Raw genomic sequence first — 72,089 nt, 5'->3', positions numbered from 1 at the left:
CTTGAGGGTTGAAAACCATAATTCTCAACAAGACATTTGCAACAAACAGATCAGGGTGCATTAATCTATGTTACCCAAAATGGACATGTTAGAAGCTCAACCAGGATAGATCATTTAAAACACATTGTACTGATTATAGCTAAAGTAGCTAAATTAACGAGTATGGACTAAAAACACAATTAATGACAAAAAAAGATGAAAACTTTAACTGGAAAACACAAAACAAGGCCATTCCAGAAGCCCGAATTATGAAACAAACAAATAGGCATAGAAGGGACCAAGTAAGCTGCATTGAACTCAAAAGAAATGCTAGCATGCTGACCCTGATTGCTAGAATTGACAACATTTTGATAATTTTCACATCTGACAAACTACAAGTTAAAGATATACAAGATCAAAACTTTTAACTTGATGACACCACAATGCAAGAAAATCTGAAAAAATTACAAAAGAGTTCAACAAATGTAATCACATTAACCCCAATTGAAAACAAAAGCTTCCACAGCAAATAGCAGTGAATTCCCACCTGCATTTCCTCATCACTATATACAGGCCTATCCCCGGGTGCAACAACTGTACCGGGTCGAATCGGATTCGCCACGAGACTCAACGATGAGAAGAAAGGCACGTAAAAAAGGTCAGCTTTCTCAGGGTCCATAACCCGAGTCACGGCCGAGTCACCCCGTTCTCGACTCGGCCGGTTCAGGTCGGAAAACAAGTACCACTCAGCAGAATGCTGATTCCCTGGATACTTAAGCAAAGAATCATCACGCTGTTTCTCACCTCCCCTTGCTAATGCATAGCTCTCAATAACCCCATATGTAAACTTCCGAGGCAGATCATACATATATACTTTCACCGGTGGGAAATTGTGGGTATTTTTTTCTCTGAAACCAAATAAAGAGTTTCTTGTAGTGGAATTGTTTGGTGGGTTAGGGAATATGAAGGTGTTGAAGAAAACATATAAAGCTAAGATAGAGAACAAAGTGGTGGCAAGTGTAAGAGTAGTGGGTTTGAGATTTAATTTTCTAGGGGGCATTTTGTTGTTGAGATTTGGGGTTAGGGGTTTGGGAGAGGGCGGAGAAGATGGAGAGGGTAGTGGCGGTGATCTGAGTTTGGGTCTTGGATTCATTGATTACTCGCAAGAAGCTTAGAGGCAGGCCATGGGAAATCTGTAATATTCCATTCTGAATGGAAAATTATAAGACAAAACTTTCTTTTGTTTTTTTGTTTTTTTTGGTCGGGTTTACCAATATTTTGTTCATTATTTTAATTGATATTGAAAAACTTGTTTAATAGTATTTCAAGTGAACTAATAATTTTAATTCACAAAACTTTTAACTTTTTTTCCAACTTCTAGCTTCTTCTTCAACTTATTTTGCCCAAATGGAAAAGAGAGGGGAAGGAAGGGGAAAGTGAATGGTAAAGATGAAAGAAAAGTGATGAAAGGATCAAAAGGAAATTATATTTTCTGAATTACTTTTATAACACTTTGATCATTTTTTCCTTATATTTTTTAGTTTTTGTATAATCATCTAATATGTATTTCAAACAAAGATTTCTCTATTTTTAGAATTCAAAATCGAGACTTCTGATTAAAGATTGAATATATGTTTGGTCATGCATTTTCCATACTTCAAGTGTTGTTGAAGGAAGGCAATATGATGCATATCATACTGAAAGTAAGATTAATCTATAAGCTAAATATGGTAATCACTAGGGTAGTAATTACACAGCCTAGTAATTACGACGACCTGTTTGTTTGTTATAACGTAATTACAATATAATTACAATATAATTACAAGTGTATTATTTGGTTGCACAAGTGTAATTACACGTTTAAATTAAATTAAAATGAAGTAATTATCAAAATTTAAAAGTTAATATAATAAATATATGCCCATAAATAATTTTTTATAAGTATAAATGATATTTTATTTGGTATTTCAAACGCATCTTACTGCCCCCATGGAGGACAAGATGCGGGAAGTAAGACTCAGATGGTTCGGGCACATTCAGAGGAGGAGCACTGATGCACCGGTGAGGAGGTGTGAGCGACTGGCTGTGGTTGGCACGCGGAGAGGTAGAGGACGACCTAAGAAGTATTGGGGAGAGGTGATCAGACATGACATGGCGCGACTTAGGATTACTGAGGACATGGCCCTTGACATGGGATTATGGAGGTCGAGCATTAAGGTTGTAGGTTAGGGGAAAGTTGTGAATATTTTTACAGCACAATAGAGTGAGACTAGCCAGTTAGGAGTGTCACACCTCCTTTTTCCGGCACCGCGAGGGTACAAGGGAGTTTTTTCCAGTTAAAGGACAATCGAAACGGGATTTGTTTATTTATTTCAGAGTCGCCACTTGGGAGATTTAGGGTGTCCCAAGTCACCAATTTAATCCCGAATCGAGGAAAAGAATGACTCTGTATTACAGTCCGCGAACCAGAAATCCGGATAAGGAATTCTGTTAACCCGGGAGAAGGTGTTAGGCATTCCCGAGTTCCGTGGTTCTAGCACGGTCGCTCAACTGTCATATTCGGCTTGTTTATCTGATTTTATACAATTATGAGCTAATGTGCAAGTTTTAACTTTTAACCGCTTTCGTCATTATTTATATATTTTTTCAAGAATTGCAACATCATGGAAATACATCTCCAACCACGTCACATCAATGCACACGTGATTTGTTGACGCATTTTTGACTTCGTCAAGATCAGGATTTGGGTTACATAAATGCACACCCGTATTTAAGAAAATAACTATATTAAATATGCGCCAAAAATACTACGCGTTATTAAACTATTAGGTAGGACTGTGAAATTTACTAAATGGCCCATCCCGGAATCTAAATATTTTTTTTTAAAAAAAATAAATAAGATTGGAGTATCCCGCAAATTTTTGTATTATTTTTATTTATTTATTTTTAGCGAAATCCTCCCTTATTTTATGAATATCTTTTAATGACTACTTTTTATTATTACTAATATAAAATCAATCTCTACATACTTAAAAATAACATATTAAATACTAGTTTAAAACAAATATTAACGGAAAGTAATATTACTAAAATTATAATTATAAATACAGCATGGAATTGTCAAATAATTTTTTTTTAAAAAAAAACTAATTATCCCATAGTCAATTAAAATCATATTGTTAGATGACTTGAGCTATTGAAATTAATTATTTACAAATACTGAAAATTAGAAATAATCTTGATTACTAAACCGTATTTCTAAAAATTAAATAATTTAACCTTAACTAACCTTGTTTTAATTCAAATCATGTCCTAATACTTGATTCGCAAAATTAATTCATGTTTTAACTGAATTCAGCTACATGATTCCGATTAACTTAACGTTGGCGATACTAAAACCCTTATGAATAAGGAATTTAATCAATTTTGCCAAACTGATTTAATAAAGCCATTTTTACATTATTTTCTTCTATTTTTATTATTTGACAGTTTAATTAGTAATGAACATGCTTAAATATATACTACCTAATAATCAGGTTGAAGCAAAGCACTATTTAATACATCACTACAATATGCCTAATTATGCCAAACGACGGTGATTTACAGAATAATAATACATGAAATAACCTAAATGCAATTAATAAAAAAACTAAATTAAAAATTTAAACTTCCATTCTTCATTTCAGCTTACAAAAGGCCAAAATTACAGTTGTGTACCTGGTATTGCCAATATAAGAAGAAGAAAGTCAGCCACGTAGTACGTAACACAACAACAACAATAATAACCAGCAATCCAGTCAACAGAAATCTCAGTGACAGATTTGAAAATCAAAATAAAATCCAGAAACACTGTCAACAAACAACGGACAGAAACCAAGGGAATTTTCAGATTTGAAAGGCTAATTAATGTTTAACCCTTAATTTCTAAACCCGTATATCAGAATATTTATCAGGTGTGTACTACTCTCTCTTCTAATTTCCAACTCTTTTTATTTGTATTTTTTTCTTTTCTTTTTCTTTCTTGAAAGTTTTAATATTTTTCGGATTTTTTCTTTCTCTCTTAAATATTCAGCTTTTTTTTCTCTCTCTTTCTCTATCTGTTTCTCTCCTAAAATCTGATCAAGCCTTCTATATATATCACATCCCAAACCCTTTAATTAATTAATAAAACAACCATTTTCTCCTACCAAACCCATTATCTTCCCACTCATCCCCATTTTAATCCCACTAAATTAAACAAATATATCAACCTCACCCCATTACATCTTGTCCCACATGCTTATCATAAACAATTACCATATTCCCCTCCACTACATTATGTCTTGTCCCCCATTATATAAACAATTATATCACATACACCTCATTACCTTTTGTCCCCCATGCTTAACATAAAGAATTATTCAAAATGTTCAATTCCCAAACTACCCCTCCGACCTTATTGCAATAACCATTTTACCCCTGAACGTACTGCAAATTACCAAACTACCCCATCAACTATAACCAATTCACCTAATCAATCTTAACCAAAATATAGCCAATATGATCAATTTCTAATAATGTTCAACAACAAATTCAAACTAAATGATGAACAACAAAGAAACAACTAAAATTATCTTGATTGAACAACATCTTTAACAACAAACAAACCTACTTTCAGATTCAACAACAACAACAACAAACAAATATATTCAGATTTCTAAATTCAATAATCATTTGAACTTAAAATCTAACAACTTTACAACCAACAATTCCTATATTAAAACTAAACAAAATCATGAAGCAAACTGAAGAAATAATCAAAAATGATAATCAACAAACAAGAAGATCAAACTATACTAATTTCGGATTCAAGATCAATCAAACAAAGTATGAACATAAATGAAAAGATTCAACAACAATAACAAACAAGCTTTATTCAACTTCGAATTAAACTTAAACAAAATAAATAAACATATTCAAATCACTAATCTTCAAATAATCAATTAATCTTTTTAAATTAAATCCAACAAAATTATAACAAAGATACATGATCCAAAAATTAAAAACCAAAACATAACTTCACATTAAATCACTGAATTAAAAACGAACTTCAAAAAAAAATGAATACGAATTAAATCTATATTAACAACAAACAACGAATTCAAATGATTTAAGCTAACACTTTTCTATATTAAAACTAAATCCTCTTAAAATTAATAAAACAAACTAAAAAATAATTTAATAATTAATTGAACTTCAACTTAAATCTAATAACAATATAATTAAACTAACAATTTTTAAAGCAAACTTATACTAATTCCAAATCTGAAAATATCAAATAAATTACGGACGAAAATAAACTTAGAACAACTAACCGTAAATGACCACCGACGAACTCGAACGAACTTTAAACGAAACCAACGAAACTTTGACATAAACGAACTTGAAGATGACGAAGCGACAAGCTGCGATGGCAGCCATGGCGGAAACAAAACGAAGATGAAGGAGCAGCAGCACAAAACAGTAGCAGCAATACGAAGGAGAAGATGCAACGGGCAGCAGCACGAAGCTGCCATGAGCAGCAGTACGAAGGCAGCGGCGGCGGCAGGCAGCAGTGCAGCAGACGGGCAGCAGCAACGGCACGGAGGAGCTGGGAGGCGAGGTGAGGCAGCCATGGCAGTCCGCGCGACGAAGAAGACGCAGCTGGTCGTTGACGAGGAAGATGAAGCAGAAAACGTAGCAGCAGCTGCGTGAGCAGCAGCAGCAGCGGCTGGACGCGAGGAGGAGGAAGGAGGAGTCGTTCATGTTGGTGAAGCCGCGGGTGTGTGTGTGTGTTACGTCGCCGTGGTTGTGTGTGTGTGTGTGTGTGTGTTGTCGACGTGGTTGCGTGTGTGGCGTGGGGATGAAGGGAATGAGAGAGGGGCAGCCATGGGAGGGGCTTTGAGCTCTTTTGGAGAAGAAGGAGAAGAGAGAAAAAGAGGGGGGGCGGATGAGTTTAGTCTAGGTTTTTTGTTTTTTTTTTTGTAAAAATGAAAAATGAAAATGAAGAGGGAGAGTTGGGTTGTTGGTAGTGGACTGGGTCGACCCGGTTTGGAATGGACCGGGTCATAGGGAAGGTTGGGCTATTTTTTGGGCATGTGGCTTGAAATTGAAGAAGTGACCCAATCCGATTTTTCTTTGTATTTTTGCCCTCTTTTCTTCCTTTATTTTTCTAAAATTAAATTATAAAAATACTTAAATTATTATTAAGAACTAAATTAAGTTATAAAAGCGCAAATTAACTCCCAATAACAATTAACACATAATTAGGTAATAATTAAGCATAAAATTGTACAATTGGACATTAAATGCTAAAAATGCAAAAGATGCCTATTTTTTGTAATTTTCAATTTTTGTAGAACAAACTTAATTACTAACAATTGTATAATTAAATCCTACATGCAAAATGTGACATATTTTTGTATTTTTTATTAATTTAACAAATAAACATGCACAGACAAATACAAATAATTATCCAAAAATGTCACAAAAATTCTCAAAATTGCACACCAAGGAAAATCATTTTATTTTGAATTTTTTGGGAGTAATTCTCATATAGGGCAAAAATCACGTGCTTACAGCTGCCCCTCTTTGCCCGAAGACACGAAGGGTTTTCGTGCAAAGATAAAGTGAGCGATTTTTGCCCATCCGAGTACTCTGTATGAAGCATTTTTTTATTTTTATTTTGAAAAAAAAAATAAAAATTTGACCGAACCTTTGCTTTAGAGGTTTCCTACATATCCTGGGCTAAACAGGAATCAGGTCAATATAGTTCGGGAAGTTTTGGTAGCTGGGACTACCATGGAACTATAACTTGGTTATTACTGCTGATGTGTGCTGTTGCTACTGCTTACTGATCTCCTTATTACACCGTGCTAAAAGAAAATAAGAAGCTATACTAAAGTAAGAATTACAAAATCTTATCTGTCTTTCCCTTTCTCTGGTTTCCATGCTTTCTTGTCGGCTTGTGTTCCCTCTGGTGCCTTTCTTTTGAAAACTGCTGGGGATGACACTGGCCTTTTGCCTTTTTGAGCATAAGTTTTATTATTTCGTTCTGTCTGCTGGGGACACTGCTTCCTACATTAAAGATTGTTATGCTGGGGATCTTTGTTGTACTCCCCCTCATTACTGACTTCTATTTGATCTTGAAATGTACTCCTCTGTTCTGCAGGCGGGCTCCTGACTTCAACAACTTCCTCAAAATTTTAACACCTCCATTCTCCAGGCGGGCTCCTTTCTTCTCCAACTTTGAAAATAATTCAGCCTCCATTCTCCAGGCGGGCTCCTGACTTCTCCAACTTTGAAAATAATTTAGCCTCTATTCTCCAGGCGGGCTCCTGACTTCTCCAACTTTCTCAAAATAATTCAGCCTCTATTCTCCAGGCGGGCTCCTGACTTCTTCAACTTAAATATAACGACCTCCATTCTACAGGAGGGCTCTTGACTTCAACAACTTCCCCAAAATTTTAACACTTCCATTCTCCAGGCGGGCTCCTGACTTTTCCAACTTTGAAAATAATTCAGCCTCCATTCTCCAGGCGGGCTCCTGACTTCTCCAACTTTCTCAAAATAATTAAGCCTCCATTCTCCAGGCGGGCTCCTGACTTCTTCAACTTAAATATAACGACCTCCGTTCTACAGGCGGACTCCTGACTTCAACAACTTCCCCAAAATTTTAACACCTCCATTCTCCAGGCGGGCTCCTGACTTTTCCAACTTTGAAAATTATTCAGCCTCCATTCTCCAGGCGGGCTCCTGACTTCTCCAACTTTCTCAAAATAATTCAGCCTCCATTCTCCAGGCGGGCTCCTGACTTCTTCAACTTAAATATAACGACCTCCGTTCTACAGGCGGGCTCCTGACTTCAACAACTTCCCCAAAATTTTAACACCTCCATTCTCCAGGCAGGCTCCTGACTTTTCCAACTTTGAAAATAATTCAGCCTCCATTCTCCAGGCGGGCTCCTGACTTCTTCAACTTAAATATAACGACCTCCGTTCTACAGGCGGGCTCCTAACTGCAACAACTTCCCCAAAATTTCAACACCTCCATTCTCCAGGCGGGCTCCTGACTTCTCCAACTTTGAAAATAATTCAGCCTCCATTCTCCAGGCGGACTCCTGACTTCTCCAACTTTCTCAAAATAATTGAGCCTCCATTCTCCAGGCGGGCTCCTGACTTCTTCAACTTAAATATAACGACCTCCGTTCTACAGGCGGGCTCCTGACTTCTTCAACTGCTTCCTTCAAAATTGGTGTTTTATTCCTCTGAAAATTGTTGGGGATAACACCGCTATTTTATTTCATCAGTGTGTCATTTTTCTTCCTTAAAGACTATTTCCTTTAAAGCTAGTGCTTTCACTTCCCTGAAACCTGCCGGGAATAACACTGCTGGGGAATTATCTTTCTCCTTTTAACAATATTGGGGATGATATTGATTATCTTGCTTCTTCCAAGATTGCTTTTTTCTTAAAACTTGTATCTCTCTTCTCGTATACTGTTGGGGATTTTTTTTCTTCAACACTTGTGTTATTTTTTCTCTTTCCCAAATGACTATCTGATTTTAAGAAAATTTTCGTAATGAGAGAAAATTTTCTGCCCCAGTTTGATGATCCTCTCTGTGACCCTGTCTCCCTGCGGTCAATAATATTTCCTTTCCCTGTTTCAAATCAAAGAAAAATTTATTAGTTTAAAATGGGGCGAGTGGTCGTGCCATTTCTGCTGAGGATGGCTTTTCCCTTTTCTTTTCCTTGCATTGCTATAAAGCTTGTTGGGGAGAATATTGATTGTTGGGGCTGATATTCCCGCCGGGGATGGTTGTCGTTTCTCTTCCTTTCACGCTCTGTGTCGTCCGACCATCTTGGAATTTGATCCATAACTTCCCTTGGAAATTTGGGCCTCTTGGGATCTAGACCCATTCATCATTTGGTCTTGCGACAAACTTCCTTTCGCTTTGTCGCCTTATCTTTGGCTTGTCCTTTTCGCATTTCGCCTTTCACCATTTTGTCAATTGGTAGTAAACTCTGAAATCCTTTTCAAAGATAAACGGCTGGGGAAATAAAATCTTTTAAATTAAGAAATGAAAGAGTGATAATTTTAAAGATAGAAAAGAAGTCTTTCTGAGCAGACGCTGGGGAAAAAGAAAAGGAAAGAACTTATCTGAATGATATAACCAATCCCAACGATCATGTCATGCATTCCGGATCGATCAAACCAGTCTATTTGTATCAATCAATCTTTCGGATGGCCTCATCTCGTTGGGGATAAATAAATACTCAACTTTTGCCAAATGTGGACCTTTTCCGCCAATCTCGCCTCGTCGCCTCATAGTGCCCTTCGAGGGGTTTTCACTAATAAGACTCTCTCATTTCTCTCAACTCCTATCGCCTCATGGTGCCTGTGAAGGTTTTCACCAATAAGACTCTCTCATTTTATTTTATTTTTCAGTTGGGGACTGGAGCATTTGTCGATATGACGCTCCTTGTTGGGGATTCTTTCGGCTATCAGTTCATTTCCAGTTTATGATCCTCTTCTCTGCTGTGGATCAGAGTGTTGTTCCCGAGTTCTACGTGCATGAACTTGGCACTTCTCAAATACTGATCGGGAGGTCTTTTTTGGACATCAATATGGTTTTTTGTGTATGGCTAAAAGAAAAAGCTATCAAAAATTCAAAAATAACTTTGATGGGTGAAACATTACAACTCTCGGAATCAAACTTTCTTTCCAAAATTACAAACATAAACTTCTGCCCCCAGTTTTCTTGCTTGGGGATTTTTTTTTAGACCACTATGATCGAGCCGTGAGGCGCCTACGTATCCTTCTTTGAGGAATCAGGTCAAACGTAGTTCCCAACTCCTGACCTTTTTTCATGTAACCTTTCTTTTGTTTTATTATCATTTTTTCTCTATTTTTCAATTGTTGATTCCAAAAGAGGGATATGAAAGAATAAATAAGGCTCAAAAGGGGAAGCAAAGGATAAAGTGTTTGGATAGAAGAAAGAATTGCCTCCGTCCTTTCATTCTCCGATAAATGCCAAGCACTAACAAACAATAATTACAATCAAAAGGAATCATACATAATATCTTTTAACTGCGTCGGAATTGATAGTCATGTCGACGCATTTCCCTTCGATATCCGTTAAACATAAAGCACCATTGGACAACACTCTGGTTACAATGAATGGTCCTTGCCAATTTGGGGCGAACTTGCCCTTTGCTTCTGCTTGGTGTGGCAGGATTCGTTTCAACACTTGTTGCCCCACTTCAAATTTTCTGGGGCGCACCCTCTTGTTGTAGACTCTTGCCATTCTCCTTTGATATAATTGGCCATGACACACAGCTACCAATCTCTTTTCATCAATCAAGCTCAACTGTTCCAAACGGGTTTTGACCCACTCATCATCATCAATCTCAGCCTCGGCGACAATCCGAAGGGATGGAATTTCCACTTCCGTAGGTATTACTGCTTTAGTTCCATATACCAACAAATAAGGGGTTGCACCTAATGATGTCCGAACGGTAGTGCGATAACCCAACAATGCAAATGGTAATTTTTCATGCCATTGCCTGGATCCTTCTACCATCTTTCTCAGTATCTTCTTGATGTTCTTGTTGGCCGCTTCAACAGCTCCATTTGCCTTGGGACGATAAGGTGTGGAATTACGGTGTGTAATCTTAAACTGTTCACATACTTCTCTCATCAAATTGCTGTTAAGATTAGCACCATTGTCCGTGATTATCACTTTCGGGATCCCAAATCTACAGATGATATGGGAATGGGCAAAATCCACTACTGCCTTCTTGGTTACTGACTTGAGAGTTTTGGCTTCAACCCACTTAGTAAAATAGTCGATGGCTACCAGAATGAACCTGTGACCGTTCGAAGCTGCCGGCTCAATAGGCCCAATGACATCCATGCCCCATGCCACAAATGGGCATGGTGCTGACATTGTGTGCAATTTCGTTGGTGGAGAATGAATCAGATCTCCGTATATCTGACACTAATGGCATTTCCGCACGAAATTGATACAATCATGCTCCATAGTGAGCCAATAATACCCTGCTCGAAGAATCTTCTTCGCCAATACATATCCGCTCATATGGGCCCCACAAACTCCAGCATGTACCTCAGTCATAACCGTCGTGGCTTGACTAGTGTCTATACATCTCAACAATCCTAAATCTGGGGTTCTTTTGTACAACACTCCTCCACTGAGGAAGAAACTATTTGATAATCGCCAAATGGCTCTTTTTTTATCTCCGGTGGCCTGATCCGGGTATATCCCCATCCTGAGGTACTCTTTGACGTCATAAAACCATGGCTCGCCTTCCACTTCTTCCTCTATCATGTTGCAATACGCATGCTGATCACGAACCTGGATGTGTAACGGGTCAACATGAATTTTGTTTGGGTGATGCAACATTGATGCTAAAGTGGCCAATGCATCAGCAACCTCATTGTGAACTCTTGGGATGTGTCTGAACTCCACTGATCGAAATCATTTGCTCAGATCGTGAAAACATTGTCGATATGGTATGAGCTTCAAATCCCGTGTTTCCCATTCACCCTGAATTTGATGCACCAGGAGGTCCGAGTCCCCCAAGACCAAGACGTCCTAGACATCCATGTCTGCCGCTAATCGCAAACCCAAAATGCATGTTTCATACTCAGCCATGTTGTTGGTACAGTAGAAACGCAGTTGAGCTGTAACAGGGTAATGATGTCCTATTTCAGAAATAAGCACTGCTCCTATTCCAACTCCCTTCGCATTTGCGGCTCCATCAAAGAAAAGCTTCCAACCTGGTTCCTCAGGTAAGTTCAACTCATCTATATTCATTACTTCCTCGTCAGGAAAATACGTCCTCAACGGCTCATATTCTTCATCAACCGGATTCTCAGCCAAGTGATCTGCCAATGCTTGGGCCTTCATGGTTGTCCTCGTCACGTAGACGATGTCAAACTCCATGAGTAGTATTTGCCATTTTGCTAACCTTCCTGTGGGCATAGGCTTCTGGAAAATATACTTTAACGGATCCAGACGGGAAATGAGATAAGTAGTATATGAGGATAAATAATGTTTCAACTTCTGGGCCACCCAGGTTAGGGCGCAACATGTCTTCTCGAGTTGAGTGTACTTAACCTCATATACTGTAAACTTCTTGCTGAGATAATAGATGACTTGCTCTTTTCTTCCTGTAATGTCGTGTTGCCCCAACACGCAACCAAAAGAATTCTCCAAGACCGTTAGATAAAGAATTAACGGTCTTCCCGGCTCAGGAGGAACCAATACAGGTGGATTTGATAAATATTATTTGATCGGGCCGAACGCCTCCTGGCATTCTGCCATCCATCCTACTGCAGCATCCTTCTTTAACAGCCAAAAAATGGGTTCACAGGTTGCTGTGAGTTGAGCAATAAATCTGTTGATGTAATTCAACCTTCCCAACAGACTCATTACTTCTGTCTTGTTCTTCGGCGGTCGCAACTCTTGGATAGATTTGATCTTTGACGGATCCAGTTCAATACCTCGCCGACTGACAATGAACCCCAAAAGCTTCCCTGATGGAACACCAAATGCACATTTGGCCGGGTTGAGCTTAATATCATACCTTCGAAGTCTTTGAAAGAATTTCCTTAGGTCTGCTACGTGGTCTTCCTGATGCTTGGACTTTATGATCACATCGTCTACGTACACTTCAATTTCTTTGTGGATCATGTCATGAAACACAGTGGTCATTGCTCTCATGTATGTCGCCCCAGCATTCTTCAAACCAAATGGCATTACCCGATAACAATAAGTTCCCCACGGCGTAATGAAGGTTGTCTTTTCCGCATCTTCCTCATCCATCAGAATCTGATGATACCCAGCATAGCAATCCACAAAAGATCCGATCTCACGTCCGGCACAATTGTCGATCAAGATATGGATGTTGGGTAAAGGAAAGTTGTCTTTAGGGCTTGCCCTATTCAGATTGCGGTAATCGACACACACCCTGATCTTTCCATCTTTCTTTGGTACCGGCACCACATTAGCCAACCAATCAGGATATCGAGTGACACGAATTGCTTGCAGCTGCTTTGTTACTTCTTCTTTAATCTTCACACTCATATCCGTTTTGAACTTCCTTAATTTTTGCTTGATGGGAGGGCATGCCGGGTCAGTGGGCAATTTATGAACCACTAAATCTGTGCTTAACCCCGGCATGTCATCATATGACCATGCAAAAACATCTTTAAACTCAATAAGTGTTTTGATCAGTTCCTCCCTGATATTTGGTGCAATGTGGATGCTTATTTTAGTTTCTCTGATATCGCCGGCATCCCCTAAATTGATGGCTTCTGTATCATTTCAGTTGGGTTTGTATTTTTCTTCAAACTGGCTCAAATCCCTGTTTATCTCCTCGAATGCTTCATCCTCATCGTATTCCGATTCATTATCATAATCAACCTCTTGCTTGGTTAATTCGGAATCAGATTGATCTTTTAGACTAGGTTGAAGATCCGTTGTGCATGTCATGTCATTAGAACCAGTATGAAAAGAACTATTCAGAAAAAGAGATGAAAGAAACAAAATTAAGATAATAAAGAAGAAACTTTTCATTTTATTGAATCAAGGTTTCTCACTGTATTTGATATGATAAAAAGAAATCTGGATTACAGCCCTGGAATAATCCAGAAAACAGAAAAGGAAAATCAGAATCAACTACCAAGACTCCCTCCAAGTAGGAAGAGGAGTAGCCATCCAATTGTTGACCTTGACTTTGGGACCCACAAACTGTATGTCTGCCTTACTAGAACCCTCTCCAGCTTCTATCATGTTGACATCGACAAACATTCTTCCACAACTTTCATTCAAATCTCCGTTTGACCCCATCAGAGGTCCAAGAGCTTCCGAGACTGGCAACTTTCTACACCATGCTTTGACAAATGACCTGGACAGGCGTGGGACTGGTTTAGGAAGGACCCAAACTCTTTTCTTCAATTTGCGGGCTCGCTTCACATCCTCTGCGGTAGGTTTGAATCCCAACCCAAAAGTTTCCAGGTTCTTGGGCAAGGAAACTGGCTGGATCATTCCCTGCAGATCAACCCCCAGACCTTTCCCTGGTACAAACCCATTATTCAACATTTCTGCTGCTATCATGAAGGCTGCAGCTGTGATTCTGGGAAGTGGAAGGCCCTCGCCCTCAGAAATTTTGTCTACCGAGACTGCATCAAAAACCTGATAAACCCACGGGCCCTTATCATCGTCGGTTTCTATGAAGGGCACAATAGCATCACTGATGGCGTGTGTGCCATCATCCCCGTGTATCACAATCTCTTGTCTATCCCATTTAAATTTGACCACTTGATGCAGTGTAGAAGGTACTGCCTTAGCTGCATGGATCCATGGTCGCCCCAACAAAAGATTGTACGACACTGGCACATCTATTACTTGAAATTCCATGGTGAACTCGACTGGACCAATGGTTAGTTCTAGTACGATATCACCTACTGTGTTAATGCCGCCTCCATCAAAACCTAGGACACAGACACTATTCTGGCGGATCCTGTCATCAGCAACCTTTAGCTTATTGAGAGTGGCCAAAGAACAGATATTGTCACTTGACCCGTTATCAATTAATGCTCGAGTAACCACCGACTCTTCGCATTTTACCGTTAGATAGAGTGTTTTGTTGTGCTCAGTACCCTCTAGCGGTAACTCATCATCCGAGAATGTCACTCGGTTTACTTCAAAGATCTTGTGCGCTACTTTCTCCAAATGGTTCACTGAGAGTTTGTCCGGGACATAGGCCTCGTTCAGAATCTTTATTAAGGCCTGACAGTGATTGTTGGAATGGATTAACAAGGATAACAACGAAATCTAGGCTGAGGTCTTTCTCAATTGCTCTATAATTGAGTAATCCTGGGCCTTCATCTTCTTCAAAAATTCCTCTGCTTCCTCCTCTGTTACAGGTTTCTTTATTGTTTCAGGATTGACTCTTCTCAACTCTGAGGGAGCAAAACACCTTCCCGATCGAGTTAACCCTTGTGCCTCGCATATGCCTTCTACAACCTCCTTCCCCTTATGCGTCACCGTCACTTGGCTGTAGCTACATCGCACAACCTTCTCATTTGTTATTGGCAACTGTATGACCGACTTGATAACAACTGGTCCCACATGGACCCCTTTTACTACCAACCTTGGTTTGTTTGTCACTCCATGCAACACTGTTTTGACCAACTCTGGCCTCTTCTCAGTAATAGATGACCCTTTCCCTGCTATCACAAAGGGCTTGTCATATACCTTTCCCGACTGTACCACTGCCTTTCCACTGGTCGACTCTTCATTAGTACTGGCGCAAATCATCATTACCGTTTGTGAGGGTGTTTTTTGTTTCCCTCCCTCGTGCACTAATTCGATCATGTGGGCTTCATGATGCACCGGTAATGGATTTTCATTGATGTTGGGGTCCCCTGGTGCCTGAACCTCGATCCTATTTGTGTCAATAAGATCTTGTATAGCAGTCTTTAGCTTCCAACATTTCTTAGTATCGTGCCCGGGAGCACCCGAATAATATTCACAGCTCACTGAATGGTCCAGATTTCTGGGAAGAGGATTTGGCAATTTGGTTTCAACAGGACTTAGTAGGCCTATCTGCTTCAACTTGTGAAACAGAGTAGTATAGTTTTCTCCCAACGGAGTGAATGTTCTTGGCTTCTGTATCCTTTCATTTCGGAAAGCCTGATTCCCGCGGAAGCCTGGCCCTGAAAGATTCCTGTAGGCCCTCGGTGGTGGATATGTGCTTTGTGGAGGTGGATATGTATGTTGGGGAGCCGGTACACGCCATTGCGGATGAACCGGAGGCTGGGTATAAGTTTGGGCGTGATGTATGGAAAAATGTTGTTCATGTGGTGGGTAGTAGGGTTGTGGAGGGTTATATAGATTGTATGGTTAGTTTAGATGATGGGGTTTGGGTTGGTAATGAGGGGAAGGGCCTTTAGATCTGGACCAATTGCTCGCCTCTACTGTTGTGACTTTCTTTCTCCTTTTCTTTCCGAGCGCACCTCCCGTGCCGCTCTGAATGGCCTGAGTTGTTGCCTTAATCGCCGAGTAACTCAGGATCTTATTGGACTTAAGTCCCTCTTCTATCATGCTTCCCATTTTCACCACTTCATTGAATGATTTACCAACTGAGGTCACCAAGTGACCGAAGTAAGTTGGCTCGAGAGTTTGTAGAAAGTAATCTACCATTTCTCCCTCTCTCATTGGAGGATCAACTCTGGCTGCCTGCTCTCTCCATCGGAACCCAAATTCCCTGAAGCTCTCCCCGGGTTTCTTCTCAAGCTTTAGCAATGCGAGACGGTCTGGGACTATCTCAAGGTTGTATTAGAAGTGTCCTGCGAAAGCCTGTGCCAAGTCATCCCAAGTGTACCACCTGCTCGGATCTTGTCTTGTATAACACTCCAATGCCGACCCGCTCAAACTCTGGCCAAAGTAAGCTATCAGCAGCTCATCTTTTCCCCCTGCTCCCCTCATTTTGCTACAAAAACCCCGTAGATGTGCCATAGGATCGTCATGCCCTTTGTATAAATCGAACTTGGGCATTTTGAACCCTGCTGGTAATTGAACGTCAGGGAAAGGGCATAGATCCTTGTAGGCCACGCTGACCTGGTTGCCTAACCCGTGTATGTTCCTGAAGGACTGCTCCAGGCTTTTAAATTTTCGCATCACCTCGTCCTGCTCTGGGCTCTTAGCCGTCTTTTCAATCTCTGTCGGGACCTCAAAGTGGGGATTATAGGTATGTGGCTCGGGTGCTTTGAATGTGAGTTTAGGGGGTAATATTGTGTGTCGTGAGCCTGAAATAGTGGCTCACTGGATGATCTGTGCAATGGGGCTGGGGGAGGTGCCACAAAGACGGGAACATTTAGTGGAGGAGGGTTTTGATTGGGTGGTGGAGCTTGGGGATCATAAGCCTCTCTTCCCTGATAATAGTGAGGGCTTGGGAAACTTGTTGAAGGACCGGGAGAGGGATATTCTGGCGTGTGTCCTGGTTGGAGAGTAGGAGTAACAGGTAGTTCCTGCCCCTTTTGGGCTCTAGCCAAGGCTATCTGCATTTCATTCATTTCCAGCCTCATTTTTCCATTTTTTCCATGGCTTCCTTCAGCATCTGATTTGCCGTCTTTTCCGACTCAATACTGTTGTCTGATCCAGTCATGCTTTCTGGTATAGGACCTTTCGATCTTGTTTGATAATGGTACGGTGCCAGTACGCTTTAATAACTAACTGATATGATTGGAAAAACAACAAACTTGTTAGTGTTAGAGTCTTAACAGATATTGTAATTGCACGTTGGGGGGATGCAATGCTCTTAGGCAGTTAATCATTTCTAACATGCTTTTGCTCTGACCGCATGCATCATCCCGGCTTATTTTGTTCTGACAAATATATATATATATATATATATATATATATATATATATATATATATATATATATATATATATTCATAATTACGGTCGAATCCTATAGAGATTGCCTACGTATCGTGACCCCGCACGAATCAGACCAAGCGTAGTTCGTGCCATAAAAATAAAGACTCAATTATAACTTTTATTATTCAAATATGCTATTACAAGCCATAAAAAACAAACAAAAATACAGACTCCATACTTTTCTTTTTTAAGAATGTTTGAAGAGAACATAAGGGCAGACAACAGACTCTGAAAAACAAACAAGTGCAAGATTGAACTAGGGATACATTAAAGCTTTGGATTTTGGTGCCCGCGAGGCATCGTTCGGCCTTTCCGCGGGCTTTGATGCCAGACTTCTTTGCAAGCTTTTTAGTTCCTCCATGATCCGGTGGACATAACCCATGACTGAGGCAAAAAGGATATCACGGGGCATTTGCTCACATGATAGGCATCTCATGTAGATGTAGTGCCCCATCTCATCAATCCTACCTCGGATATTATCCCTTTCTATGCACAACTGTTCTATTCGTTGATTCTTTAGTCCCAATATTCGAGTATTGTCAATGAGCTGATCTTGGAACCTCTCCATCTGTTCTTCCATTCGGGCTATTGACTCATAGCAGCGTTCCCTATCTGTTCTAGCATCCCGGGCTTGTTTAAGGACCCGATTATTGAGAATGGAGTTTATTTCTCTCAATGTTGTAACACTCATTTCGTAGTCCCTTTTCACTTGCCATAGGTGCTCTCTCCGCGCTGCTCTAACTTTTGCCCACCTGACCCGCATTCTTGCTATACAAGCCTCAGATCTCTCCAAGTCTTCTCGGCTTTTGCTGACCTGACTCCTTAAATCTGCTATCAACCTCGTATCAGCCCGGATTCTCAGTTGGTTGTTGGCATCCATTTTCATCCTCCGGATCTGAGCTTTGAGGTTCTCGCTTTATCTGTCTAATCTGTTCTTTTTTCCCTTGTCGGCAGCAACCTGCACTTTGTTCTTAAATTGTAGATCCTTAATCTGTTGTTTTAGCTTGCCTATTTTGGCAAGATATTCCCGCTCTTTGGCCAACCGGTCCCAATGTTCTTGTGAAGATTTGGCAAACTCTTGAAGGTGAGGTCTTTTAGCCGGCCTTCAAGACGACATTTCCCCTTTGTACCAAGCCTGATATCCAGGTAAAACTTCCTCTATTGCTTGATTCAACACACAAGTATTTGCCTCTAAGTATTGACATTGGCTCCAAATCTGGCAGACCCTCACTTCTGGAAACTGACCATCGGAACTGATCTCAATTACCTGGGTGCTTAAATCCTCATCTTTGGGCACTATCTGACATCTCCCAAGTTGCCTCAAAATCCGATACGGCGCATAAGGTTGAATGCTCTTAAGTCCCATTAAGAGAAAATGGGGTCTAGCTGCTGGCATGTATATGAATTCGTCGATCGGTAACCATCCCAGTGTCCAATGTATTTGACTAGCGTTGACGGTCCGGAAATATGAAGTCCATACCGAGACTCCTTCAGGTAGGCGGGCCTCATTAATTATGGTGTAGAACTCCTCTATGCATGTCTTTTCAGAAGACCCATGGCTTAGGAACTGGGCTCGGTGACATAGGTGTTCGGTCATCCACATTTGCAATAACAAGTTACAACCTTCAAAAAAGTTTCCTCCGGCTTTGCAGGCCGTGAGAGCTCGGAACATATCAGATACAATCATCGGTGCCAGCGTGCTATCTTTTTGAGTGAGCAAAGTATTGTCGACCCCAACTATCTTTATGTCAATATTCCCGTCTTTTCTCGGAAAAATTAAAAGCCCTAAGAAGGTTATCATGAAAGCAACTCGTCTATGTTCGTCCCACTTTCGACGGTTACTTTTGCTGCACAACTTGTTTTCTGGCTTGTCGAATCCTCCTATGTGGCCATATCTTTGGTATATGAAGCTCAGAGTGCAAAAACCTTTTGTCAAATCAGGGTTATGGATTGTTCTGACTATCTTTAACGAATCCAGAAACCGGTGCACTGCTACGACTCTTGGAGCAACCAGGTACTTATGCCTCAACGGAACCTCAGTACTGCCGATGTACCCTGCTATTTCCTCTAAAGTTGGGGTGAGTTCAAAGTCCGAGAAATGGAAGACATTGTGCGCATGGTCCCAGTAAGGGACTAGGGCCCTTATAATATCTCCTCGAGGCCTGATGTCCAACAAACTCGTGAGACCTTTCAAATGTTTCTTGATTTCGTCATGCCCTTCTTTGCCTAAATCACTCCATCATAGCCGCAACTGGAGGGGAATTTTATTCATGATTGAAAAAGGTTCATTCTGAATCGTGCTCATTCTGCACATTTATTAATATGATTAAACAAAAGAAAATTTATTTGACTCAAAATGATTTGATTATTTTCCTAAAAAAATAGATCTTCCGAACACGACCTTTCAGCACTTCAGGGACGAAGATTTTAAGTTTGTGCGAGTTAAAAAAAATGATAGAAGTGGCCATTTATACAAAGTCAGCCTTCCGGCGTTCCTTTTGGGAGCATTCGGCTTTTGATAAAAACGGCATCACCCGACTCTGTGACAGAAAATTAAAATTTTGACATATATTTTTTCGATTTTTTACAAAATGGGAGGTTGGACCCGAAGAGGGTTGCCTACGTATCTCACGTCCTGTGAGAATCAAACTGGCGCAGACATAAACTAAACTTGTAAACAAAACTCCTTTCTTTTTCTTTTTTTTTTCAAATAAATTAAACTAAAAAAAAAACATTTTTATTTTTATTTTTCAAAATTTTGGCAGGGTTTTGATACTTTTTGAACTTTTGGTTTTATTTTTCTAAAAAGTAGTTATCTCCCTACACTGCTATTTTTCTCTTCTTTTTTTTCACAATTTATCTTAAAAATTGAGGATTTCAGAAGCCGGTCAGCATGCACATCTGAAGCAAATAAATATGCAAATCAAACAGGATGCAGCAGGATGGTCTTTTTCTATTTCAGGCTGCTAGTCCTAGACGTACCCAACCCCTGTGTTGAGCCCCCTAAGTCAAAATGCAACATGATGCAAATAAGCGTTCCTACTAGGGATCCGGCATGAAGTCACGTTATTCTATGTCAAAACCTGGGTCTATGTTCTAGACAGTGTACCCGAGCGGACAACTCGAGTTGAGGAAGGAGTTCCTTTCCGGGAACCAAAAGGCCAGCCGGCTTAGAAACTTTCCGAGCCTCTTTTATTTTAGGGTATGACACTAACAGAATAGGGAGTCTTAACCAGTAAGCACATCCCCGGAGGTAAGAAGAGAAGGTTTCAGCACAGTTTATATGTACAGTTCAAATAATATCAAAGCAGTAAAAGCATCATTTTGCATATTATGCACAAATCATACGAGAATATCAGATAATAAAGCCAAAATATAACAATTTATCAAGCTCGAATTTCTAACCCTGAACCGGAGGTTCTGGGTCACCAGTTCCCCAGCAGAGTCGTCAGAGCTGTCACACCTCCTTTTTCCGGCACCGCGAGGGTACAAGGGAGTTTTTTCCAATTAAAGGACAATCGAAACGGGATTTATTTATTTATTTCAGAGTCGCCACTTGGGAGATTTAGGGTGTCCCAAGTCACCAATTTTAATCCCGAATCGAGGAAAAGAATGACTCTGTATTACAGTCTGCGCACCAGAAATCCGGATAAGGAATTCTGTTAACCCGGGAGAAGGTGTTAGGCATTCCCGAGTTCCGTGGTTCTAGCACGGTCGCTCAACTGTCATATTTGGCTTAAATATCTGATTTTTATACAATTATGAGCTCATGTGCAAATTTAGCATTAAACCGCTTTTATCATTATTCTTATTATTATTTTATACAAGAATTGCAACGTCGTGAAATAAAAAGCATCTCGGACCACGTCACAACCAGTGTACACGTGATTTGTTGACGCATTTTTGACTTCGTCAAGATCGGGATTTGGGTTACATAAATACACACTCGTATTTAAGAAAATAACTATATTAAATATGCGCCAAAATACTACGCGTTATTAAACTATTAGGTAGGACTGTGAAATTTACTAAATGGCCCATCCCGGAATCTAAATATTTTTTTTAAAAAAAATAAATAAATAAGATTGGAGGACCCTGCAAATTTTTGTATTATTTTTATTTATTTATTTTTAGCGAAATCCTCCCTTATTTTATGAATATCTTTTAATGACTACTTTTTATTATTACTAATATAAAATCAATCTCTACATACTTAAAAATAACATATTAAATACTAGTTTAAAACAAATATTAACGGAAAGTAATATTACTAAAATTATAATTATAAATACAGCATGGAATTGTCAAATAATTTTTTTTTAAAAAAACTAATTATCCCATAGTCAATTAAAATCATATTGTTAGATGACTTGAGCTATTGAAATTAATTATTTACAAATACTGAAAATTAGAAATAATCTTGATTACTAAACCGTATTTCTAAAAATTAAATAATTTAACCTTAACTAACCTTGTTTTAATTCAAATCATGTCCTAATACTTGATTCGCAAAATTAATTCATGTTTTAACCGAATTCAGCTACATGATTCCGATTAGCTTAACGTTGGCGATACTAAAACCCTTATGAATAAGGAATTTAATCAATTTTGCCAAACTGATTTAATAAAGCCATTTTTACGTTATTTTCTTCTATTTTTATTATTTGACAGTTTAATTAGTAATGAACATGCTTAAATATATACTACCTAATAATCAGGTTGAAGCAAAGCACTATTTAATACATCGCTACAATATGCCTAATTATGCCAAACGACGGTGATTTACAGAATAATAATACATGAAATAACCTAAATGCAATTAATAAAAAAAACTAAATTAAAAATTTAAACTTCCATTCTTCATTTCAGCTTACAAAAGGCCAAAATTACAGTTGTGTACCTGGTATTGCCAATATAAGAAGAAGAAAGTCAGTCACGCAGTACGTAACACAACAACAACAATAATAACCAGCAATCCAATCAACAGAAATCCCAGTGACAGATTTGAAAATCAAAATAAAATCCAGAAACACTGTCAACAAACAACGGACAGAAACCAAAGGAATTTTCAGATTTGAAAGGCTAATTAATGTTTAACCCTTAATTTCTAAACCCGTATATCAAAATATTTATCAGGTGTGTACTACTCTCTCTTCTAATTTTCAGCTCTTTTTATTTGTATTTTTTTTCTTTTCTTTTTCTTTCTTGAAAGTTTTAATATTTTTCGGATTTTTTCTTTCTCTCTTAAATATTTAGCTTTTTTTCTCTCTCTCTTTCTCTATCTGTTTCTCTCCTAAAATCTGATCAAGCCTCCTATATATATCACATCCCAAACACTTTAATTAATTAATAAAATAATTATTTTCTCCTACCAAACCCATTATCTTCTCACTCATCCCCATTTTAATCCCACTAAATTAAACAAATATATCAACCCCACCCCATTACATCTTGTCCCCCATGCTTATCATAAACAATTACCATATTCCCCTCCACTACATTATGTCTTGTCCCCCATTATATAAACAATTATATCACCTACACCCCCATTACCTTTTGTCCCCCATGCTTAACATAAAGAATTATTCAAAATGTTCAATTCCCAAACTACCCCTCCGACCTTATTGCAATTACCATTTTACCCCTGAACGTACTGCAAATTACCAAACTACCCCATCAGCTATAACCAATTCACCTAATCAATCTTAACCAAAATATAGCCAATATGATCAATTTCTAACAATGTTCAACAACAAATTCAAACTAAATGATGAACAACAAAGAAACAACTAAAATTATCTTGATTGAACAACATCTTTAACAACAAACAAACCTACTTTCAGATTCAACAACAACAACAACAAACAAATATATTCAGATTTCTAAATTCAATAATCATTTGAACTTAAAATCTAACAACTTTACAACCAACAATTCCTATATTAAAACTAAACAAAATCATGAAGCAAACTGAAGAAATAATCAAAAATGATAATCAACAAACAAGAAGATCAAACTATACTAATTTCGGATTCAAGATTAATCCAACAAAGTATGAACATAAATGAAAAGATTCAACAACAATAACAAACAAGCTTTATTCAACTTCGAATTAAACTTAAACAAAACAAATAAACATATTCAAATCACTAATCTTCAAATAATCAATTAATCTTTTTAAATTAAATCCAACAAAATTATAACAAAGATACATGATCCAAAAATTAAAAACCAAAACATAACTTCACATTAAATCACTGAATTAAAAACGAACTTCAAAAAAAAATGAATACGAATTAAATCTATATTAACAACAAACAACGGATTCAAATGATTTAAGCTAACACTTTTCTATATTAAAACTAAATCCTCTTAAAATTAATAAAACAAAATGAAAAATAATTTAATAATTAATTGAACTTCAACTTAAATCTAATAACAATATAATTAAACTAACAATTTTTAAAGCAAACTTATACTAATTCCAAATTTGAAAATATCAAACAAATTACGGACGAAAATAAACTTAGAACAACTAACCGTAAATGACCACCGACGAACTCGAACGAACTTTAAACGAAACCAACGAAACTTTGACATAAACGAACTTGAAGATGACGAAGCGACAAGCTGCGATGGCAGCCATGGCGGAAAAAAAACGAAGATGAAGGAGCAGCAACACAAAACAGTAGCAGCAATACGAAGGAGAAGATGCAACGGGCAGCAACACGAAGCTGCCATGAGCAGCAGTACGAAGGCAGCAGCGGCAGGCAGCAGCGCAGCAGACGGGCAGTAGCAACGGCACGGAGGAGCTGGGAGGCGAGGTGAGGCAGCCATGGCAGTCCGCGCGACGAAGAAGATGCAGCTGGTCGTTGACGAGGAAGATGAAGCAGAAAACGCAGCAGCAGTAGCGGCTGGACGCGAGGAGGAGGAAGGAGGAGTCGTTCATGTTGGTGAAGCCGCGGGTGTGTGTGTTACGTCGCCGTGGTTGTGTGTGTGTGTGTATGTGTTGTCGACGTGGTTGTGTGTGTGGCATGGAGATGAAGGGAATGAGAGAGGGGCAGCTATGGGAGGGGCTTTGAGCTCTTTTGGAGAAGAAGGAGAAGAGAGAAAGAGAGGGGGGGTGAGTTTAGTCTAGGTTTTTTTTTGTTTTTGTTTTGTAAAAATGAAAAATGAAAATGAAGAGGGGGAGTTGGGTTGTTGGTACTGGACTGGGTCGACCCGGTTTGGAATGGACCGGGTCATAGGGAAGGTTGGACCATTTTTTGGGCCTGTGGCTTGAAATTGAAGAAGTGGCCCAATCCGATTTTTCTTTGTATTTTTGCCCTTTTTTCTTCCTTTATTTTTCTAAAACTAAATTATAAAAATACTTAAATTATTATTAAGAACTAAATTAAGTTATAAAAGCGCAAATTAACTCCCAATAACAATTAACACACAATTAGGTAATAATTAAGCATAAAATTGTACAATTGGACATTAAATGCTAAAAATGCAAAAGATGCCTATTTTTTGTAATTTTCAATTTTTGTAAAACAAACTTAATTACTAACAATTGTATAATTAAATCCTACATGCAAAATGTGACATATTTTTGTATTTTTTATTAATTTAACAAATAAACATGCACAGACAAATACAAATAATTATCCAAAAATGTCACAAAATTCTCAAAATTGCACACCAAGGAAAATCATTTTATTTTGAATTTTTTGGGAGTAATTCTCGTATAGAGCAAAAATCACGTGCTTACAAGGAGTTAGACTAAGAATGTCATTGGTTGTCTATTGATGTAGGGCTTTACTTGCTAGTTTTACTATACCAGCCATATATTTCGTATTTCGTATTTCGTATTCTGTATTTAATATCTCTTATATTGTGGTTATTTTATTATGCATTTTTATGGTACTAATATATCGGTTCCTGTTGCTTTTTTGAGCCGAGGGTCTCCTGGAAACAGCCTCTCTACCCTTCGGGGTAGGGGTAAGGTCTGCGTACATATTACCCTCCCAGACCCCACCTGTGAGATTATACTGAGTCGTTGTTGTTGTTGTTGTATTTTTTTTGAATATACACTAATTAGTAATCATATATTAATAACTAATTGTAAAAATAATTAATATATATTTTCAAAATTAATAATATTTAATTTAATTAATTATAACAACTAAAAATATTTTTTTTGTAAGAATATCATGGAATGCATGTTTGATAAAATAAATTAATATTTATAAATATAATGTCATAACATTATGCAAATATTCGACAAAATTAATCAATAAAGACCATTCAACTTGTCATGAAAAATTATTTACACCCCTAAACTTTACGGGTGTCCTAACACCCCACTATTGTTAAAACAGTTGTATTTATTTACTCCTTCCTAAGCGCTGGCCTAGCTATATTAATTTGAGTGGGAAACACGCGCTTTATTAGTAAGCCACGTAATTAACATGGACGACACTCAACAAACTGTCTTTCCTCTATCTAATTTTCATAGCACATTATATATGTCCTTGTCATCTTCCTATCTTTTCTCCTCAATTCAAGAATTCTAAATATCAATTCATTCCCCACTGAAAATTCAGAAAAAAAGCATTACATAAAAACCAAGAAAAAAACAGTGTTCAATTCAATGGAAAAATCTAGTGAAATAACATTATATTTCATGACAAGTTGAATGGGGTCTTTATGCATTTTCTCTAAATTCTAACTAAAAAATGAACAACATGCAATGTGAAATAACAAGCCAATACTACTAAAATAAGTAAATTGGAACCATAAATATAACACAATTTCAAAATCCCCCCCCCCCCCAAAAAAAAAATTTAACATATATCAAATTCCAACATAATAAAAATAAGTTCCAATACAACTTAAAATAAGGAAACATAATAAGTTTATAACCTCATTCAACAATGAAACTCTATTTTAATGACATCACTCATTATATGCACAGCTTGTTAGTGACTCATTATGTCTAATATTAGGATGAGTAATTTCAAAAACTAGAATAATAACGTAGTTACGCTAAATAAAGAAAATATAATATACGAGCAATTATATGGAATCACAAGAAGTAAAGGTAGAGAAATAATAAATAAATAATATATAAAAAGATATTTTTTAAAATTTAAAAAGAAATTAGAAAGTAAAAATAAAAAATAAAAAAATAATGGAGATAAATATTTATAAAGAAAACAAATTTAAAATAAACACAAAAAGGAAATAAATTAAAAAATAACCTTGTAATTACTACCAATTCTCACCTCACCTTTGAGAATTGGAGAGTGTAATTACACCTCTCCAATTACACCCAATTCCTTGCCAACCAAGTAATTACTTGGCCAGACAAACCTGCGAAGTTGTGTAATTACACCCAAAACTAATTCCTATGTTTTTCCAAACATGCTCATAAAGAAAATCAGATGGTGCTTACAGGTTTTCTCAAGTATACAAGTATTCAACCGAAATGATTGACAAATACAGTCAAACTCCTCTCTAACAGTCGCGTTTGTTCCGATATTTTTTTGATGTTATACTGAAGTGTTGTTATAGAGGACATATATTATAACATAGCATAAACAATTGGTTCCGACAAATCCTTGGCTTTATAATAAATGACTGTTATATAAGAATGATGAGGTCTGACTGTAGTTACAACTTGGAGAAACAAAGGATTATCAATGCCTTGTATTCAACTTTGGGAATTCGATGTTTTTGTTTGATGCCGATAGTAGCGTCCAAATCAGCTCAAACGCTCCTCGATTATTCCACTGGGTAGCAGTTACTCGGGAAGAAATCACATAGTATTTTTTGTCTTTGCTTGGAATTGAATGTTTAATACTTCGTTCTTTATGGCTATTCTAAAATGGGAGAACCAAATGTCTAGCTACTTCAAGAAGGAGCTTTGAGAAATAAATCATGCAGAATAGGGGTTCAGCATAGCACATACATAGATTAATACCAACAGCAGAAATAAACCGCATTATGGAGAAGGAAAACAGTCGGAATCCTTCACAAAATCCATGCAATGAAGAAAAATGTCTGTGTCATTCACCAAATATACATACTTGAATCATTTTTAACAATAGTACTTTAAATAATGGCAGGCCACAGAAGTTGAACATCAGTTTACATGCGATGTTTACATCAATGCGGAGAAATGAAAAACTTGCAGGCAACCAAGCTTGATTCTAACCGGGGGGCCATTTCAGCTGTCTCCCACCAAGTACGTGCAAGTGAAGATGGTACACGGATTGACCTATGCGAGAGAGAGAGAATAAGTAATTACTTCAGTAACTCTAAGTACTTTTTTTTCTTTCTTCAGTAAGTGCTGTTATGCTTTTTTGGATTCCTAAAGATGCAAACAAAACTTAAGATGCATATGAGATGTAAATAGCATGGTATTCTCTTCATTGTTTCATACAGAAAATTCCCCTTTTAGCACTGAGGTTCACATGTTTGGAGGAGAGTGGGGGAGTATTTGAAGGGAGATAGACTTACATGCAGAGGCACCACTATTAATGACAACACGAAAGCCATCGACAATGCCTTCTTTCTCCGCTACTATCTTGGCAGCATAAAGGAGGTGACCCAATATATCTTCATGTCTTTGTTCAGCCTTCAAAGATTGGAACAGAACCAGTTGCAAGACATCAATTACCAGAGGAAATGGCACAGAAATGAACATCAGCAAAATTGACTTTTTTCCGGATGACAACTGCTAAGTTGCTAACCTATAAGGTTGTTCACAACCCCTAGATTACACTCTTTCCCTAAATACTTCTATTCTTTATTCAGTAAAATCATCACTGCAAACTACAAGCACTTTTCACATACAAGAGCCACCACTGCATAATATCATGCAAAAATCAATGCAAGGTGGCTGCATTTTACATCCAAAATATGTGTCTTGTCTTAACAAACAGGACTCTATATATCTCAATTACAGGGGCAAAAGCCAGTACAAAAAAGGGATATCAACTTATGGAGATATTGTGGTCATCTATTTCTGATGTGGGACAATAAGTTTAGATTCTCACACCCCAAATTTTAGTAGAGACCATTTGTGATTTGTGGTATACCGAAAGTCAAGATGCACATTCCTTGAAACTAGGCAGGGAATGTGTTCTCACAGTAATGATATTATCAGAAAAGTAGATGAAGAAAAAAACACCACCTTTCCAAGCTCTGTTAATCCATCCCTCGACTTCGGGATAACTAGAACATGAACGGGAGCTTGAGGATTGATGTCGCGAAAAGCAAGAACTTTTTCATCCTCATATACTACAGAGGCAGGTATCTCCTTTGCGATGATTTTATCAAATCTGAATGCAGAAAAAATTTAATCAGAATGCGGTGAGCCTAGATGATCACTCAGTCACCATGTCTGACAGAAATTATGCAAGTCAAGCTGTGGATGTTCATGTCAAATGTACAACTATGAAATAAGAGCTTAAGCAGCTCGTCTAATTAACCAAGATCAGTATAATCATTCTTTCTCAGGGAAGGCAATCAAGAAGCATATAAACAAACTATTCTCACGACAAACACTTGTTACCTTGTAAAATTCAAGTGTCCAATTAACTTTAAATCTTTTTTTTATAGTACAAAATGTATTAGATGGAACAGTTGGAGGCCAACTATGAGGTAACATCTTGAACAAAAACTGAACGATGATATTTAATGAGAATTGAAGTACTTATTTTTTTGATAAGGGACAATTGAAGTAATTATTTGAAGAGTCTGAATATCTGATTACTATCTAGGTCACATCCTTCTCAAAAGTAGACATCTGTTGTTCTTTTTTTTTTTTTTTACAAGGGACATCTGTTGTTCTTAGAAATGCATTTCTAGTTATCATCTACCATAAGTAACCAGGAATTCATGGGAAAAAAATAGCAGATGTTGTAGCAATCAGCCTTTTTATTTTTACTGACTGCTATGTGCGTAAGAAACCCTATGTACCAATGCATCTGATTCCAAAATCCAAACTCCAGTTCTTGAGGAACCTATACACTAGGGAGGTTTTTGAAATGAGAAATGCAAGTGAAAGGACACCTATCCAAAAGAAAAGCACAATACACAAAAGGATGCAGAGTTCAAAATAATGGTATTGACTTAAATTTTTAGCGCCAATGACTTCGACCTTTTACTTAAAAGATAACTCTACAGTGTGATTCTTCTTCAATAATTATCTCCAGTAGTCAATAAAATTAAAGGACTTCTATTTCCATAGTAAGGAACACTTAAATTCTATAGTCCAATCAGAAAGACTGAAAGAGTGATACAAACATCCTGTTAATTTGTTTCAAGTTTTGACAATCTAAACTTATTGAGTAATAGAACTATCCACAGGAAAATAGTACATGGTTGGAGCTCCAGTATCAGCATTTACGGCAGCTGTCCTGGCAGTTGCTTCCTCATCATGTGCAGCAGCTACATAAGACCTGTCTTTAACAAAAGAAAACAAATTTCAATGAGAAACTTGAAGAGGAACTCTGGGAGCAGAGAAAGCGCATTCTAAATTACAAATATTCCTATAAGTAAGCTCCTGATTTGCATTTGTATTAATTAAACATAGAAAACGTTTATCATAACTTTTTACGCTCAGGGGCTACGCTAGAAACTTCTTTTCTAGTGCAGAAATAGTTTTTATAAGTATTTTATTGCAAAAGTAGTTTATAAGATAGTGACGAGACTATATCAGATTTTTGCCTGAAATTGTTTGATAACAGTGATCTAGTGTAGAACGTGAAGATTTAGGATACGACTTGATTGCTACTAATTGGAGTTTACATAACATGTAAAATCAACTAATCTATGTAAGTAGTACAAATTCATAACTGAGCTTGCGAGAATAATCAAGCTCGTATTCCATAGGTTAAAATTAAACAAAGTAGTTCACAGCTCTAGCCTCTACTGATCTACTCGTAAAGGCACTAAAGTTCCTATCTCGTGAAGTCCGTCCATGCAGTTGATAAGAGCTCATCACTACCAGCAATAGAGAAAGCATATGAAAAAAAGAAACTTCCATGCCAAACAATACCTTTCCAATTACAAGATAAGGCTCTACCCAGTAACCACATAGAAGATTATCTCCCATGCACAAGTTACTACAGGTAACACAAACTCACTGACAGATATAGACCCTTAAATAATGTATTCCTGATTATAATTTTCCTCGCAAAGGATTTTAAACACATCAAAAACAATTAGGAAATCCTTATGAGAATCAAAGTATTATCTCTATGATATGTTGGAACAGTCCAAGTCTGGTTTAGAGCCTCAGTTACAGCTTTAAAGAAAGAGAATGACAACAATGAAGAGAATTTGCATTCAAATGACAACTGACATGACTACTGTGAGCACGTGATTTTTGTTTCGCACGACAATCGCTCCAAAAGAAATAAAAAATAATAATTGGCCCTGCTGTACAATTTTCGGATTTCTGTGCGGCACTTTGTTGATTTATTTGTGACTTTTGCCCATTTTTATTTTTTCTTATTTATTTATTTAAAATACAAAATGTGTGTGTCAGGCGTAATTCGAACCGTAATCCGGTCGTTAAAAAAAAGAAAATCATAAATAGGCATCTTTGTCCGTGATTTTGATTTGTTTGATTTTACCTGTTTTGAAATATTTTAGTGTGTGTGAATAATTGTATTGAGTGTGTATTTAATTTTTAATTTGATTTTTTGCTTAATTTTGTTTTTAAAATAAAAAAAAAAGAAAGAAAAGAAAAAGAAATAATCTTCTTCCGGATTGGGCCAATTTATTAAAATTGGCCCAAAACAAACAACGTCCAAACCAGGCCTGCCCGGTCCAAGTCCAGCTGATGCATAGAGAGTCCAAACGACGTCGTTTCAATCCAGTGTGGTCTGGGCCGTTGATCTCAGATTGATCAACGGCCAAGATCACATTTCCCATACCCACGAACAAAACCCGACCCGTTCCACACGGACCAACCCAAACCCCCATTAGTTGAAACGACACCGTTTCCCCTAAGCCCTTAGATCCAAGCCATTGATTTCAGTTGATCCAACGGCTGAGATTAACCCACTCATTCCATATATAAACCCTTTAACCTTACCCTGCCCCCCCCCATCCGACACCCCAGCCTCCGTCTTCAACTTCATCCCCATCAAACCCTAGAGCCGCCCCTGTATCCCCCACCATGAAAACCGGCGGCATGAACGCCGGTGACCTTCACCTCAACACCATAGAACCCCCTCACCACCCTGAACATAGACCTGTTGACCGCTTAGTTCGAATCATCCCCTAGGTCCTCGAATCTTCATTTGAAGATTCGAGTCAAAACTCGGTTTACACCAACCAACCCCAGCTTCACACCAGATACTCCCCAGACCCCCCTCGTGACCAAACCATACTTGGTTTGGTCCGAATCTGACCAGGGAAGCATGAATCCCAGATCTGAGTTTTGGAAATTTTGTAGTTCTTCGTCACTGGTTCAACCGAAGAGATTAAGGTCTAATGGACGTTAACCAAAGTGTTTCTCATCTGAGAAACACTTCGATTAAAGTCCGTTCAGCCTTAAGAAAGGTCTGTCCAAATCCGATTTTAACTTTTGATTTTTCGAGTTTTAAGGTGAATTTGCTTTTTTCCTTTTACTTGTTTTAGTCCGTGTGATTTGTTTTAAAAGTCTGTTCATATTTGTTTTAATTTTATCAACTTTTGTTTGTCCACTTTATCTGAACCTCTGTGTTTGTCTAAATCCCCCCTCCTATTCTGATAAGGCATTATGTATTTGTTGTGCAATTAGTTTGAATTTCAAGTTTGGACTGACTAATTGACTCCTCGAGTGCATTTCTGCTTAGTCAGTATAATTCGAACCATGTATCGATACTGTTTAAATGTCTGATTTTTTGCTACGATTGTGTATGTTAATGCTAATATAGTCGAGTCGACATGTGTCGTCAATTAGTTTCAACTGTCCGAACAATAACAAATCGACTTACTTCTGCTAAGCATTTGTTGAATCAATTAAGAACCAGTTTTGTTTACTTATAGCTGTTGATTTGGATCAGTAATGTAAAAGGGATGTTTGGTTTAAATTCTGCATTGGAGGGCATGTGCACTCTTGCACAGCATGTGCATTGGTGCACCTCATGTGCTTTGTGCACAACCTGTGGCCTGCATAAAGGTCTTTGTTAAGTTTTAAATAATTTGACAGCATATGCTGTCAGATATATTCTACTGCCCATACCTTGCTTTAGTTTAAAAGTATTAAACCTTTTAAAAGTTAAGTCTGCCAGGGAATGTTGATGGGGGTTAATACTTAAATAACTAATTGGAATCTGAAAATGAAAAAGGCACATGGGAGGAGTACTGTGATATTAAAAAGAGGCCGTTAAAAGGAGTAGTGTTGAGGCTTATAAAAAGGGGCACATTGAGAGATATAAAAGAGGGATATAGATATACAGAGAGGGGGATAGAGACTGGACCTTGAGAGCTGAAAAAGAAAAACACACACACAGAGAAGAGAGCAAAAGAGAAAAGGATACCACCTGGCATTAAGGAGAGGGATACAGAGTTGGAGAGACACCTAGAGGATTAGAGGCTAGAGAACCCGGAAGATTTGAGAAGAGAAAAGACACACACTGTGAGGAATTTTTGAAAGAGAGAGTGGAAATACATACAGATATATACACACAGACAGAAATAGATAGAGGGAGGATAACACAGGAAAGAGGAACTGCATCTTTCCTCTTTGTCTTGATTCTCATCTGGCCGGATTTCCCTGTTCCATATCGATTTCTTTTGAGTTCTGTTTGAGATTTTTAGTTGTGTGTAGCATCAGTGCATCCCCAGATCTGTTTTGCCTAAATTCTGATTCATATTACCGGGAACTTGCCACACTCTGTCATCTTTCATTGGTTCCAGCTGCATCTTGCACTGGGATTTTGCTTTCTATTTGGTTACCTGCTGTTGCTGCTGCTATTTGGTTTCCTGCTGCTGCTGACCTTTCTGCTTCACTTCTTCTTTGCATTTCAGTATTCAGTGTTTTCCAGGTACACATTTCAAATCCAACTTTGGTGTTAACTGTAACAGTTCAAAAGCATGAAATGAAAGGAGTTCTTGAAGAAGATTCAGATGTCTGTTTTGTACTACTTGTGATATACTGATTTCTGTTGTATAAATTGATTAGTGTGATTCAGTAGTGAAAGATTAGTTAGACTATACTTAATCAAGTTTAGTTTTTTTGCATCTTAGTTTCTAGTTGTTTGCTAAGTACAAGATGTAATGGTATAATATATAGAAGGTGTGGATAATTGGCATAGAACTTTCGACTGGATTCCCGTCAACTAATGACATGTATAGGATAGAATATTTCCACCTACACAATAATGTTCTGTGTTATTTTCTTTCCATTTATCAGGACCGTTAGGCAACATATAGGTACATGTTCGAATCCCCATTAGTAACAATGCCTAGCATTCAATTTCCTTAACCTAGCTTAAATAAGTCTAGTTAAGCTCGATTCGAGAAAATGTTCGGATTAAGTATTGCATTCCATCCACCTCCATATAGCTTCTTTGTTCAACCAAAAATATTTCATAAGGTATGGCGTCTTTTCATTTTATAAGTGATTAGAAATTGATAGTAATCCGTTTTTGGTCAAAACATATATTTCAATTAGCATACATCTTTCCTTCTTCTATTTCTGGAAACGAAAACAATAAGAAATGTAGTCATTGTAGGTTTTATCCTTTTTTAAAAATAATGAGACGAGCCTCGCCAAATAAAAGAAAAAAAATGCAAATTGCGGGGCCTTCAACAACTAATCATAATATTTAGAATTCGGGCTAGGCCGTTTAGTGAATCTCATGGCCTTCTCAGAAAATAATAACGCGTTAGACTCTTTAGGCGCGGCTTAATTAAATTACATTCTTAAATTCGGGTGCGCATTTATGTGACCCAAATTCAAATCTCAACGGAGTCGAAATGTGTTAACAACTACGGGTGCATTGATTGTGACGTGGTTCGAGATGCATTTTCACGACGTTGCAATTCTATAAAAATAAATGATAATAATAAAAGCGGTTTAAACTTAATAAAAGCACATAAGTCACAACATGTATTTAAATCAGATATTTAGCCATTATAACAATTTAAGCGACCGTGCTAGAACCACGGGATTCGAGGGTGCCTAACACCTTCCCTCGGGTCAACAGAATTCCTTACTTAGAATTTCTGGTTCGCAGACTTCATTTGGAAAAGTCGAAAATTTCCTCGATTTGGGATTCAAGATAAACCGGTGACTTGGGACACCAAAAGCCAAACCTTTCCCAAGTGGCGACTCTGAATTAAATAAATAATCCCATTTCGAATATTGTCACTTAAATTGAAAAAACTCCACCCGCGCATTTAACCCTTCGGGGCGGGCGCGCAAAAAGGAGGTGTGACAACTACAATCACTTATTATGCATGTAATGTAGTACTAAAAGAGATTAAGAGAAGCAACACAGAAAAAGCATTCCACTTTGAAATGAAAACAACAAGGACTCAAACTACCAAGAACAGTTATCATCCCTCGATGAAGATGACCTATTCGAAACCTTCAGTAGCTCCACCACACTGTACAATCTCAGACAACCAGCACAGGAACTTTTATGAAACACTTTTCATTTGGCAACAACCCGTAATGTTTTGACACCATTACATTTCTATATACAACTGTCAGTAACTCGAAATTTGACATGTTGTTTTATCTATCAAATGAACTGTCAACCACTACTTAAATATATTCTTCAACTATCACTAATATAATTTTGCAAGTCAAATTAATATCTTAAACACCATAATTAAAATAATACAAGAAACCCACTTTGCAGAAGCATGTCAAGAAATGATAGATTCCTCAGCAAAAACAAACAGAGTTAATAGTACAACAGCTCCAGCATGCAGTACAAGCTCACCCCCACGAAGAACAACACATAAGCAATGTCAGTTTAATCGAATATGGATATAATTATTGAACCGCTAAAGAGTCAGGTTTTCAAGAGAAATTTACAAAACCTGAGAGAATGAAGGGGATGACGCAAGGCTGGTGGAGTTGTAGCTATGAAATTTGATGCCTTTATGAAACCCAAAGCTTTTACTATTGAAGGGCCTCTGCAAAATCACATCTTTCAATGAGTAGAGAGGGAAAAAAAAGGAGAGAGTGGGAGTGGGGAGAGTAAAATGTACCGCAAAAGGGTGAGAGAGTTTATCATAGCAGCCATGGAAGTGAGAGAAAACGAAAACGCTGCAATTAATTGGTCTAACAGATGAAATTGAAGAAAATCTAAGGGTCTCTGAGCAATTACTTTTATTGCGTAATTTCCATGATTATAATTTTATACGTTTCACAGCCGTGGATCGTACGGCAATTTTTTTTTTTAAGTAGTACTAGTATGGCGTAATTATTTTGGATAGAATTCGTAAATACAATTTTCAACTCATAACATTTTCTTTTTTGGAAATTTAACTAATTGCAGTTTTTGTTATAAAATAAAGACTATAAAGTAAAGACAAATATTAAGAGAGACTGATATATTATTTGAATTCAAACTGATGTACATACTAAACTGAAATCTATTCTATTTATAGAAGAAAGGAAGCTGCTGTGTAAGCTGCTACTATACCAGATATGGATAATCTTCTACTGAGAGCAATGTTTATCCATAACGGAGTACTGAAAGGATAAGCTTATTGTACCCGATATGGATAATCTTCTACCGGGGTAATGTTTATCCATAACTGGGTACTGAAAGGATAAGCTTATTATACCCGGTATGGATAATCTTCTACCGGAGATAATATTTATCCATAACTGGGTACTGAAAGGATAAGTTTATTATACCCGGTATGGATAATCTTCTATCGGGGGTAATGTTTATCCATAATTGGGTACTGAAAGGATAAGCTTATTATACTCGGTATGGATAATCTTCTACCGGGGGTAATGTTTATCCATAACCGGGTATCGAAGTGATAAGCTTCTTCAGGAAGCTTATTTCCAATAAAGTACTTAAATAGATAAACATATTTACGGTGGAGTCCCATATGGATAAGCTTCTTCAGGAAGCTTATTTACAACGGAGTACTAAATGAACATCCATAATATAATATATTTATAACACTCCCCCTTGGATGTTCATTAAAAGATAATGTGCCTCATTAAAACCTTACTAGGAAAAACCACGTGGGAAAAAATCCTAGTGAAGGAAAAAGAGTACACATATTTAGTAATACGCATTGCTGGCTGCCTCATTAAAAACCTTATAAAGAAAACCCTGTGGGAAAAACCTTAGTAAAGGAAAAAGAGTACATCGCGCATTTTACTCCCCCTGAAGAAAACCTTATTTCAAATATTTGAGTCTCCGAATTCCAATCTTGTATACCATATTCTCAAAAATTGATGTTGATAAAGACAATCTGTTGGATTGTCACTTGAACTAATTTGATGCACATCAATGTCACAATTTTCCTGAAAATGTATCGTCGACGATCATTTTGTGTCAGTTCCGAAGCGACATAACTTGTGGAGATCTCATCACTTTCTTTATTTTCAGGTACCTGAACTTTTTCGGGAGTTTCATGAAATGTTATGTCGTGGGCTCTTCTAGAGCTTATTTCCTCCTCATTATGATCATTTTGATCATTAGCTCCTACTATTTTTCAAGGATTGTTACCTTTGGAACCGATTGGTCTACCACGCTTCATGCGTACAGTAAACTCTATCCTTCAGGGACTTTAATTTTAATAGGAGCATTTGCAGCTGAAATATGATATTTAATTTTGGATCAGCAAATGCTTCTGGCATTCGACTTGAATTATCTTCTAAGTGAGGATCATGATAATTCGATTCATATAGCATATTTTTCAACTGTTTATTCCATCCCCCAAATGTTAGAAAAACTAACATATATCCCTAATCATCTTTGGGAAACATATCTTTGTGTATTATGGTAGAGAAATTAATCATATACCACGCAACAAAAGATAGTAAAAATATTTGGTTTCTGATCCTAAATCAATTGTGAAGGGAGGACTTATCATATATTGTTGATCTGATGCATACAAGTGCTGCTATATGCAATTTAGAAAATCTTAGACCAACACATGAAGCTTTGTTCTCATAAGAAATGGTTTAGCCATTAATAGGAGGTATTCAATGCTAAACCAGCTTGGATATAAACCAGCATTATCAAGATGAACTGTCTTGATTTCATAATCTGAAAATTATGCTCTTAATCGGGAAAAGCAATTCCAAATGCCAATCTGCAGGTTGACAATAATTACACATGTAACCATCTCATATATGCACCTATAAGTGGTTCACATGATAGGTGAACGGGCCCATATTCACCTTTTATATATTTCAGAATCAGGGGTCTTAGTCCCAACTTTAGCTGGTATAATCAATTCATTATGAGAACAAGCAACACATGAGAATTCCTGAAGAATCTTCTAGTTCTTTAGTATATGCTTATCTGAATTCTCAAATAGCTCATTTAAAAATGGCAAATGAAAACTTCAAGTTTATCATGTCATGTGCTATCTCTTAGTAAACTTCTGGTTTACTATGGCATAAACTTTTGCTTTAGTAAACTTCTTGGTTTACTGTGATACATGATATAGTACAAATTAAAGAATAAGGCGGGTAACTTCTCACATACATATTATTTTACCCCCTATGATTGTGGAAACATGAAGATTATCAATCTTCCAATCATTTGTAGTCTCAATATGATAGCCATTTGTATTAGTAAACTTCAGGTTTACTACAACATATGTTTTGACCATAATCATATAATATGAATGACATATTTGTATATAAGCTCTTCGAGAGCCTTCATTTATTATCCACAATCTAATATTTATCTGGCACTACTGGTGTCATGTATTCTTTAGGCAAACATTTAGCTCTTCAGGAGTTGTTGATACATTTTGTACTATCAAATATTGCTCAGACACTGCTGGTGTCATGAGAGAAAATCACAATCAAATAAACAATGTAAAACAATTGTTTAAGCACACGAAAACTCCTCTTCATAATATTTTTCCACTTCATGAGGCAATTTCAATTGTGTTACTTCTTCAGGAGCAAATTTAAAATACGAAATATTGAGTATATATTCTCTCAATTATATTAACTCTTCTGGAGGTGAATTGTAATGTATTCACATTAAGAGCGCGTTCATATTTACCCGACTTATTAGTATTGTCACATTCACTTCAGGGAATGGATTAATATTATCAAAAGTTCCCATCCTTCAGGAAATCGAACATAATTATCTGAATGCGCATTAATCATATCAAATTGTGATGCCTCAACCTCTTTTAAAATATTTACTACTTCAGGAGCAAATCGAGGCGTGCATTTAATATAGAGAATATTTATGTAGTTTATCTTCAATTGTAACCATAGAAAGCCTAAATTATCATTTCTGGTGATCATAGGCATATACCATTTCTGGTACTTAACAAAATATAATTACAATGAGATATACGAAATATAATCACTTCTTGTGGTTGTATATTTCTTGCAAACTCTGCTAGAGTTTAAGTTGATCTAATAATGTTATCTATATTTTTCAAAATGACATAAACAAGATATATTATAGTAAACATCATTATCAAATCATAATTTTTCTTTATGTACAACAATTACATAATCATACTATCTATTACAAATAACAAAAATTAAAATATTTACATTTTTACAGATTCACCACCGATTACATGACTTGTTTCTCCTTCTGGGAGTGCAAGGTAATCAGTTACATCCAAATGCATGAAGTCTAAATTATCTTCAGAAATAAAATTTGCTTCAACATTTTTCTCTGTTTTCTTTAGGGAGGCTTGATAAAGCTCAACCGGGTGCTTTGGCGTACGACAGGTACGTGACCAGTGCCCTTTTTCTCCACATCTATAGCATGTATTTTCTGCATTTGGTGTTTGCACCGCTTCATGCTTTTGTTCCTTCCTTTTCCACTGCTGGTGGTGAAAAGTGTTCTTTGGTGCATTATTATTACCATGATTAGAGTTTCTTTCCCGACCACGACTGGGGCCACGACCTTTTCCACGTTTAGCCTGGTGGAAGTTCGTCTCATTCACTTTAGGGAATGGACAAGAACCAGTAGGTCGGCTTTCATAATTTTTCATTAATAGCCCATTATGTTGCTCCGCTATAAGAAGATGTGAGATAAGTTCAGAATATTTTTTAAATCACATCTCTCGATATTGCTGTTGCAGGAGCATATTCGAGGCATGAAAAGTGGTGAAAGTTTTCTCCAACATATCATGATCAGTAATATTATCACCACATAACTTCAATTGGGAAATAATTCTGAACATAGCAGAATTATACTCACTGATAGATTTAAAATCTTGTAGCCTTAGATGAGTCCAATCATATCGTGCTTGTGGAAGAACGACCATCTTCAGGTGGTCATATCTATCTTTCAAATTATTCCACAGTATGACTGGATCTTTAACAGTAAGATATTCCATTTTCAGGCCCTCATCACGGTGATGGCGTATGAATATCATTGCTTTGGCACGGTCTTGGTTTGATGCCTGATTTTTGTCTTTGATGGTGTCTGCCAGACCCACCGCATCAAGATGAATTTCAGCATCAAGTACCCAAGACATGTAGCTTTTGCCCGATATATCCAGGGCTACAAATTCAAGTTTAGAAAGATTTGACATTATCTAGGAAAAGAAAGTTCTTACCTCAGATACTTTCAAAATATTTGCTCGAGATGGCAGAGTCTCGTGTTGATAACGTGTTATAAAATAAAGACTATGAAATTAAGACAAGTATAGAGAGAGACTGATATATTATTTGAATTCAAACTGATGTACATAATGAACTGAAATCTCTTCTATTTATAGAAGAAAGGAAGCTGCTGTGTAAGCTGCTACTATACCAGATATGAATAATCTTCTACTGAGAGCAATGTTTATCCATAACGGAGTACTGAAAGGATAAACTTATTATACCCGATATGGATAATCTTCTACCAGGGGTAATGTTTATACATAACTGGGTACTGAAAGGATAAGCTTATTATACCTGGTATGGATAATCTTCTACCGGGGATAATATTTATCCATAACTGGGTACTGAAAGGATAAACTTATTATACCCGGTATGGATAATCTTCTACCGGGGGTAATGTTTATCCATAACCGGGTATCGAAGTGATAAACTTCTTCAGGAAGTTTATTTCCAATAGAGTACTTAAATAGATAAACATATTTACGGTAGAGTCCCATATGGATAAGCTTCTTCAGGAAGCTTATTTACAACGCAGTACTAAATGAACATCCATAATATAATATATTTATAACAGTTTTTTCTTTTTTTGCCTTTTTCTCTTTCTTTTTTTCTCCCTTTTTTTTGGTTTAAAAGATATATATATATATATATATATATATATATTAATATTAAGTATTGCGTTTTTTTTCTCCCCTTGTTTTGGGAGAATGTTAATACTTTATATTTTATATCTTAGGTTAAAACTTTTTTACCAATTCCCCTCAGGTTGGACAATTAAAGTTTCTCTCCTTTTGGGGAAAAGAGAAATGTGGGACAATTGGGGACCTCTTTATATTTTTGTTTACTATTTACTCTGCTAAAAAATTTCCTTTATAAATTTTAAGTAATACTTTGTTACACAAATAGGCAGATTTAATGTTTATTTTTTATATATATTGATTATACATAGTTATACATATATTATACATGTATTATATATATTATATATCCGTGGGCTATTTCTAATTTAAGAGATTAGGTTTGGGTTAATTCTTGAAAGATTAAATTTTTCTTCTTCTTTTTTGTATAAAAAATGTGGATTCTAATTTCTAATCCACAAAAAACACGTTTGCGTCTTTTTTTCTTTTGTGTTCAAATATATATGAAGAAGTCGTGTCAGCTTCAAACACAAGAGGTCTGAAAATGGCAAATTTTGTAGTGCAACTTCCAAATAACCTGCGTTTGCGGAGCTTCACTGTCTCGTCCTCCTCTAACGGTATCCATGTTCATTCTTCCTAAAATACTACTATGGTTATTGAGAATTTCTGCTCAAAATGTGTACTTAGAGAAAAGATTTATATGTTCTCTTAGTAGAATTTAGCCAAAAATAGATAATTATGGGTTCTGCTCAAATCAACTGATTGTAGTATATATAACTGTTGTCTGAGCACAATTTAGATAATACCACTTTTGGCGGTTATCAAAATTCTTTTTCTATATTATTCAAATGCTATTTCTTTGCTTCTAAAACTGCCAAAGATGTGTGCTTTTGTTTGTTTGTTTGTGTTGTTCTTTAGAATGAACCCCTATCAACCAAAATTGTTCTGATTGAATTGCCTAAAAAATTGAGTTATTTTAATGATACATATCTTGCTTCATGTATTTGTTTGGATTATTTAATAGTGTTTTAGAGATTTATGCTGGGAATATTTTCTTGGTATAGACTATATATTGGTTATTCTGGCAAAACCAGTTATGGGTTCTGCGTAATACAAACAATTAGTGTATCCATAATAGTCAAATTGGTTAAAGGCTGTGCTCTTTGAGTTGAGCTTAGCATAGGCATTTCTGGGTTCTTGCTCAAAATTGTTAATCGTTGCATAAGTAAATAAAAGCAGAGAAGAATAATGGTATAGAATTTTAATCTTTATATCATTGTACAACATACGGAGGGAAATGCATCATGTTTTCGAAGGCGAATACTTTACCTTCAAGGTAGGGATAAGGTATGTGTACACACTACCCTCCCCGGACACCACTTGTGGGTGGGTTTGTTGTTGTTGTTTCCGAAGTCGAATACCATAAAGAATGAAATAAATAACCTACTTCAGAGAATTAGGAGATCACCCCTAGTTTCTCTCATTGCAACCATCCCCATCTGCAATCCAGGAAACAGAAACTGAAAGCATAATTACAGGAACCATTTAGTTGATGAATCCGGTTTTCTCTCCTGTTCATACTAAATATTCAGTGAGCCTAATTTAGATTTTTCAATGTTTTCTTTGAAATGCAGTCTTTACTCCTAAACCTACCAGTTGTGTGTGCTTTTGTTGGTCATGTAGACTTGTTGTGAGTGAAAGAACAGCTTCGAGTTCTTAATGCTTTTTAACGTATTTCTTAAGGTTAATGCTTCTAAACTATTCATAATATGGTTTCAGGGTCAACTCCTGGTGTGCCTCAATCAGCGGGGCCAGTGATTCTTGAACTTCCCCTTGATAAAATCCGAAGGCCACTCATGCGTACCAGAGCTAATGACCAGCAAAAAGTGATGGAACTGATGGATAGCATTAAGGAAATCGGGCTTCAAGTACCTGTAATTACAAATCCTTTGTTGTTATTTACTTTTCACATGATTTGATGTTACTTTGTCTTCAAACATAAGTGCAGATGAGAATTTACTCGCATGCACTCCCATTGTCGTGAATGAATTTGTTTGTCCTTATATTCATGACTTAGTTAACTCCCACTTCCTAATTTCCTATCTGATGACTTATAACCTCAAGAAAATAACCGAGTCCTAAACTTTCCTGTAGGGCATAAGCCATAGATCTTATGCCCCAGCTTGAACTAAATTTCCGTCAATCCTTTGCTAACAGAGAGGGTCACAGCCTTGACATCTGAAAACATTGTCCTTTATCAGCTAATTATGGGAAAGTCACTTTTGACACTTCTATTCCTTCTTGTATATGCATGGTTAAAGTACTTACCAATAGAAGTTTTGCCTTAGTTCATGTCAACCCATCTGCGGGTGAATATTAGGACTCAGACAGTTCTTTATCTTATGCAGATTGATGTGCTTGAGGTGGATGGAGTTTACTACGGTATGTCCTCTTTTCAGTTTCTTCCCTAAGCATTAAGCTATCATTGTGATCTTTCAACCATTACTTGATCTTTAATTGCTAAAGAGAATTAAATAATGTCTCTTGTCTTTTCCAGGGTTTTCTGGTTGTCATCGCTATGAAGCTCATCAGCGGCTTGGCCTTCCAACTATTCGTTGCAAAATTCGTCGTGGAACAAAAGAAACCTTGAGGTGCCTCCCCTTTTTTTTCTCCATCTTCTTTATTTTAATATCTAATATCATTCTATTGATTTTACCTTTCATTGCTTTTAGTTCTCTCCGCTGATGTTGCACCATCTTTGATATCACCTTTGCAGGCACCATCTTCGATAAGATCCTGCTAAATTACTCTAAATGGGAGATACATGATAATAGATTGTCTTCCAACACTGATGATGTATATGTAATGTATATGCATACAAAATTTGCCAATGTTTGATGTATTCAGTACCTAAAGTTGGAGTTTGTACATTAGACATGGTTGATGATGCAAAAGAAGATAATGAGTTTATGCATTGCTATACAAATCCCAGGCCATAACTACACCAGTAAACCAAAGCAACATTGCACAATTGTTGTTTCACTTTCCCTGGAAGGGATTCTCATCTTTCTCGTTCTTCCCCTTTGCTATGGGCTACTATTTGGTAAAAATGCCCCCTTATGTTTCTCTCATGGTAAGAAAAACTTCAAATAAAGGCTCAAGCGACATATTGCAGTTCTTCAAAAGGATAAGAACCAGTGACAAATCACCAGACCATGCTGGTTTGTTTGGTTGGGTTGAGGTTGTCGATCATTGAAGAGGCAGAGGCTGGATATTAGAAATTTATGATTCTTGTTCTTCTTGTATTGGTTTTTTCCCCCCTCCCCTTCAATTCCATTTATAGAGCAGAATAGTCAAGGAAGGTAATTGTGCCAAGGCGAAGACACTAGTGCAATGGTGAAACTTAGAACTCGAGGATGCTACATGAGACAAGTGGGATTACATTATGTAGCGATGTCCGAATTCATTACACAACAAATGCAAATTGAGATATTTCATACTTAGCTTTCACAGCCTGATTATTCGTTTCCTACAGCTTCTACTGCTAACCGTCGAGGAATAAATAGAGGGATTTTATGTATAAATACACCAAAATTTTGTATGAACATCGAAGGCAGTCCACTACTGACTAATAGTTGGCAGGAAGACGGAAATTTACATATTTCAAAAGTTCTGTATTTTTTCACTTATAAGATATAGGACCCGACCTAGACATTGCAAACCTTGGCAATGGACTGGGACCTGTGCTTGCCGAGGTTGAGCTGTCCACATGTTTTAATTTGCGAGTTGCACTGTATTCCAACGGTCCAGATCGCCTAATATTTCGAGGTTTATTTTCAAAGGTTGCACTTTCTGTATCATATAGTTGATCCTGGGCATGGCTTGAGGATGGCTTGAAATAACCCGAATCATAAGAATTTGACTGAGGAATGGAATCACCGCGAGGCTGCCTCATTGCAGGGGATGAATGTGCCAGCGATACAGCCGGAGAATGGCGGGGTGAGCCACTAAGTAATGCAAGTGGCGCTGGAGATGAACTTCCATAGTATTGACTGTATATTGAGCGGATAATAGAGTAAGGAACGTAAGCGTCCAGTGTGCTCCTTGGTAGGTAAGGGGAGATCTCACAAAACTGGTCCAGGAAAATGAGCTTTGACACCAGATGGGATCTGAGCAGAAAAGGTATACACACATTTCAGATTTTTGAACATTATAAGACAAGTTAAAAATCAACCCATGTTTATGCATGACGCTACATGAAAGAAACAATAGTCAATTAATATAGGGTTGTCTCTTCGTGCTCATCAACTTCAGTCAAAACAGAATTCTAGTTTTAACCAAGGTTTTAAGCTCAAAACTAGACCAACCAATGGTTGATAAACTGCCAATGGAGGTGTGGTGCGACTTAATTGGTCTTGAATTATTTTTCAACTTTGCACAGGCTGCCTATATGATTTTATTAACAGTATTTCTAACACTTAAGTGAACAAAAAAGAAAGGAGGTCGATTTTCACAATTTTAAGATGACCTTATGTAGACACATTAGAAACATGAACATACCTGATGTTCTCACCCCAAGAGTCGAGAATAATTCCAGATGAGAACTTCACAAAGAGCTGCATTGTGGATTTTATGTTTGTCTCAACAGTTATTCGGTTGTGTGTTTCAGGATCCAATGTCTCGCCAACATGGCCATTTGAAAAGGATTGTTTCATCTGATGCTCTCTTTCAAGTCTAACAAATTCACTTCCTGCGATTACTGCAGAAATACACCTGCCAGAAGAAAAACCAAGTTACAGAATGAGAATAATGGATCAATCAGAAAGACAAAGCACTTGTGAAATGTTTTTAAGCATACTTCATCCAGGGAAAAAGGTTTATAAGTATGCACATGCATTGCCCAGTACTAGTCACATGATGATCAACTTTGCCATCCATGGATGGATTTTCAAGAAATAACTGTTAGTTCACTTGATATAGGCATAAAACTAGAGTTTACCAAATAGGTCACACTGAGACAAGTTAAGCTTCTTTTTTCTCCCCTAACTCCAAAAGAACCCAAATATTACTCTTTGAAACAGAAAAAGGTTTAGCACCATAGACAGCGAAAACTACCAAAGGTATTATATAAAGTGTGCAACATATGATCACAAGACTGAAAACGGGGAGCAAGGGATGCACAGCAAAAAGAGAAAAGAAAGAAACCCACATAGCTAAGAAAAATCTGTAGAAAGATGGAGGAGCAAAACGTCCCCATAATATAACACACAAGAGATTTTAAGCAAGAAATGAACCTTGCCAAGCAATAGATGTTGTTGCTGAAGCTCCCAGTGTCGACATTGAAGCCACTACTGTTCCATATATTAGATGTCATTAGAGTGGCAAATAAATACGGCAACAAGCTCCAGGAAGCATCATTTGCACCTCCAACCTCTTCTAGTATGGACCTGACCCACTCAGCGTCATGGTCACCAGCTATATTAAAATTGTTTGCTACTCTTTTCAACCTTCTAATCTCCTTTTTCTCAGGTATTTCATCAGGTAAATGCTTAGCAGCCGCTGTCAGTAATGAATGTATCAGAGGAGCACCTTCTTCAAGCACAGCTGTACCGGCTTCTGCAAGAAGGCGGTCAAAAGCAATGGCCTGTCCAGCTTGAATACAGAACCCGACCATAGTGTCCAAATCAACTATCTGCTTGATATTTGTGTCTCTGTCTATCCGATCACCACAATGCATGCTTCCAGCAACAGCGTCCAGATTCTCCCTGTTTGCCCGTAATGATGTGTCAATACAGTTCAAGAGCGCAGCTGTGTGCTCTTTCATCATTCTGTCTAACCTGTCAACTCCATAACCACCAAAAACACGGACAAAGGCTTTCAATTCCCTGAGATCCGTCGCTGACTCAGCAAAATATCCGCCAACTGGCCTCGTGCTCTTGAAGCATCTGTGCCGAGGCGCAAAGAGGATACCTGCGCCTGAGACGTCCTTGACCACGTTTTCAATGTACCAGTTACATACAGTTTCAGTAGCTGATCCTGTATGCTGCTCTGCAGCTTTCTCAAACAAGTGCAAAGATGAAACTGGACCACAGAATGTCTCCGCAAGTAATATCTCTCGGATACCTTGCGTCAGGTCCATGCTAATGTGTTGTTCTGCTAGATGAACAATAGCTGTATGTCTGCGTATCAGTGATTCCAAGACAGTAGGACGCTGAAGATCATTATCACTTTTCAGAACAGCAAGCAGTCTCCTTCTGAAGTTCCCTAGGATACATTCTCTCATGTACTGCAGTAAAGATATTTTTTAAGTATGAAATATTAGTAAGAAATTTTTTAGAGAGGGTTAACTTAAAGTTCGTCTCCATGGACCAAAGATAAACCCGATTCAAGTATATTTAGTCTCAGTTTATTAATCCACTCTTTCTTGAACTCCGTGTCCAATGAAACGGAAGGAGTAAGACACATTAATGATTCAGATCTGGACATCTCTCTGACACAATCATTTCAAGGGTGGAAAGATGAGAGGTTTCTTACCTCCCTCAGAACAAAAACGTGGTTTAGAACACAGATAGGCTCCATGTCGTTTAAAACTGAGCAAAGGTTGGTCAACCTCTGCATTGCAGCTTCTAACCTATCATTAAAAAGTACAAGGAAGTCAAGTGAGCAAAATTGTAAGAAAGATGGTTGGTTATCTAATGTAAGATTAATATGACTTACATTTTTATGGAATTATCATTTTCAGGGTAGCTCTCATAGCCTGGTAGATGATAACCAGATATGGCTCTTGGGGATTTCCCAGAAGGAGCAGAAATTCTGGAAGTCAAATTCATGAGATGTGCTGCCTGCTCTGGGAAAAGCTGAAATTTCACTTGAATTAGTCTTGAAAAGACAAAATCACCAGTCTTTCAATGTGTTGAGAACATGATAAAGGATACTAACCTGCATCTCTAAAGAGCCAAATCCCCCTTCCGAGTCAAGAATATTTATCAACCCTTCCAAACCTCCCATGATAGACTCAATGAGGGATTCAACATAGAGAACCGCATCACGACCAATTTTAGTTACCTGCAATCAAAAAAGTAGCTATCATTGCAGTGACTCTTCAACTCAAAACATTCCAGATCAACATTTAACGATTAAAGAATTTTATATTACTATACAATGTAAAATGGCAGCATGGAATTATCTTTTGGTGTACCCTTATTAGTTACTAATACACAGGAAGACATTGTGGCGGAATAAAAGGCAAGTGAAACTGCAAAAAATCATTGCCACATCTGAGCAAGAAACAATAAAATTATGCTCAATTTTTTCAAAACTTTCATTCTGCAATTGTACTTTTGCCAAACTAAGAAAGAGATCCATCACGAACACAGTTGGGAGAGAACAAACAATCTGTTAATGATGTTACAGAAGAGGGCCACTAAGATAAGCTATCACCTGAAAGCTCTCCAGGCTGTTGGCCAGTTTAGAGCCCAGAATGCCACGATCCATTACCATCCATACATGAAAATGAACATGTTGATGATGCTACCGAAATAATCAAGAAGTCATGGGCAGCAAAGAACTCAAGACAGTCTTAAGCATTAGTGATCTCTTCACGGATCGACATTTCACTCTAAACACTTAATTGAACTTCTCCTAGCTTTTCTCTCCTCCTCTCTCAATTTTTGTCAGATTGACTTCTTAAACGCATGCTAGAGCATCCAATGTCAAAATGTCAACTGTCAATGGAAGGTTCGAGAATTAAGAGGTTGAGCAGAAGCGTTAGGTTAAAGAAGGTTCTCCTGAATCTAAACCCATCCACTCATTCACATCTAACAGTTTGAAATTGGAGGAATCATGTATTAAGAAGTTGAACATAATTTAAAACAGTGATACCGCAAAGTGGAAGATAAATATAACAAATTAGATCATGATTAACCCATAAAAAGATTAGAAGCATCAAACTACGTGTGCTGTAATCCTTCTGATGAAACTAATCATGCCCCCAGTGAGTTGAGTAAAACATTTACAAGCACCTTAAAAATTCAAGTTACCATAATACCTCTTCAGGGACTATTGAAGAAGCACATTCAGGAAAACTACTAGCGACACCAAGCCATGCACAGCAATGTTGTGGACGACCTTCTGGACCAAACATGGTATTACGGAAAACCTGTAATACAGTTGAAACTCAAAATAAAAATACAATTTCGGAATGACAAGAACTTACACATGAAATAACTCTTTTTTGATTGATAAAGTCAGAAAGAATATATGTTTAAGTCAAAGTCAAAGAGTGCAGAAGGATCGACAAGAGATATTCATCAACACTCCTAAAATTATGGAACAAAAGAGTCGATGAACGGCACAAGCTCTTCAATCTCTTTTGCAGAGCATAACTTACTGTTGTAAGGTGTTGGTGATAGAAGTACAGCTTCTTTAGACTCCCATGTTTAGATAACAGGTATTCTAGCTCATCAACACACCTGCCCTGACACAGACAAAAGTCATTTCACACATGTATTGCACAATCACGCACACAGGTCATCTGAAATAAGTGCTGTCTATATCCAGATTCCAGACAATTTTACAAGGAGAAACACCTTTTTTCAAGTTTTGGTAACAAGTGTAGATGAAAAATCAAGGAAAAACTCATCAATTTTAGAAGTAAAAGAAATTTAGTTCCGCACTGCCAAGAACTTTTGGCTTTTGGATGTCATAAAATACTATAGTATCCAGAATTCACCATCTAACTATATAGGTAAGATGACAAATGCAATTAGCTTCCCAACAAGTCAAGTTAAGAAATGAGAAACCTAATAATATGCATGTTACATCAAGAAGGATCGTCATTCTCCTAGACACCAGTAATCAAGTTCAAGGGCAAAGTTCCTATCCACGCCACATGTACATTTGGACGAGATAACTTTAAGGTCACGAGATAAGCAAAAGTGACTTCATGATTGCAAAATATCATGCAGAAACTTAATTTGAAGTCACAATTTTCAAGGTAAAAGACAGAACCTGGACCAGTTGTATGCAGAATTTCCTTCTGATAATAGGCCTTCCTTTCCAGTAGACACTGTAGCCTTTTCCAAATGTCGGATGTTTATAGACGAACGAGCAGAAGTAACAATCATCAAAATAGATAACCAATCTTTGCGTAACTCCTGATAGACAAAAGCATGCTTTGCTGTCAGAAGAAGGCACAGAAATAGAGTAAATCCAATGATGAGCGTAAAAATGAAACATGAAACATGCATTAGCTCATACATGCTTTATTCAGGAATGTTCACAATGTATATATTAGCTTAACTCATTAAGAACTGAATCAAATAAAAAAAGGAAATTTCTCTTTTTTGACAACGGATTATTCAGAACATGGCTTCCATCTGAAGGCAAAACTATTGAAGCTGTGATTGATAGTTCTTCAGAACTGAAATACTAAACTACAAACTAGCTGTCATAGAACAATCAAACAGAAGACTGCATGGAAAAAAAATTCAAATCTGATGAGCTGCTTACCGATAAATCACATGTGATGGCAGAAGTATTTTCACCCTGTGGCTTGGGTATATTCTCAAGATATTGAACTATCTTCTGGAAAAGTCCTTTTAAAGTTGCATCCAGGTCAAGAGCCACCATGCCTGGCGTACCCAACAAAAATCGGATTCTACCAGCACAGGATGATAGATATGATAGAGCATATCCTCTAATAGCTGAAGAAGCAATAAGAGATTTTGCAGTTTAACTACCAGAAAGAAATTAATGGACAATGTTCTAGCAAAATAAACGAATAAAAGCTAAGAGGATGCAGGTCCCCAGCGGAATTAGTCGAGGCGTGCGCAAGCAAGCCTGGACACCACGGTTATTTAAAAAAAAAAACTACATGAAGTTCATCATCTCATTTCTCAGTATTTTTAAAACTATAGCAAGGAGAATTTTGCTGCATTATTTTCAGTTAATATAGAGCCCAATCCAAACAATATCAGTCATCTGGTTTCATTGTAAGGCCAAGAGATTATGAGACCTCAAGTATTTGATCTATGTCATTACAGTATGATTATATAATTTTTTTATACAAATTAAGTCTAACCTGCAATATACTTGCGCACTAGGCAGCAAAGGCGATCCATGCCATCCAACAAGAAGCCAATGGTTGGATCACTTGGATCCTGCACCAACATAAAAGAAATCTAATCAAACACCCACAAGAGCAATCAGTAAAAGAAGACATGCATAACAACATATCAGTTTTACGCACAAAAAGCCGACATGAAGATCTCTTACTATTTCTACTGGAACCATTCTAGCCGCTCTTGACTTTGATGAAGCTATTCCTAAATGTTGGAAATACCATAGCATCTCACTTTGAGCGAAGGCCAAGGCCGAAAATACCATCTGCGGAAGCATTCAGAAATGAATGTGGAGAGAAATATATTTGACTACATACACATCTAGAATTGTGCAAATAATGCAATTATGTCATTCAATCACAGACCAAGGGATACAGAAGCAGTGATTTACTCATAAACTAAAATACTCATTACAAGACATGCATATGATATAAGCCGAAGATACAAGCACAAATATATAACAACCTCTATGCATGACCTAAATAATTAATGCACCAACAAAATGAGCCAAGTACGAAATAAGGTTCCATCTTAGTAAACTGTGTAGAAGATGGAGAATGGCTGGTGGCAAGTGATCTCGAATATGGCCCTGAATAAGGAAAAGCAAGGCTGGTAGATGAACCGGGTTAGGGTGGTGGGTGGATGGACAGGCAAAGGCAAGGCCCATGGCAACAAGCTGAATCTGAAACACGAAGATTAGTCTGATTTTTATGGCACAACATACCTGGATATTAGGTGCCAACAAACTGGGTTGGTCAGTGAAAAAAAGTACCATTCTTCCGATTTCCTGTTTTAAGAATATCCTTCTTTCACGGTGTATGGCATCACAGGAAAATAATGCTTGGTCATGCACTTCACTACAATCATTAAAGAAGTCACTGAGTAAATTCAATGGCTCTGCCTCAAAAAACATTAAGGAAACAATCAACAATCTGTTAATATCTAAAGGCAGCAATTGACCTAAATTTCAGGTTAATCCACAAATTAAGAAGGGAAGTGAAGCAAAAAGAGTTAGATGACTACATAGTTATCAATGACAACCAAGGTGCACAGAAATACTTTAGACAAGCATAAAGAAGAGTAAAATAGGATATCAAAGTAGATATAAACAGTCATCCATGAAACCAAGTGCATTAGGCCTTTTTTAAATAAAAAGGATGACAGTGATTGTCATTTGGTGTCTTCATTATACATGACTCTTTAGTGTGCATTCTCGCCTTATTTCTTGGTGTGGTTTTAGGTCCCCAAGCCCTACAATTACCAAAGTAAATATATAACAGAGGAGTTGATTGCGTAATGTACGATTTATATAGCGGAGTGGTTCCTGCAGGAAGAGAAACTAAAAGGTCTTGCCAAGAAGCCTGAGCTATGATAGCCTTCTGTAAGTGTTTAACTCAGCTTAGTTTCCATTTCAAAATCCCCTTGAACTTAATTTTAGAATAATAAAAGTCTTGGAGATGCAGCAACATCTACTTTCTCATCCCCGTAGCCATGTCAGTGGAAAGCTTGAATAGCTTAGAGCTCTGCAGTAAAAGTACATGTTGAAAGTACCATAGAACCTCACTTTAAGTTGTTCTTCCTTTTAGGGATTTTTTATCGCTATATCACAATTGACTAGCCAAATAGAAGAGTGACTACAAGAGAGATTTTCAAACGCCAAAGGCGCTTACAATTTTTAGTGCCATGGAGAGATTTATTCAGATCAGTTACTAACTTATTTTTCCATATTTTGAAAAGCATTTTCTTCAATTTCAAATTGCATCATGGATCTCTCCCAATCACGACTAGCTTGACATCATAGGAAGTTATTGTTAAAGCATTTCTTTTCCTATAAGATCATTTTTTTATATGGTAAACCTCACCTTCACCCCCCACCCCACCCCAAAACTCCACTATGAAGAACCCCAACAGTGGATTTTTCTACTTTGCTCCCTTGGTAACTCGAACCAACAATCTCATGTGGGAAGTAGAAGACCCTTCCCTCCCTTATCTTCACTACAAAATTGTGTGTCCTTGCTTTTTCACATACCTATTCCACTGTTTTGCTTATCCTATATAATCAAGGATATGCCGCTTGCTTACACAGTTCAGTCATATTCAGTATTTAAGCAATATTACTTTAACAAATAGAGAAACCTATCATTTTTAGCGTCCAATCTCAAGTCAGTACCTTATCATTTTCTCAACCTGCTTGGCTACACTATACTCTAGATCTGCTTCTTTTTGTTTCGTCCGTCCAGATTTTGCCATCTTCTTTGACTCCAGTATTCGTGGTAAGACGTATAACTGATAATCCTCATGCAACAATATATACTGTGGATTGAAAATACAATTATGTTACACCAGTCCAGATGAAAGCATGTTTACACTACTGTCATAGATAACCTGCAACTATGTGAATAACCCACCTCATCCCTGAACAAAGGAAGGACTAGATTTTCCTTGAGTACAATCTGCAAGAAATAAAACCGAATAAAGGTTAAGAAAATTACTAGCTACATTTAATTATGGGTAACATGCAACTGACTTCAAAATGCCAAAAAAAAGACCACTCGTCAAAAGAGTTGAACATATGCAAGATAAGGAGATGTAAGACATAACACTGCAAAGAGTGTGTGTGTGTGTGTGTGTGTGTGTGTGTATATATGCAGTGGCCAGTAAATATGGGACAGCGTTTATCCAAAATCAATATTGCAACTAGGCTGCAGATTAATGCACCATTTAAGTTCTTTATTCTTTATTTAAATGCATCACCAGTTTAATAAACATGGTCATATTCTTCCAGAGACGCAACATCTTTTCCGTATCAAAGCTAGAAAAAATGCCCTCGTTCTTTATCATGTTCTTTGATATTACCAGCACTCTGAGTTTCAACAGCTACACACATAATATAAAACAATTGTCTTTGGAAGGTACCGAAGCAATATCGATGCTGGTGACCCTGAGAAGTTCATCAGGACAGACAAGATAACCAAATAACACCCACTCCCGATAAGATGTAACATTTGCTAGGTCTTGGGCTCTCTGCAAATAAGAAAAGGATCACAAAATGTGAGTGGAGCTGTGAAATCCGTAGATCATTTCTATATAAAGTAGGTATCTGGAGTGTAACTTCTGCTCTGATTGTCATATGTTCATGAGACGACAAGTTGCAGTGCCTGAATATACAGCAATAGAAGATACTTACCATTGGATGAGCTGAATTTGTGAGTATATCAGGGTACCGAGGATGGAAAGGACTTAAAAAACCCTCATTTCTCAGCTTCCTTGTATCAGTTGATAAGAATATAATGGGACCTACAGCCTCTAAAACCTAAAAGAATAGAAAGACCTTTAGAGCAATATCTCACATAAACCAGTACCTACTATTCATGCTTAAGGCATATGAAGTTCAATGTGGAGACTTTAATGTACTTGCAGAATGTAACCACAATTTAATGCAAAAGCCATTTGAAGCAACGAAACTCATAGCAATAATGAAGTGCAATAATAGCTGAGAGCTGATCTAGTTTTCCTGTAACTGGGAATTGGAAGATTTTGTGTTTCTTGTTTAATTTATTTTTGACTGGATTTCATCCCCCAGTAGTAAACTACAAGAAGCCGTTTAAAAGGATCTCAAATTATTGAAAATTGAAAAACCCTTTTTTTTCTTTCCTAGATACCTACATCTAGCTGAAATAGGTTAAAGTACAGAATATATATCCAGAAAGTAACTTACCAATAAAACAAGTTTTTTTCTTTTCCTTTTTTATTTTAATGTGCAATAGCGACACAAGTTAGACACAAGAACACCTTTTGACGTTGTAAATGAACAATTTAACTTCTCTACAAGATTGTTGTATTCAGGAGGAAAGACCTCTCCGATACGAGGGCTGACAAAATTCAGGTCTTCATGCAGACCCTTCAAGGGTGGATCGTAGGAATCGACAAACTGGATTAACCTGGAAAAGGAAAACAAGAAAGAAATTCAGCGACTTCTTATAATTCTTTTTATTATATAGAATCACTTTTATTCATAGTACAGTGGTCAGATGATACAAAGTTACAGAATTATCTCATCATAATCGACTATAGGAAACTGTAATTTTATCGGGTTATCTATGCCATGTACAACATTTAAGTTACACCATAAATACAATGTAGACAAGCATATGTCAATCTGCATAGATCCTTTTCACTTCCTTTAAAGAACCTAGTGTTGATCCCCCCTCCATTTAAGCCATAAAACACAGAGGTATGCCAATCCAGATCCTTTTTTTTTTTCTTCGACATTTTTTTTTGTGGGGTGGGGGTGGGGGTGGGGGGGGGGGGTTATAAGTCGGTGTAGTATAGCATTTCAGGTTTTCTGATGATCCTTTGCTGCTTTCCTCCACTTCCAACTACAAAATGTTTCTCTCAGAATTGTAGGCATCACCCATTCAGCCAAAAAGATTTAAAACATGCACTACATCTCTGTCGTCAAAGCACAATGCAAAACAAATGATTAACATTTTCCAATTGTTTTTCACACATAGCATAGGTTACAATAAAGAAAACTTCTTTCATCAAATTACAGTTAGGAATGTTTCATGATCCGCAATCCACCCAAAAATGCAACTCTTGAAGGGACTCTGGTTTACCGTAACATTTTCCATGAAGTACGAATGTAACATTATTGTTATCTTGGAGAGCATTCCATAGCCATCTGTCCCTGCATATATTCCTAACTGCTTTCACAATTCCATCTCTGTGTCCGCCCCATTTCCCACCCATTCCTTCTCCTCCAATATGCTAATTAGCAGGATTAAACTATCCCAATCCACCAACTTCCTTCTGAACCTGATATTCCAGTTGTTGTTATCGACATTGGGCTCTGTGTATCTTAGGCAAACTGAATAAGGCTAAAAATTACTCCCCCAGAGGTGTATTCCCAATCCCTGCATCCTGCCAAATCTAATATTCCGACCATCTCTGGTTAAAATGTCCGGAACTCTACCCATAAATTTTCTGAGTTTCCATGGACCAAATTCAGATATGATGGAGACTTACTGCACATAAGCATTGTGTTCCTGATTGTACCTCCATAGCTAATGAAAAAGATCCTCGAGTTTCTTAATATTTTTAGATTGCATGACGCTCTTCCACCCTCTCTGTTTGATATCAAGTGGGTCTTTCCCAAAACAGTGGCAGATATACAACTAGTTCGCTGACAAGTAAGCTGGGAACTAGTGTATTTCGGTTCATATGGTACGTATCCACTTTGTCCCAGCAAACCTCACATATTTGTTCCGTGGGCATGTCATACGAGTCAACAATGCGCGTACCATGTGAACTTGAGTTTTGCCTTATATAGTACTACTATTCTCTCCCTTTCATATGCAACCTTTCTTCGGAAACTTACCATCCTAAAGGTTTGTCCGTCTTCTAATTGAGGGATCTGACTGTCCAATAGGTTCGTATGATGATTTTGGACTTGAGCGTATGTTTGGATCGGGTTTTGAATGACCGGGGAGCGTTTCGGCGCTTAATATTGATAGTTGGCACCTTGAAGGTCTTAAAGTTCTTTAAATTTGGTTTGGAGTAGATTTTGGCGTTATCGAGGTCCGTTTGAGATTCCGAGCCCGCCCTCATAAGCCCTCCCTTTTGCATGGTCATAACGGATAAACCCCTCCTTAAGGACTCAGTGTCCTTGTTTGAGGATTACCCGACCATTGTATTGCAAGAGTCCGACTTTGATACCATATTTGTCATACGTGAGCTATGGCACGTTCTGACCGTTTTGGGCCTTTGGCCCAACAGACCTCACATATTTGTCCCTTGAACTTGAACTACGCCACATCGAGTCTAAAAGCACATGTACCATGTGAACTTGTGATATGTCTTATATAGTAATTCATTTTCCTCTCCCATTCCGATGTGAGATTTGTCTAAGGTAGCATATGCACCCCTTTTTTGAAAGCTTGCCAGTGCTTCTCCTTGATCCGCCCTCTGTCATATGCGCACACAAACTTGGCATCATGTTAAACTTCTAGATTACATTGCGCTCCAATATCTGGTCGTGCTTTCTCAAGGGGCGATAAAATTTCTCGGAGCCCTCTGACGCCAACCTCTAAAGCCAAAGAACCACTCCTCTCCCCTCACCCCCTATCCCCGAAAATATCTAAGAGAAATGAGAACGAGCCCCCGTAAGAAATCTGACCTGTGATAAAAATCGCAGTCTCTGTCATTTCTTGCCATTGCATGAAGCAAATTGTATGTTTGCAGCATCATTTTCCTTGGTATCTGTGGTGGAAGTAAAGAGAACCACATTTTACAAAGGCATTAATACACTAAAAATAACACTGCATAAAAGTTCCAATTAACCATATACAGAGCAGAAAATAGTGAACAGAGAATTGTTCGAATACTTGCCTTTTCTGAAAATATATTTACACGAACAAAAGCACAAAAAAGGTCCATAAATGCATGCAGTATGAGAGAGTTCTGGTGAGGCTGCAGCAAAAAAAAACATGTAAAATATCACATACAATATCGTTATAAGAAAAGATTCAGCATTACCCTTTTAGTCAAGACAGAAACCGTTCCTGCTGTAGCATTCCTTTTTTTATTAAAAAAGAGTAAGTTGAGCTATAAAGTTGCTCTCTTGTGCTGAATCAAAGACCAAAGGTTGTATTAAGAAAAAATTTAGTTGGAGGTAAAAAGTTGATATCATCACTCACCAACAAGGTAATCACTGTACTGCTTAGATCCAATATAAGACGCAAGGCATGTTCTCGAAACGCCATCAGGTCAAGAAGTAGCTGATCAAGACAAGAAAGTTTGAATTAAGTGCACATACTCTCCATATCAACTTTTGATAACAAATAATCCTTTTTCCACAAATAAGTATCAAAACTATGATAGAGAACACCCAACAGGTGATATCCTGGACAAATTCTGCACCAAATTACAAGACTGGATAACAAAATTCGACCCTTAACATATCCTTCCTGTATTTGATTTCCCACACACTTTTCGCTTCATAATTGATGTTGCAGTCCAACCTACTATCAAACTGATGCACCAATATACCTCTCCCACACCCTTTTTACCCTATTATAATTTGTGCAGGTATCAATTATAAACTTATTATGAATTATGCAAGACAAACAGGTGCTGGAAAGTCAGTTATCCACTGGAAAAGTAATTCTGTTGAAATCAACTCTTTTCTCCTACGAAACGTCAGTTACTAATGGCTTTTTTCCAAGTCCAACCAATACTTCTTAAAAACAAATAGAACCTCTTAACACTGCTCAAAAACTAGTTGGTAGAAAGTTCTTAACATTTACTGATGCCATCTTACTACTCGGCCGTCAGGGAAAAAATCAATGTCTAAAAGGCATACAGCCTCAACTTTTTCTTGCTTCAAAATTTAGTTGCCATCCTTGCTTTACTTCTCAATTCTCATTGCTCTAGGGTGCCAATATTCCCTGGTTTAAATCTAGTTAATTTCTTGATAAGTTTTTGATAAAGGAATTTCTTGACAAGATATGGGCCTTTAACTCAATATGTGCCTTACATTTCAGTCCTGCCCAAATAAATTTGATGCTTCAGAAATACTTAAAAGCTTTTTGGTAGTTTCAGTATCATCGAATTATGCAGCTATACTGCATCTAAAGTATCATCGAAAGCACTGGAATATGGAGCGGAAAGAAAGAAGAAGAAAACAAAGCAGAGCTAACTTACTTGAATCCATGGTTCCAAGCTTTGCAAATGGACTTCAGCGCCGTCATTCATAGCATCCAAAGCAAACTTATCAATCTATATCAGCATTCACAGTATAAATCACACAAACAAAAGAATATACTTTCCATCAGGAATAACAAAAATACAGTCTATAAAAGGACGGCCATATTTTCTTACTCTTTCGAGCTGCAACTTGCTGTGGTGCTCCGGAAACTTCTTTGATAGTAAAACACAGATTTTTGGATGATTTGGAAACACACCAGACTTCCAAAATGCTTCAGAGAATCCATGTCCACTGACATCGGGGTAATCTAATATCTGATTAAACCTATACATTTTTGCCATCAGCCCTTCAGCTACTTGAGTAAGTTGGTTGACCCATTGCATGTTCAAGCCTTTATTAGTCGAACCGCCTGAGCTATGGGCAGTACCATCAGAGCTACCATTTCTAGAAGCCTTATGACCTATTGTTGGAGAAATATCAGGACCCAAGTACTCCGTCCACCTAGCTGGTCCTTCCCATTCTCTTGAGCGCACTGCAGTTGGCGATGTTGACAACACATCTTCTGCTTGAAACTGCGGCCTTGATTTAGCCATTGTGAGCACCCAAAGGAAACCCTCACCCCGAGTATAGCTCCTTTTACTGCATACAAGACAGAAGATTTCATAAATTCTCACCTGAAACTCCAGATTCTAACTTAAAATACTACCAATAAGTTCATGAATCCTTCACAATAACCGCTGGAATTAGCAAAAAAACCCACAAATTCTTCTCAACATCAGCATTTCTCCTCCAATGCAACATACACTGCTAAAATGTCCATAATGCTCAACTTATTTCTACAAAGAGAAAATTAACCGCAAGAATTTTCAAGAGAATTCAACAACTTGAGGATAAAATAAAACCTAAAACTTCAAAAACTGAAATAGTCCAACAAGTAACCAAGAAAACAAGAGAATAAGTACCAGAGTCAAAAGAGATTTAGCTAGAGACTATCAAACCTATAAAAAAAATAGCAGCAAATAATTTTACATAAATGCACCAACTTTAAGCTAAATGTCTGTAATTGTCAACTTAATTCTGATCATAAGCATGAAATCACACTAACAATTTTGCCCACAAAATGAAAACTTACACCTACTCAAGTACTACAAAAACTGAAAGGATAATAAAAAGAGAAAAAATTACCAGAGTCAAAGGGAATTTGAGTTAGCAAGAGAGCATAGTGTAGCTGAAAATGGTGAACAAGATTCAAGAAACTTACAAATTCAGATCTGGGTATACTCTAAAAACAACATAAAAAGGGGTAATCGAGTAGTTGTAATGTGAGGTAGTTATTTAACAATAAAGAATTTCTAAGTCTTGAAAAACGTTAAAAGGGGTTTAAGAGAGACAGTAATTATAATGGAGACTAGTTTGCTGGCTTTGGTTGTTATATTAAGACAAAGAAAAGGAGGACCCTCCTCTTGTTTGCCTTTTTCAAGTCAATTTCTTTCTTTTTTCTTTTTCTTTTTCTTCCTTTCTATGTTTGAGAGAAATTGACGCACAAAAATAATAAGACCAGCTCTGCACGATCTTCGTTTGTTGCCTTTTTCTTTTATTTTTCTTTCTCTTCTTTTTTTTGGTGTGTTTGTTTTAGGACAAGAATACTTACATTAGATGATAAATATTTTATTTAAATATTAATTACTATACAGAAAGGATAATCTAATTGGCACGTTTTACTTTTACAGTGTAAAATTTTACCATTTTCTTAAATGAATTGAATATACATTGATTTTTTAAGTTTAAATTCTGGATAATTCTAATACTAAGACGTTTCCTTATTCTATACTAATATTAGTACCCGCGCAGATGCACGGACACTAATCATGTCAAATATTTAAGTTATTTGAATTGTATGTAAATAATCTTAAAATTTACATTTTTTCAGTAAATATAGATAATTATTGGATATTAAGTACATGAAAAAAATTAACCATTTCTTCTATTTTTCTTTTTTGATATCATTCTTTCCGGTGTCATTGGATCCTAAAAATAGTCAGGAACTAAAATAATAACTCATATTTATGGCAAAACAATCAAATGTTGAGTTGAGACAATGAATGACTCTTTGGATAAGACTTAACTCTTTTACTACTACTTGAACTCTTATTTAGTGTGTTAATATCTCTTAAAAAATATTTCTTTCTTAAAATTTTAGTTTCTAAAATATTATTTTTCAATAATAATTATTTTTATAATAATGTAATTGAAAATATTATTCTTAATTCAAAACTCATTTTAGTTGGCTATCTAAAAATATAAAAAATTCTTTAGCTAGTGAATTTTTTTACTCCATTTTGATATTTGATATTAACCATGTTAAATATCCAAGTTATTTGAATTATATGTAAATAATCTTACATTTAAACCTTCTAAATAATTATAGATAATCGTCAGATATTAATTAAGAAACACTACGTGAAAAAAGACTAACATTTTCTCAATTCTCGTAGTTATAATTTATTTTTGCACTATTCTCATAGGTGTCATTGGAACATAAAGATAGCCACAAAGTGAAATAATAACTTATATTTATGGCAAAACACAAAGGTTGACACGATATAAACGATTTTTTGATTACGACGTAACTCTTATACTATGACTTGAACTCTTATTTGGTATGATTTTATCTTTCAAAAAATATTTCTATTTTGAATTTGCAATTTCTAAAACTTTATATATATTATAATTATGATTATCTTTATAATGATGCAAGTGAAGATATTATCCTTAATTTAAAATTCACTTTAACCGGCTATCTAAAAATTTAAATGATTCTTTAGCCGGATTTATTTCAGTATGACTCCACTTTAAGTTTATCGATATCTCTAGCCCCGGAATTTAAATTTTTAATATCCTATATATATAAAAAAAAATTGTTCTTTAAATCACTAAATATTAAATTAGTTGATTATTATTATAAAACATTGCACATATTGTCTTAAAATTGTCAAGTATTTTTATTTTTCGACACCATACTTGGCTTAACCTCAATGCAAACTACTAAAATTGCATTCCAATTCAAATTCAAATATCATATAAGTTTGTTAGTAATAGTGATTTTTTAAAAATGACACATAATGTAAATTAAAAAAAATATTCTAAGATATCCTTATTATCTTATAATCTATGTATTTAAGTTGAAAAAAAATATTTGAAATCGATGAGATTAACTTTCAAAATTTTTATACTCAACAAAGATGAAACATAAGAAGAAATTTGTTGTCATCTTTTATTTTTCGTTTTTAGATATTTCTAATATTTTTTCAATATATATTTTCTTTTATCTTATTTTTTATATCATTATTTCTGTTGCTACAAAAAATTGATTTATTTCACTATAAAAGGATGAGTTTTAATAAAAATTGTCTACATATGAACTTTAATTATATTTTAGTCTTTGGTTGAAATTATTTCATATTTTTATTTTGGCTTTATCTAATCAACCTAAACAGGTGCTCACCTGACCACTTAAATTAGAAAATTGAATGCTGTGTAATTTATATATAATTCATATATAATATGTGTATAATCATGTGTTGTCGGTATATCATCTATTTATTATCTATAAAAAGTAAACAATAAATATGATCGGATATTATGTAAATATTCTATAAGATTTTCCGTTTTTGAGTTTATCCATTATATAACTTCTATTATAATAATTTTAGAACTCTCTACTAATGTTCAAAAATATCTTATCTTTTTATTATCTTTGAATTAAAAAAAACAAAGAGTTTTTTTGAAATAATTTGTTTATATTTTAAAAAAAATATTTTACGTCATACCAATTTTTTCTTTATATATACTATTTGTTACACTTAAAAGTTGTTATAGAAACTATTAATTAGAAATCAATATATCTCTTGTTGAGTTTGAAAAAAAACCTTTCACATAATCTAATGATTCAAAACTAATATTCTTCAACGAAAAAAAATATTATACCCTTGCAATATTGGCTTGACTACAACTAAATGAAAGGGTTTCAGCTTATACTCTTCAATTCCTTGAATGTACTAAATTGAAATTAATGATAGCAATTGTATAGCCAAAATTTTGTTATTTGTTTGATGTCCATTTATGCAAATTGACTCTTCAAATAAATATTCTTTAAGAAGAAAAAAGAAACAACTTTTTTTGATTTAAATTTGAATTTTAGAACTTTATCTATAAATTTAAAATTATCTTTTAATTTAAATTCTGTATATATATATAGAATATATATATATTTAACTAAAATAGTCAAATATAGAATAAAGTTACCATATATTATTGACATTTATTAGCTTGCCACTTGGCTTAACCATAATGTCAATTATATATGATAAATTTCTTGCTTTAATATATACTAGTATTAGTACCCGCGCGATGCACGGACAAATTATTTCAAATTGTGATGTATGATGTTTTGAATCATGTACAAATAACCTTAAAATATATATCTCTCATATAAAAATTATATAACCTGAGAATTTAATTATGAAGCAGGATATGAAATTATTGATCAAATCTCGTAGTAGACAACCAATCTTTTTAACATAGATTTGTAGCAACCTAGCCCCTTGATTTTAGTAATTGCATTTCGTTTCATTGTCGATATTAAAGAATACTAAACATGTCATATTGTGATTTGTCTTGTTCGAGCACATTAGATCATATTATTTTAACAAAATTCTTACAATCACTTTAATTTTTATCAGGAAATCAAATATGTCTTATTCATCGCATCATTTTTACATAAATTCTTTTTTTTTTGTTCTTTTCTTATAGTTATTATACTATTTAATATTTCATATTATCATACTATCATATATTTTTTTGTTAGCTTATGATTAAATTAATGTCTTGCTTATTATCCTTTTAATATTATGTGATAAAAATAAATATTTTATTCTCGAAATGTGATATAGTTATATGCTTTTATCCTCTTATTCATAATATTTTAATCATTTAAATTTGTCAGTAATATTTTTAAATATAATTTAATTAATTGATTTTATCTATATTAAAATTAATTTAAAGTATAAATATCCTCACACTACCTATATTTTCTTTTTAATATACATTCTCTTCCCTACTATAAATGTTAATTAGTTTTATATTAATATTTTACCTATAACCAAAATAATGTCTTGTTTTAAATTGTAACTTTTAATTAGTCTAAAATATTAATACATAAGTTATTTGATTATCATATTCCAAATGTATTGAGTTCTCTTATAATTAATTTTGTATTAGATGCAGTTAAATTTTCTTTATTTTTAGCTATAAGATAAAATTTAATTTTAATTTTCATTATTAAGATTATCAATATTAGAAATTTATTTTGTATTTTTAAAAATTTACTTAATCATAGGAAAAAAACTTTCTTAATTTTATGAACACGTTATTTTTAAATATTGTAATAATATTTTTACTATCATTTTAATTATTTACATAATATCTTTAAAAAAAATTCATCTCAAACTCAAATAATTCTTATCATTTTATTTTCTAAACTGGACCACATTTTCAAAAAATTATGCTATGCATTCAAACTCAAACTAACTGCACTCGATTCAGATATTAATCATAAGTCTAAAATATTAATACATAAGTTATTTGATTATCATGTTCCAAATGTATTGAGTTCTCTTATAATTAATTTTGTATTAGATGCAGTTAAATTTTTGTTCTTTTTTAGCTATAAGATAAAATTTAATTTTTAATTTTCATTATTAAGGTTACCAATATTAGAAATTTATTTTGTATTTTTAAAAATTTATTTATTCATAGAATTTTTTTTTAAATTTTTTGATCACATTATTTCTAAATATTGTAATAGTATTTTCATTATCATTTTAATCCTTTATGTAATATTTTCAATAAAAATCTCATCTCAAACTCAAATGATTCTTATCATTTTATCTTCTAAACTGGACTGTATTTTCAAATAATTATGCTATACATTCAAACTCAAATTAACTGCACTCGATTTAGATATTAATCACAGAAAAATATTTTTTAAATTATTTGAACATATTATATCTAAATGTTGTAGTAATATTTTCACTGTCATTTTACTTCTTTACATAATTTTTTTTCTTTTTTAGTTTTAAGATACAAATTTAATTTTTTATAAAATTACCTATATCAGAACTTTATTTTATAATTTAAAATTTTATTTTTTATTATTATTTTATTTTTCATAAATAAGACTTCAATTTCGTGGTATTATTCATAATTTGAGCATTCACAACATAGTTTTAAGAACTTTCTAATCTCAAATTCAAATAGTCTTTTCTTTTCATTTCTAATAGTAAATTTCTAATAAGTTAACATAATTTTCCTAGTTTTTTTTAATCTAATATATAGTCTTATTACGTTTTATGTGGCTTTTCATTATCTCATAACTTTATTTAATATCATTCTCAACTACTTTTCTTTAATAATATAAGATAAATATATAATTTTTTAATTATAAAATAATATTTATTTTGTTTAAAAATATTGCTCAAAAATTTTAAATTATTTAAAATTTAATAATATTTTTAAGTATTGTATATTTACTTTATTTTATTTTCTAAACTTATGATTTATAAATGTCCTTATATTATCTCTAATTTATTTTTATTGTTCAAGATTTTTAGTTTTTGATTTTACTATTAGATTTGAATTATGTGGACTTATATTATGACTTTTCTTATCATAATATAAAAAACTTTCTCATCTCAAATTTAAATAAGTTTTACACTTTTTCCTATGATAAAAAATCTTAGTTTTTTTCTATTTATTCTTTATTATTGATTTTATATATTCAATACCTAATATTATTACATTGTCATGTGAATTTTTATTAGTTTGTTTGAATTTAATATCTATTTTTACCACACTCATTCTAATATAATATAAATAAAAATTAAAATACTTTCTCATCTCAAATTCAAATAATTTTTGTCATTCTATTTTCTTAGTTGGACCATATTTTCAAAAAGTTATGGTATGCTTTCAAATTGGTATGATTTTTGTGACTTTAATTATATAGATTTACATATCAGTGATCATATATCTTTATGCCATAATAATTTTTTCTTTTAGTTATTATTGGACTTTTAGTCTATCACATCTTTCAAAAAGAAATTTTTTCTTTCATTTTTACGGCAATGTCAATAGAATATTTCATACCTTTTTCTCCTACCTATATTTATTCAAAGTATTAATTTAAAATTTTTGAAGAATGTTTATTTAAAAGGAAAAAAACTTTTGCATAGATTCTACTTAAAGAAATAATATAGAAGATAGAATATTTTACTATGATATAAAATCTATATTATATTAACTATCAATTCTGCCTATGTTTAATACTATTTTCTTATATTTTTTTCTCCAATTAATGCTTGCTTTATTTTCTCACTTTGAAGAAAAAAATAGATTTTTCTAAGATCTATTTAGATTATGTATATGATTCATTCAACTACTTCCATTTATTATGTTCCATTTATAATTTATAATTATTAGTGTTGTCTTAAAATTGCCAAATGACTTCATTTTAGCTTGCCACTTATGTTAACCACATGCTTCACTACTCTCCTTTTAATATAATATAGAAGATATAGATAATCGTGTGTTGTCGGCATATCATATATTTATATTATCTATAAAAAGTAAACAATAAATATGACCGGATATTATGTAAATATTCCATAAGATTTCCGGTTTTTGAGTTTATCCATTATATAACTTCTATTATAATAATTTTAGAACTCTCTACTAATGTTAAAAAATATTTTATATTTTTATTAAAAAAGTAAAGAGCTTTTTCGAAATAATTTGTTTACATTTTTAAAAAAAATATTTCACGTCATACCAATTTTTTCATTATATATACTCTTTATTACACTTAAAAGTCTCTATAGAAACTATCAATTAGAAATCAATTTATCTCTTGTTGAGTTTGAAAAAAAAAACCTTTCACATAATCTAATGATTCAAAACTAATATTCTTCAACGAAAAAAATATTATACCCTTGCAATATTGGCTTGACTACAACTAAATGAAGGGATTTCAGCTTATACTCTTCAATTCCTTGAATGTGCTAAATTGAAATTAATGATAGCAATTTTATAGCCAAAGTTTTATTATTTGTTTGATGTCCATTTATGCAAATTGACTCTTCAAATAAATATTCTTCAAGAAGAAAAAAGAAACAACTTTTTTTTTAATTTAAATTTGAATTTTAGAACTTTATCTATAAATTCAAAATTATCTTTTAATTTAAATTCTATATGTGTGTGTGTGTGTGTCTATATATATATATATATATATATATATATATATATATAATATTTGTATTTAACTAAAATTGTCAAATATAGAATAAAGTTACCATATATTATTGACATTTATTAGCTTGCCACTTGGCTTAACTATAATGTCAATTATATATGGTAAATTTCTTGCTTTAATATATATATATATATATATATATATATATATATATATATATATATAAAGAAATTTACCATATATAATTGACATTATAGTTATATATGGTATATACATAGATAGATGGATATATATATTTTTCACAATACTTTCCACTTTTCTTTTTATCGTTTCAATAATACATTCCACTCTCTTGAAATAGCAGGGTACTTGAAATTAGTGGAGAGAAGGAGAACGAATAAGGAAGGGTATAAGAAGGGTTAGAGAGAGGCAAATTTAGTTGTTACGGAGGCCAAGATTGCAGCGTTTAGTCGATTGTACGATGAACTTGGGGCCAAAGGCGGAGACAAAAAATTGTACAAGTTAGCATAGGTAATAGAGAGGAAGGCCCGTGACCTGGACCAAGTGAAGTGCATTAAAGATGAGGATCGCAAAGTATTGGTGGATGGCGCACATATTAGAAGAAGATGGTAGACGTACTTTCACAAACTCTTGAACAAAGAGGGGAATAAGAGCATTGTGCTGGAGGACTTGGAGCACTCTGAGAGTTGTCGGGATTTTGGGTATTCATGGTTGAAGAGGTTGTAAGGGCCATGCGTAAGATGAGTAGAAAGCGACCGAGCCAAATGAGATCCCGGTGAAATTTTGAACGAACGCGGACATGACATATTTGGAATGGCTTACTAGGTTATTTAATGTTAACGATGAAAGTCTGAGATAGGGTGGTGGAAGCAAGGGTGAGGAGGACTGTATCTTTTTCTGAAAATCAATTCGGAATTATACCGGTGCAATCGACTACTAAAGCCATTTACCTTATTAGGAGGCTAGTGGACCAGTATAGGGATAGGAAGAGAGACTTGCACATAGTATTCATTGACCTAAAGAAATCCTACGACAAAGTCCGGGGGAGGTGTTATGGAGATGTTTGGAGGTTAGAGGTGTGCATGTAGCTTATATTAGGGTGATCCTGGAATAAGACCCGGGTTAGGACAGTGGGAGGGGACTCGAAACATTTCCCAATTGTGATGGGTTTGCATCAGAGATCCGCTCTTAGTCTGTTTTTATTTGCCTTAGCGATGGATGTTCTAACGCGACACATTCAAGGGGAGGTGCCATGGTGCATGTTATTTGCAGATGATATATTACTGATTGATGAGACGCGGGCTAGTGTTAATGCACGGCTAGAGGTTTGGAGACGAACATTGGAGTCAAAAGGTTTCAAGTTGAGCATGACTAAAATAGAGTACTTAAAATGTAAGTTCAACAACGTGACTCAGGAAGAGGATGTGGAAGTAAGGCTAGATTCACAAGTAATTCCCAATAAAGGGAGTTTCAAGAACCTCTGATCTCTAATTTCTAGTAATAGAGAGATAGACGAGGATGTCACGCATCGAATCAGAGCGGGTGGATGAAATGGAGGCTCGCTTCCGGGTTTTTGTGCGATAAGAATATACCACTAAGACTCAAATGTAAGTTTTTTAATGTAGTGGTTAGACCAACTATGTTGTATGGAGTAGAGTGTTGACCAGTCAAGAACGCCTATATACAACAGATGAAAGTAGTAGAAATAAGGATGCCGAGATGGATGTATAGGCATACCAGGAGAGATAAGCTTAGGAATGAAGTTATCCGAGACAAGGTGGGAGTGGCTCTTGGGGAGGATAAGATGCGGGAAGCTAGACTAAGATGGTACGGGTATGTGAAGAGGAGGAGTATAGATGCCCCGGTGAGAAGGTGCGAGAGGTTGGCCATGTCGAGGTTAAGGAGAGGTATAAGTAGGCCTAGGAAGTATTGGGGAGAGGTGATTAGACAAGGCATGACACACCTTCAGCTTACTGAGGACATGACCCTGGATAGGAAGACGTGGAGGTTGAGAATTAAGGTAGAAGGTTAGTTGTTAGGCGGGAGTGTCTCGTTTGCATGTCGGTAGCATTAATATTAATCTTTTATTTTCTTACCTCTATATCCGTAGGTTTCTTTTACCTTATGTTGGTGCTTTCACTTCGATTATTCTATCTCCCTACCACCTTACCTTGTTGATGTTACTATGTGTTATGTCTGCTTCTTTTACGTTTATTTTGAGCTGGGGATCTATCGGAAAAAACCTCTCTATCTTCACAAGGTATATGCATGCACTTTACCTCCAAACCCTACTTTATGTGATTACACTGAATTTGTTATTGTTGTTGATGTTACTCTCTTGAAGTAGCAATCTTTAGTCATCTTACGTTATATGTAACGTGGGATGGCACAAATAAAATGCCATGATAGAGAGGGAGAACCTAGTTGGATCCAGATTATACATTAAGTTATGTTGATTTTACTATGGTCAAATATTAATTTAAGATAAGAATACACACTAAATAGTCACGGTTAAGTGATAAACCAATGAAAAATACACATTATTACTTTGGTGTAGGGGTGGCAAATGGGCGGGTTAGGTTGAATTTGGACGGATCAAGATGGGTTAGGTCAATAAATGGGCCATTGCCCAACCCAGCCCAAAATGTACTTGGGCTAAGATGGGCAGGGTCAAGATGAGCTAAACAATGGGTCATAACCCAACCCGTCCAACTTGACCAATGTTTTAGAACCATGCTCATCTTGCATAAAAAAAAGCCTTTTACCTTAAAATATGTAAGTCGTTTTTTGGGGGTGGGAGTGGGTGATGCAGAAAAACAGAAAATAGAAAATTAAAAATAAAAAAAAAGTAATTTTTTTTTGAAATACAAAAAAAAAATTAATTTTTTTGAAGGGAGGGGGGTTTTGCGGGGGGAAGGGATGGTGCAGAAGGATTGCAGAAAAAAATAGAAAATACAAAAAAAAAGTAAATTTTTTTTTAGGGAAGGGGGGTTTTGCGGGGGTGGTAGAAAAAAACAGAAAATTAAAAATCCAAAAAAAGTAAAAAAATTTTTGAGGGGGGTGGGGGTTGGTGGTGTAGAAAAAAAAAACTAAAAACTGAAAATACAAAAAAATAGAAAATAGAAAATACAAAAAAAAAGTAAAAAATTTCTTTTTGAGGGGGGCGGGCAGGGTAGGTGGATGGTGCAGAAAAACAAAAGAACATAAAATTAAAAATACAAAAAAAAAGTAAAATTGGGGCAACTAAATAAAATTCTATATAAGTTGGGTTGAATACCTTTTGTTTTGGGTGAGTTTCATGAGTTGTATTTGAGCTGCTTAATGGGTCAGAATGAGCTATAAAATATAATGGGTTAACTTAGGCTCAGCCCAAATTGGCCCATGAGCTAAAATGTTTGTAACCCAACCCATTAATCTTTGGGCGGGTTGGATGAGTTTGGGCTCAAATTGCCACCCCTACGTTGGTGCATGTAGCGGTGCACATAAATACTTTTCGAAATTAAAATTTTGATTTTTTTGAATTAGGATAATATATTTTATCATAGCAGTGAAATTCAATTTGACCAAATACGTTAATTGTTCTTGCAAAATAAAGTTTTTTCTACAGTATTTTTTCCCTTTTTCTTTTCGGCGCTATGACAAGTACTACTATTTTTTTTTTTTTTACGTACCATGAACAAGTAGTAGTACTAAATATCAACAAAAATGTAATTTTCATTTTGAGAATAACACCTATTTATTTTTTACTTCACAAATATTATCAAATATTTATTTTTATATTCAGTACAACGCAGAGAGGTGAAATAAGTAAAATTATACTAGTAACTTAGATATGTTGAATTACGTGATTGTCAAGCGCATCAATTTATTTTGTTTTTGGGTGAAAATAAATGGTAGTGAGACGTGAATGTGATATTTAAGAGTTAGATAACTAACCAAATAATCTATTTCATGAGCAAGCTGTTATAACTATTAAAGGTGGCTCTCATTATATATTGCCTACATAATTATCTAATCAATCTGACAACATATATAATGGTAGTTATAATTTCATAATCCAGAGTATTATGATTAATGACTAACTGTATTCTTTACATATTTGTAGAAAACGTTGATTAAACCATGTGCTAAAAAGCCACAAATGGATCTCTTCTTTTCCGATAATTGATTGATTAAGTAAATTCTACTTGAAGCTGTAATACAATATTAGTAGTAAACTGTGTCATCATGAATTTCTTCTTAATATAAAATAATTTGCACGTTAAGGCAAAGAAAAATAACAACTTTCGTAAATCGCATGTCTTTGATCCTATTAATTATTAGTAAGATATATTTAATGAAATTATATTATTGGTATTGTATCAAATGCTAATTTTTTTTGTACCAATTTTTAGCTTAAAGAAAATTCTGTTGACATTATTAGTTTTCACACAAAAGCAAAAGGGGAGTATGCAGTGATAACCAAATAAAGTCATTACATTAACATCCACGAAATTGGATATTTAAGTTCTACTTTTAAATCTAATAAATTAAGAACGCAAGTGATTATCATCCTTTACTTTTTATTTTATAAAAAGAGAGGGAGAGAGGAAAAGAAAAAGGGACACATAGCAAATTATTACAAGGATATGATGTAATAAATTCAAAAGAAATATATTGTCAAATGGATAGGAAGTGGGATGCAACATATCTCTGCGTATTTTAGAAGTTTTCGATTCATAAATCCAATTGTGGAAGACATACTTAGCTTTGACATTAAGCTTGCATCATTTCCATTTTCCTTTTTTTCTTTTTTATCCCTTTTTACTGTAGTACCCACTATAACCATATGGTTATTGTTTTAAAATTGAAACAAGGGTCACATTATGGCATAAGTTGATTTTCTCATGAGTTTAATTGTTAAATGTTAATGCCATTTTACCTTATATTAAATTTATTTTGAAAACTACAACTCAAGAGAATCAAAAGTTTGATCAGAAATTTAAGCATAACAGTTCCTCAATTCACAAATGCGCAAGATCAATTTGAAAA

At 35.5% G+C, this 72,089-nt stretch overlaps 4 protein-coding genes across 4 annotated transcripts in view; 1 reads left to right on the top strand and 3 right to left on the bottom strand.

Moving 5' to 3' along the window:
* LOC104248528 (probable arabinosyltransferase ARAD1) overlaps positions 1–1,203 on the bottom strand; it is a 17,081-nt gene extending 15,878 nt beyond the window's left edge. The window contains exon 1 of the mRNA XM_070167939.1: positions 527–1,203. Within this exon, the coding sequence (XP_070024040.1) occupies positions 527–1,132 (606 nt within the window). The 5' untranslated portion in view covers positions 1,133–1,203. The remainder of the gene's footprint in view (positions 1–526) is intronic.
* Positions 1,204–27,483: 26,280 nt separating this feature from the next.
* On the bottom strand, positions 27,484–35,805 carry LOC104231459 (14 kDa zinc-binding protein). Its single transcript, XM_070167941.1, has 6 exons — positions 35,681–35,805; positions 35,510–35,605; positions 29,839–29,919; positions 28,650–28,797; positions 27,974–28,091; positions 27,484–27,731 (listed from the first exon to the last, which is right to left on the bottom strand). The coding sequence occupies exons 1-6, from the start codon at positions 35,713–35,715 to the stop codon at positions 27,664–27,666; spliced, it is 546 nt and encodes a 181-aa protein (XP_070024042.1). The 5' UTR covers positions 35,716–35,805; the 3' UTR covers positions 27,484–27,663.
* Positions 35,806–41,361: 5,556 nt separating this feature from the next.
* Positions 41,362–43,880, top strand: LOC104216162 (sulfiredoxin, chloroplastic/mitochondrial). The gene is made up of 5 exons (XM_009766164.2): positions 41,362–41,517; positions 42,680–42,834; positions 43,309–43,342; positions 43,458–43,551; positions 43,677–43,880. The coding sequence occupies exons 1-5, from the start codon at positions 41,445–41,447 to the stop codon at positions 43,690–43,692; spliced, it is 372 nt and encodes a 123-aa protein (XP_009764466.1). The 5' UTR covers positions 41,362–41,444; the 3' UTR covers positions 43,693–43,880.
* Positions 43,881–44,320: 440 nt separating this feature from the next.
* LOC104216161 (protein NAP1) lies at positions 44,321–60,138 on the bottom strand. The gene is made up of 25 exons (XM_009766163.2): positions 59,915–60,138; positions 59,490–59,565; positions 58,903–59,368; positions 58,726–58,800; positions 57,720–57,800; positions 57,412–57,492; positions 57,200–57,282; positions 54,878–54,962; positions 54,209–54,334; positions 53,938–54,045; positions 53,430–53,474; positions 53,192–53,334; positions 51,746–51,878; positions 51,176–51,286; positions 50,982–51,060; positions 50,411–50,604; positions 49,910–50,055; positions 49,290–49,371; positions 48,948–49,058; positions 47,840–47,965; positions 47,618–47,757; positions 47,435–47,531; positions 46,195–47,186; positions 45,461–45,673; positions 44,321–45,069 (listed from the first exon to the last, which is right to left on the bottom strand). The coding sequence occupies exons 2-25, from the start codon at positions 59,528–59,530 to the stop codon at positions 44,583–44,585; spliced, it is 4,245 nt and encodes a 1,414-aa protein (XP_009764465.1). The 5' UTR covers positions 59,531–59,565; positions 59,915–60,138; the 3' UTR covers positions 44,321–44,582.
* Between the last annotated feature and the right edge of the window lie 11,951 nt (positions 60,139–72,089).

This window comes from Nicotiana sylvestris, chromosome 2 (genome assembly GCF_000393655.2).
Source record: "Nicotiana sylvestris chromosome 2, ASM39365v2, whole genome shotgun sequence".
NCBI lineage: Eukaryota > Viridiplantae > Streptophyta > Magnoliopsida > Solanales > Solanaceae > Nicotiana > Nicotiana sylvestris.
This window is presented reverse-complemented; position numbering and strand designations above follow the sequence as displayed.

What these genes read in the sequence shown, in the direction of transcription:
- LOC104216161 (XM_009766163.2), bottom strand. Translation starts at nt 59,530, where the DNA reads ATGTTGCATTGGAGGAGAAATGCTGATGTTGAGAAGAATTT. An exon ending in GTACAGTGATTACCTTGTTG is followed by an intron (nt 57,493 to 57,719) that starts GTGAGTGATGAT and finishes TTTTTGCTGCAG; the next exon opens with CCTCACCAGAACTCTCTCAT. An exon ending in GACTGCGATTTTTATCACAG is followed by an intron (nt 54,963 to 57,199) that starts GTCAGATTTCTT and finishes TTCCTTTTCCAG; the next exon opens with GTTAATCCAGTTTGTCGATT.
- LOC104231459 (XM_070167941.1), bottom strand. Translation starts at nt 35,715, where the DNA reads ATGGCTGCTATGATAAACTCTCTCACCCTTTTGCG. An exon ending in GATTAACAGAGCTTGGAAAG is followed by an intron (nt 28,092 to 28,649) that starts GTGGTGTTTTTT and finishes CAATCTTTGAAG; the next exon opens with GCTGAACAAAGACATGAAGA. An exon ending in TAATAGTGGTGCCTCTGCAT is followed by an intron (nt 27,732 to 27,973) that starts GTAAGTCTATCT and finishes TCTCTCGCATAG; the next exon opens with GTCAATCCGTGTACCATCTT.
- LOC104216162 (XM_009766164.2), top strand. Translation starts at nt 41,445, where the DNA reads ATGGCAAATTTTGTAGTGCAACTTCCAAATAACCTGCGTTTGCGGAGC. An exon ending in AAATCGGGCTTCAAGTACCT is followed by an intron (nt 42,835 to 43,308) that starts GTAATTACAAAT and finishes TATCTTATGCAG; the next exon opens with ATTGATGTGCTTGAGGTGGA. An exon ending in GGTGGATGGAGTTTACTACG is followed by an intron (nt 43,343 to 43,457) that starts GTATGTCCTCTT and finishes TGTCTTTTCCAG; the next exon opens with GGTTTTCTGGTTGTCATCGC.